The sequence below is a fragment of the Nicotiana sylvestris genome, chromosome 1 (assembly GCF_000393655.2).
Source record: "Nicotiana sylvestris chromosome 1, ASM39365v2, whole genome shotgun sequence".
NCBI classification, from domain to species: Eukaryota; Viridiplantae; Streptophyta; class Magnoliopsida; order Solanales; family Solanaceae; genus Nicotiana; species Nicotiana sylvestris.
Genome location: NC_091057.1, coordinates 105,166,550 through 105,238,638, shown reverse-complemented (window position 1 = coordinate 105,238,638; position 72,089 = coordinate 105,166,550). Strand labels below are relative to the sequence as shown.

Genomic DNA, 72,089 nt, shown 5'->3' with positions numbered 1-72,089 from the left:
CGAGTACACGCCTCAAATCGACATGGGAGCCCATGAATTAGGTAGGGATTGCAAGGGATTAGGGTGGAATTGGGCGGCGGCGGCTAGGGTTTATGTGAGGCTGCAGAGAGAATTGAGAGGAGAGGGATTCAAATGCGGCAGATGGTGAGAAATGAATTAGGTTAAGGGGTCATTTGGGTTTAATTATGGAAGGGTGAATGGTGGCCGTTGATCTGAATGATCAATGACCTAGATTAAAAGGGTAGGTGGGAAATCCGGGTTTAGGTAGGGTTAAAATTGGGCTAGGATCGGGTTTAATTCGGAATTGGGCTGGGGAATTGGGGTTCAATTTAGGCCAAAATTTGAATACAAATGGGCTGTTATTTAAATAGCCAATTTTCCTCTTTTTTTTTAAAAAATTATAAAAAGAGTAAATGATTTCTAAAAACTAAATTAAAAGGGCTAACATGATTTATAACACATAATTAACAATTTAAAAATACAAGCGTCAATTTTATGAATATAAGACACAATTAAACGTTAAAATGGCTAATATTGTAATTATGTGCAATTTAGCCTTAAAAATACTAAATAAAATTGTAAAAATACGTAAAAATTATTTTAGCCATATTTTGGCATAAATATAAAAATAAAATAGATGAATTATCAAAATAATAATTTTGAAAACAATTATTGGAGATTTTATGGATGAAAAAGGAAAATAAATCAATTTAAAAACCTTAAAAATTATGGAAAAAATAATAAAATACTTTGACATGCTTATGTATGCCTTTATATGCTATTTTGAAGTTATTTTGCATATTGAAAATATATAGGGAAAAATTGGGTATCAACAAGTTGCTTTATCATTTACTATTCTTACTATTTCACCTCGAGACTATCCCGAGTCGAGGTCAAGACCTGACTAGCATACTAGTTTGATTTATTTTATTCTCTAATCTATTTATTTATTTTCTTGCTTATCAATTGGTATTGGACGAAATCACATATCTTTAAAACCACAATATAAGTTTATTTGTTATCCGAATTTGAGGATAAACAGTGAGACTACAATATCTATTGAAGCAAAATGCCAATCTTTCTCATCAGATGGAGCAGTTATTTGAAATCTATATCGATGATTAAGAGTGAGATTTAATTTTAGTATAACCCAATCGTAATAACTATTTTAATTAAGAGGTCCCGTAATTAAACCTACCAACAAACAAGAAAATGGAAATGGCCAAAATGCTACGCCCTTAAGGGGTCGTTTGGTTGGAATACGGCTTATGCCGATATAAGTTATATTGAGATAAGTTATGCTGGAATTAGTTATGCTGAGATTATTGTTTATTCACTGTTTGATATGTTGTATTAAGAATGACAATTGCATAATTTCTAAGAAGAAGGTATAAGTTATACCGTTGCTAATTACCCCACCTTCTATAAGGTATAAGTTATTCCGGTGTTAAAATTAACACCGAAATAACTTATACCTGATTTGCTAACCAAACAGAGTATTAAGGTGATATTAAATTTTTATACCACCCTTATTCCTTCTTATACCTCATACCAAACGACCCCTAAATGGGTGTTTGTTCCCCTTCATTTCTACTCTAACACTCTTATTTCTAGTAGACATGTACTTAAACTAGTAGGATCCAACTCCCTTCCATTTCTCAGTCTCTACATTTCTCCAAGTTCCTACTTAGATTTGAAACACTTGTCATGGTTAAAAATTAATAGATGAGATTTAATAAATAAACTAAAACTCTAGCCATAGTTAAAGTATTTATTTCCTTCTATAATCATTCCCAAATAATATCTTTACAATTCCATAATTATAACTACACATTATCTAACATTCCTTCTCTATTTCTTGTAGTGGTTTTCTTTTCATGAGTTAATTATTGTTCACTTCTACAAAATCTTCTTACATTCTCATTAAAAAAAAATATTAGAAGTAAATTCCAACATTTGACAATAAAAATTAAAGAATGGTACAAATCTATTTTGAGGAAAATACAAAATAACAGAGAAATGGCAACTCAAGTTGAGCATCAAAATGGATTTGTACCATTCTTTAATTTTTATTGTCAAATATTGGAATTTACTTCTAATATTTTTTTATTTTTTAATGAGAATACAAGAAGTTTTTTTTTATAAGTGAAAAGAAAAATTAACTCGTGGAAAAATAATTACTAAAAAAAAGAGAGAAGGAATGTTAGATAATCTTAGATACCACCGCACAACAACTTAAATAAAGCAATATGTTATAGTTTATAAAGTAACATCTCAAAAAGCAAAGAATAAGAGGAGTAATAAGCTAAAATGGAGAGAAAAGAGTAGTAGAATTATAGCAAGTTCACCGTTTAAAGAGACCAAAGATATTATTTGGAAATGAATAAAGAAGGAGGTAAATACTTTAATTATGGTTAAAGCTTTAATTTATTCAATTAAATCTCATTAATTTTTAACCATGACAAATGTCTCAAATCTAAGTAGGAACTTGAAGAAATGTAAAAACTAGGAAATAGGGGAGTAGGATCCAAACTAGTATGCATCATATTTTATAATTACCACCTACTGAAAACAAACCCCATACCTAGTAAAATCCTGTATGCAGCTACAACCTACATTGGCTTCAAACTAAACTTCGGATAAAGTTAAATGAACACGAAACATCAGAAGTAAAAGAATCAATGTACATTATTGGAACTGATCTTCTTGATTCTGGTATACGAATGAACTATTTTACAAATAACACTTTTGAATAAAGCTATATACTAATGGACATGGATGCCTACATTTTTTTCTTTTTGGTAAAAATGGACATGTATACATGAAAACATTGTTTAGCGAAAACAAAAGAAGAAGAGAAGTTCCTCTTTGAAGCTGCAGCTACCTTGAGTTTTTTGAGTTCCCAAGATTAACCATGTTTTCCTCCAGCATTGACCATGAATCCTTGCATTTGGATTCAAAATTTGGTAAATTCCCATTGCCAGTGTTGCTAGGAGCCCAAAAGCCATGAAAACCAAGTGGGAAATTCAAGTGTCTTGGGACTTCAAGTCTTGCAACCACTTCATTCTTCTCTCCAATTCTTTGTGCATCCAAAATTACAAGATAGCACCTTTGTGTTGACACTGCATACTGCAAATTTCCACATAAGAATACTATAGTAAGTATATATGCTGAAGTTTGTTATAAAAATTTATGTTTAACTTTTGTACAATTCTTTTACACTACTAGGTCATTACGTACGCGTAGCCTTTCATAAACTATGGGATTAATGTATTTGAAAAAACAAGGTAAGTTACATGTTACAATAGATTAAGTGGGTGTTTGGACATAAGAATTGTGAAATTTCGAAAAAAGTGTTTTTTTTTTCAAGTTGAAAATGGTATTTGGAAACTAGAGTTGTGTTTAGACATGAATACAATTTGGAACTGTTTTTGAAATTGTGTGAGTGCTTTGACAAATAGTTTTTTCGAGTTTTTCAAATTTCGAAAAATTCAGCTCCAATTGAAAGATTGAAATTTTGATGGCCAAATGCTGATTCTTTTATAGAAAAAAAGAATTTTTTTTCTGGCGAAACGGGCCCTAAAATATTGTGACCGTGTAAATAACAAAGTTAAATGCAAAAATAAATAACGATGAATGAATTGCTTACTTCAACGACAAGAAGGTATCCATCATCTTCTGTAGTTCCCCTTGGGATAAAAACAGGCTCGCCAATGAATCTCCTTCTACCAGCTGACCACTTACGAACTGATTTATCAGCAGTGTTTAGTTTCACAACTGTGTCAAAGGGAAAATGTGGCAGTGCTTGGCGAGAACCGGAAGAAGTTGCTGCATAAACATATTCATTTTTCTTGCCAGAATAATCTGGATTCATGGCAGGGAAATCTGCAGCTTTATCCCACTGAGGGTTTAGGTCATTTACTGAACTTTTCATGCAATTCCCATTTGTATCCAAGCTTATGGATACCTGCAATAGCATAATTATTATTTCAAGAAAATCTCAGAAATACTTTATATATCTTTTGGCTGTGATAGTACTGCCACAAAGATGATATAATTTTGGTTATCCGAGTTGATAGCCCCAACCATTTTTTAGGTTCAATTGGACCCATTTAATTAAATTCGAATATGTACATACATAAAAAAATAAAACTAAATCCTAAGTGCTCACATAAAAATTTAATATAGCCTAACTTTTTATACACAAACAAATTAAGTTAAATGTGATGCATATATTGACATACACACTTAGACAGTTAGACCAGAGAAGAATAAGATTTAACTTGATAGTATAAATAATTCTTACACTATTATGTGTAATTTTATTTTAGTAGGTTGACAACCTTATCACATTACTAATTTCATTTATGATAAGTAGTTACTTTTTCGTATATAAAAAATTAACTCTAAAATATCCCTAAACAGTTGCAGGAGAAAGAAAAAGACCTGAACTAAGTGCGGCAATAGCTTTTCTTCTCCTCCTTCTACATTCATCATTGAAGGATCAAGTTTGCCACTTTGCCAATCGTAGCCTGGAAACACATGGAGCAAAAACAAAATTTCCATTTATAATATTTAATTGGAAAATAGCAGAAATTCTAAGGGCATCAATTGGAGGAGCTAGTGTTACTACTAGTATTTACCAAACATTTTCTGGAAATTGAACCATTGATAAGAGCAACCAGAAGCCTGAATTTGTATATCCACATTTCCATTCTCATCTTTCTCTTCAAAGGCATTTCCAACATGTAACACCCACATTTGTCTAGGAACTTCTATGGGTTTTCTCCACTCTCTTTGTGCAATATTATTTCTTTGCTTATGATCATCAGGAAATCTAGGCAGCAAATAAATTGGAGATGTTGCTTTGCTTGGATTTACTGATAGTGCAGATATCATTGGCGACAATCCACATACTGCTGTCATTGACCCTGCACTTCCAAATTTATTGCTATTAGACATAATCGTTTTTAGTTCTTAAGTGAATTCATCTTTATCTAGTGTGTGTGTTATATGTATATTATTTTAATATACTAGTTTTAGGGTACGCGCTTTGCGCGTGTACCCTGTATTAATGAGTATTTAATTTTTAAAAATTAAATAAATATTATTAAACGTATGTGAGTTATAAACTAAAAATTAAAAAAAACCATGAGTTCTTTAACAGTTTGTTTGGATGGTTGTTACGTATCGTTTCATAATGTATCGTAACGTATTGTATTGTAATGTACTGTATCGTTTAGTGAATACAATGTTTCGATAGATTGTGTCATTTTGTCATCGTTTTATGGTATCGCACATCAGTAATATGATGAATAAACTTGCAATATTATAAAGAAAAATTATGGTACGGTATATAGAAAGGTAGGGTAAGTGATAAAATAAAATTATTTAATAATAATGAAGGATGAGATTAAGAGAAAAAGACAAGGAAACGACGCAACCACACCAAATCGGTGGCTACATAAAGTGGCATATTTCATCGTTACGTAACGATAGATTTAACGATACGATACAATAAAATTTAAATAACAATTAAAACAAACATTGTAGTTAAAGTAACAATACGATGCGATACAATAGGTAACAACCATCCAAACAAGCTGTAAAATAATGGATGATAATCCCATATGGTTAATTCGGTAAGAGAACTATTGTTTGTTGGAATAAATGCAAGATTTAGTTATTTGTTTCAACATTAGAGGAAGTAGTTTACTTTTACTGATTCAAATCGTTAATATTAGGTCATCCAATATTTAAATGTTATTCTGACGGTCAAATTCTTTCTTTCTCTTTTATATTGTCAAATATTTTTTTGTTACTTGTTGAAATTATCGAGTGTAGTATTTAAATATTATACGAAAAAAATGATTGATGGATAAAAAATAATGTTTGAATAGAAAAGTAGTTCAAATATTATATGAAAATATATTATAGTTCATATATATATAATTCAGAGGTAATACGAAAGGAATTACACTAGTGTTATATTGTTCAAATATAAGAAAATGATTTGTATAAAATAATTAAAATCTTAATTTGATTTTAGATTCCTAGATATTGATACTTTTTCCATAGGTCAAATAATTTTATTTCACAAAATATCTTATTTTAACTATATTAAATATTCGTCCAATTAACAGTAAAAAGTTGCAGAACTCTAATAAAAATCAACTTGGAAAAATAACTTCTTTATTAGAGGAATAGATGCTATTCTAGACAAACTGTATTCTTTCGATTTTACCATTATGGATTTGTATATGAATCGAATTTAGTCCATCGCTAGATAATTTACATAAATTCGAAGTGGATATAATTTTAGTTGAAGTTAAAGTTTATTATAAGCCAATGTCTAAATATTGTAGTATATAATTTATATATAAGGTAAATTTTAATTGATTGTAAAGTTTTAAATATAGGATCGTTTACTCAATTCAGATAAGGAAAGTTATATCAGTTCAAATAAGAAAATATCTAATAATCAACATTTTAGTAGATTTAAATCCTAAATATTAGAAAAATAATTTGAATTACGATTTTGTTCAATGTGAACTCTATTTTAAAAGGATAAAAAAGGCGAACGACATTTCGCTAAAGGTTTTCGTACTTTTAATATAGTATAGATAGATAGATATGGATATAGATGTATATAATATATATTTTATCGGTTGTTATTTTTGGAAGCGACTATGCAGTTTTTGCTTTAAGAAGTTACCTAAATCAAAGCTTCATTCCTTTTTTTACTTCTAAATCTGAGATAATAATAATTTAAAGTTCTCTGGTAAATTCTGAAGGTTAAGTAATTACCAGGAATATCAAGCTTGATGCGATTTCCAAACAATATGTAATGAGTATCTGTAGAAGCCCAATCATGTATCATTAAGTGATCTGGTATGTCGAATTCTTGGCTTTGCAGCAGCTGGAAGTTGGAATCGAATTCTAGAGAATAAAACAAATTAAACCAAAAGTATATATTAGAGACAAAAACGAAGAACAAAATTAAACCAAAGAAATTAACATGATTTGGATTTATTTACTTTTATATTAGCTTTGTCGTTCTCTTGTTATCGTAGCATTGCATGTGATGTTGATACAAACAAACATCAACATATGAAGTTGGATCATTGGAAACATAAAAATTATACTTTGTTTATCCTTAGCTCTGTCTTTTCTCCTCCTTGTTTTAGATGAAAGGCATCCATTTAGTACTGTACCAATTAAGGCTCTACGAATATCCTCTTTGTCTATCTATACTATATTAAAAGTAGGAACCCTTTAATTGAAAAGTTAAATTACCTTAATAACCTTCTAAAACCTAAATACCCTATTTAAATATATATACAAAGAATAAAAAGATCCCAACACTTAGCAACAGTCCCAAATGAAAAGACGCAACAAATAACGAAACGATAGCAGCTTCTTATTTTGCAGAATGCATCTCTGCTTGGAAGCATTAATTGAAACTCTTGGACAGGCAGTGAAGAAAATAAGTGTTAATTAGCATTCCACATCAATTATGATCCAACGGTTTGTTGAATAAAAAGTAAACGGTCAAACACCTTGAAGAAAAGGTTGGTTCCTCTTGAATTCGTCTTTCAATTTTCATGTTTGTGTCTAACTTAAGTCCCACACAATTTTTGATAACCAACTCAACCTGCACATTTTTTGCACTTCCAATATATTCTTCATGCTTCAATTAAGAACATTTAATAATAGTCAATTAAAGCATATACTTTGATCCTGAATACATATAACAACATCTAGAGGAAAATTTAAACCATAAGGAAGAAATCAGAGAACAATGTTCGGCTAATAGGTTCGCATTCTGCAGTTTAAATTGTGATCTCTTGACTACCATCCGTTCCACTGGTTAGTGACTAATGTAGGGAAAAAACTTTTTATTTTGCTATTATACTGTAAGGAAAAAAAATCATGTAACCGAACAAGCTCATGCCAATACTTTCTCTCAACTTAATGAAGTACCACTGATCCTCCCTTCTACTATGGCTTTTATATTGTGATACAAACGAAAGGTGTGGGAATATTGAGCAGATTTGCAAAAGCAATGGCAGTTTTGCACTTGGCATTACATGAAGAAAACAGACACACCAACCATACTTCGAAATTGGAATTAGTGGTCCACTTGGAATTTATGTTCTTCTCTCATATAGTTTATCTAGGACTTTTTGCAGATTTTTAGAAATAATGTCAAGTGAGCAACAAGTCTTGTGCAAATAAAGATGGAACCATTTGGTCAGGTAGATATAAAACTTTTTTTGCAGCAACCTATGTAATATATTTTGGCATCAAATAGTCTCCCATAAAGATGTCAACTTCAGGGTGATGATTGAAGAAGAAAGTGATAAAATCGAGTTCTACTTTCTTTACTTTACTTATTAGTTATTTATTGATGCTTTGTGATTTTTGAGATCTTATTTCTACAAATGTTAGAATAGACATTACCTACGAAAATGAAACTTGAAATATTTTAGCTTATGATCAAAAGTTAATTCTTGACGTAGTGTCTAATATTATTTTGAAGAATTAGAAATGAATGCAAGGTTAATTGTTCTGCAACTTGATGGCACTAAAGTTTTCTCATTCAAAGTAGATATGCAGTGTTACATGTTTTAGGAAACAAATATGATTTTATCTAAAGAAGACAACTTCACAGCCATGAATGAAAAAGAGAAATGGCAACAAAGCTGACCAATATGGAGAATTTTTCTATATCTCAAGAGATTGGGAAGACTAGATAAATAGCTTTAACAAATTGCTTTTAAAAAAATCAATGTTTCCATTCAGTTGGCAAGCATTTTGGTAATGAGATACAATTCCGTGAGAAGATTTGTGGAAAAGGAAAAGGATAAAATCTCTGTTAAGTATCTTCGGAATAGTTAATACATAAGATATAGTTAGAGCGGCTCTTCCATAAAGCAAGTAAAGCAACCACTTTAGGTCCCATATTCGTGGGGGGCCCATCTTTTTTTTATACCTACCAGATTATGTATAAGTTTAAAAAAGAGTTTTGTAAAATGAAAAAGTTTGATTTCTTTCTTTAACAAATACAAAGAAGAAGGATTTGCAACTGCTATGATTTCTACCAAGGAAATTGCACTTGAAATAAATATCGAACCTGAATTAAGTAAGAAACGTGTGATATATTAGAAGTAACAATTTGATGCGAATATTGCTAATGAAATCTCAAAATCTTTTGAAGAGTCCTTTAGAGTTGATTACTTTTATACATAATAGACAAGGCTATTTTTTCACTTCAAAATAGATTTTGAACAATGCGAAGAATATGAAAATATTTTTGGTTTTCTATTTGGCAGTAAAATCTAAGATCAATAGATATTGAAAATTTGAAAAAATATTGCCTTAATCTTGAATGTTCCTTAAAGCATAATAATAAATTAGATATTGATGGTTTAGATTTATTTTATGAATTAAAAGTATTAAGAAAAATAGTACAATTACAAGATAACAGTTTAATTGATACACTTAATCAAATAAAACGATTTCATTTTTTTTTTTCAAATGCCTAAATTGCTTATAGAATAATGTTCATAACTTATGTTACCGTTGCTTCAGCGGAAAGAAGTTTTTAAAATTAAAATTGATAAAATCTTACCTATGAATAACAATGTTACAAGAAAGGTTAAATGGATTAGCTATATTGTCAATTGAGAAATACTTATTAGGAGTTATTGATTATAAGAAATTATTAATAATTTTATATCTAAGAAAAGCTAAAAAAATAGACTTCAAATAAATAATAAAAAAAATTAAAAAATTAAGGCCCTTCATAAAGTTTGGCTTTAGGCCATAAAATTTGCCGGGCCGCCCCTGATAGCCACACAAGTGATATGTGTCAACCATGCCCAGGTGAAGTTTCAATATGATTCTTCAATCAATGTGTATCTTTGTTTATTCAATTGACGATTATGTTACATACTTGAATCTCTTGTATTCCATTAGTTCTTAGGTTTATTTAAGCTACCGCCGAAATAACATGTCATTATATTCATATAGCATGTAAGATAGTTTCTACGCTAATTTTTACGTAAACATGAGTCTTTGTTCAAGGTCTTAACATTTTGGATAAAGTCTATGTTAATTATTATCCAATTTTCTAAAAGCCGGTTTCATATTTTTTCTATAACTCTACCGGTCCATGTACCATTCAATGGTTTCTTCCAATATTTTGATAAGTTAACTATTTTCTGTGTATGTGACGCTGTTTAGTATGTCGGATTTATTAGATATTGGTTCTTGACTCATTTTTTCACATAATAAGAATAACTGTGAAGTGTCCAATCTTTGTTAATTTGTTGTATGTTTTGTAAGGCGAATCTTTTTCTATGAAATTGTTTTTGAGAAATATTGACAATATTAAAAAGTATGTAATAGATACTTGATATACACGTGCAACGATATATATATATATATATATATAGCAATTTATTTTAAAGGTAATAAAAAACAATTTACCTACATGTCTAGATATCTGTTTCTCTTTTCCCCCCAACATTTTCCTGCTGTTTTACAGTGGAAGTTACCATGGAAACGGTGGCGGAGCCACATATACCAAAGGGTGCCAACCGACACCCCTTCGCTGGCAAATTATATTCTATAATTCGATAATTTTTTAAAAATCTATATATATATATATATAGACTATATAATGACACCCTTAATTTTTTGGTAAGATTTTTTTAATATTTTGACTTCTCTTAATGAGAATTCTGGCTCCGTGAAAATCTAAACTTTATTGAAACAAGCACCAATAATTAGTGCAATGGATATATACTTGTTTCTTATAAACATTGTTTCTTTAATTCTTTCCCATTTAAAGACTTGTTTACTTTCTAAAACCAAAAAAATAAACGAAAAATCAATTCAAATTCATAACCAACTTAACTCACCGTAAAATGTAAAATTACTCCGAGGGAGTAACATATCCTCTGCGTTGCATGACATGATCAATAGTCTGTTTCTACGAGTATCAATCTTGTAATGGGACAACAATCTCTTTGGAGACATCTTAAATACCCCTGAAAATACCCACCAAAAACATTTATCACGATACTCACCTTATATATTTAAAAATAAAAATAAAAATAAAAAGGACTCTGCAACAATGAGCAAGTCAGGTAACTCAGTATAAGAAGTTAAATTACTGTAATAGCATATACGTTATAAGAAAAAAATGTGTTGTAGTATATAGTAGTACATACCATATAATACGGGCTTCAAGATTTGAGCAGCAACATCCAAAAAATCACCATTAAATTTTTGTTCTTGTGCTAATGATTTGCAGTTGTTGATGAGCTCAAATTTCCCAACAGTTTTCAAAGTGTTAGAATCAATTTCATAAGGATCACCACCTTCCCACAAGCAAAACAATCTACCACCCCATTGTAACACACTAGTATTAGCCACATTCTTCATTACCTTAGTGTTACCAACCATCTTCCCACCTTTCAGGACCGAGAACGGGCCCCGGTGAGTGAACCGCCACTTCCCGGTCACTGGGTCCCGCTCCTCGGCCTGAGCCTCCGTCTCAATGTACCTAGCCATAAACTTAACCTGACCTGAACCACTATCAATTTCAAATGTCCTTAGATAACCATGGCCATCTAAAGGGTGCACCGTGGACCCATGATCATCGGCGAAAAGGCCCGGTCCGGTGAGATAATACTTCCCCGAGGGAAAATCGGTTGGTATGGCGCCCTCCACGACACGAAGGGTGATGGGTTCAGTGGCTTCTGAACGTTGGGACACAAAAAGGAATTGATAATCCCAAAAGGCAGTAATTGTATCATCAATTTCAGGTACTGGTGTATAAACTTCATGAGTTGGTGATGTTGTTATTGTTATGGCTCGTGGTACGTGGCTTGGCAATGTTATGTGGCTCGCCGTGGAAGGCAACTTTGCTGGTGGCAGAAGTTTTGGAGGAATAATATTATGGCAAGCTTTGGCCTGCATTTTGGCTAGTTTTATTTTCAAGAGAGCTGACAGTGATACAAATTAACAAGCCATCGAACTATACCTATATATAATAGTATGTACTTAAGTTTACATCACCCTCAACCCCACTCCCCCTTCCCTCCCTTGTGTTGGATGGAATCAGAAATTTCATTAACTGAGGATTCGAAATATGAAGTCGAAAACATACAAAAGAGTCAAGGTAATTCAATAATATCTATTGTTTATATATGAAAAAACTTATAAAAGGGATACAGATGAACCCTTGCACGCAGTGGCGCAATTAGAATTTTTACCAAGGTCGGGTGTCAAAATATAAAAATATTAGATACACCAAAAAGTTAAGGAGATTCAACATATAATAATATACGTAAAACAAAAATATAGTGTAGTTTTTCGATAAAGGAGTGTCGAGCACCCCTTGATTGCACCCCATAGCTCCGTTCCTGAGCGGATCCAATTATGGTTCAAGAATTCAACGAAATTCAATGTTTTAAAGACGAACTATATATATTTGAGCATTATATATAGCTTCTTCTTTTTTTTTCTAAAAGAAAATATAACATATATTAATTAGTAGGAAAAAAATATATAAATAGAGTTAGATGTATATTTTAAAACTTAATCTTGTAAGTTGAAACTTAGCATAGTTAAATTTTGGATTCGTGAGTGTTCACATCACCGTCCCAAGGGAATTAAAAAGAAAAAGTAGTCATTTGGAGTGGGTGGTGGGGGAGGAAACAGTCAAAAGCTTTCTTTTCATTTGGCTTCTATTTAATTTTCTTGGCAATGACGAGTTGTCCTATGCTTTGGTAAGATCGTATGGAATTGTAAAATGTCTTGGTGGGACTATGTCACCACATTCAGATTTTGTATGTTACTTATAATATTCAGACAATTAAGGTGGTGGGCCTTTTATGCCTCTACCTTTTTCTTAATTGGAAGACAAACTCCTATTTACTTATAGTATGAGCTGAGTGCAGAAATGTATGTATATATTGTTTGTTTGTTGTTTGCTACCTTTCTTCAAATTTCAAGGAATATGCTGTCTTAGTTAAAATAGAACACTTCTTCGAATTCCAAAGAGAGCTACATAAATTTCTCCATCTTTTAGCTTCTCTATCTTATAATGCTTCTTTTAACTATCCAAAATTTTATAGTACAAAGATAATCGATAACATAAACACACAAAAAGATTTTATATATAAAGTTCGAAATATGACCAGGTGCACGATTATAATTGGTATCTCTATGGCACATAGATTATATATAAATGTGTGTGGAAATTAAATAGATTTTTAGTGGTAGAAGAATCAAGTGTCTCAGAAATTAGCATAATGTTGTATATGTGTCATGATAGATTATATTGAGTAATGATGAATCACTATTATATTTTGTTGTCGTACAAAATCAAAGTTTTGCATGAAAATGATTATAATGATGAATATATCACTTCCACTTTTTCTTTCTTTCTTTGCCAATTGGTATATACCACATTCAACCCAAGTTGGCCAGAAAACAAAAATTTATATATCAAACCTTATGCAAGTGTAATCATCACTTTGCAGAATATACTTAATTCCAACGGCCAGTTAATTATATTTACAAGTACCCTTAGTAGTAATAATAGTAACATTAGTGCACCATACACATAAGCAAAAGGACAATTGATCCATGATTATATTTCACACTACTTAGTATTAATACTATATTATGCATAAATATTGATACCAATATGAGATGTCGTGGTTGATTCCATCAGCATAATGACAAAAGAGGGTCCACATTGTTTGTTTCATGGCCGTCTAATGAGGAATCTTTGTGATTTCATGCATTCATCAACATCCACCATTTCTATAATATAATGTTTTTGAACTACTCCTAAAAATATATTATACATAGGAGCTTTCCAATTTGGGGTTTGTATTGACCAGGGTCCAATCAATGTTATGTTCCAATAGTGTGGATCTTGGGTTGGTGGGTAAGACCACTTTTTATTAAGGCTTTCAAGAATCAAGGGCAACCATATTGGAGACGAAGGGCACAATAATATCATTTGCTGTGCGCAAAGTACAACAACAACAACAACAACCCAGTATAATCCCACTTAGTAGGGTCTGGGGAGGGTAGTGTGTACGCAGACCTTACCCCTACCCTAGGGTAGAGAGACTGTTTTCAAATAGACCCCCGACATTCTTCCCTCCAAGAACTTCACACCTTGCTCTTGTGCGCAAAGTAGTAATTTAATTTACCACCCTTGCTTCTTTAAATCATACAATTTTGGTGCCATAACATAAGGAGAAAACGATTTCACTAATGACCGCATACGCACTTTTCTTTTAGAAAAGCAAAAAAAGATATATAGGTTTTGTCCATGAAAAGACCATTCTTTCTAGCATGGTCTATGAGAATCAGACTGGATTCGTGAAAGATAGGCTCATTACTGAAAATTTTCTTCTAGCACAGGAGATTGGTCATTGTATCCAGGAAGGTAAGGAGGGTGGCAACGTAGTCATGAAACTGGACATATTCCAAGCCTGTGACAAAATATCCTGGACCTTCTTTACTCCTGTTCTCAGGAAGCTTGGCTTCAACGAATATTTTATTGAGCTTTATCCATAGGCTAATATCAAATAATTGGTATTCCATTATTGTGAATGGAAAAAGGCATGGGTTTCTCAGATCTTCTAGAGGTTTTAAGCAAGGCGACCCCCTTTCCCCTATTCTTTTCATTATTGTAGTCGGGGCTCTTTCTAAGTCTCTAATATAACTTCAAATGTTTCAACATGAGTGCAAATGGTCCACAAATCAATCACCTATGTTATGTTGATGACCTGGTCTTATTTTTCTCCATTAAAAGGTAGTCTATTAAACTCAAGAAGAAGATTGTGAGCTATCAACAAGCTTCTGGGCAGGAAGTGAACAAGGATAAAAGTTGCTTCATCACACATCATGATATCGATTCAAGGATTAATAGAAGAATTAAGAAGTGGACATGCTACAATTATGCTAGCTTTCCTTTCGCCTAACTGGGTTGTAATATCTACACATGCAGGGAGAGGATTAATCTTTTGACTGATCTGGCTACTAAAGTGGTTTCTAAAGCAGCTGCTTGATGGTAGGCTAGAAACTCGTATTTTAGCCATAAGATTGCACTCTAATTACTTCATTTTACGTGTGTCTGAGCTTAAACGATATTGTTTTACGTGTGTTTGAGCTTAAATGATATTGTTTTACACTTATTATGTATTTTATGCCTTGTAGGAAATGATTTCAAGCTATTAAAGTAATTTGGAGCTAAATCGAATAATTGGAGCTTTAAAGTCTGAGTAGAAGCCTAAGCAATTAAGCCGACATCATGTTCGGGGGTCGAGGACCAAGTCCGAATGTCAAAAAATGATGAAATGAATTTACTCTGTAAAACTTCCACAGCCACGCCGCATTTGGCGTCGCGAGGCGCGACGCGACAGTGCAAAATATGGCTAGAACGTAGTTTGCAAAATGTTCTGGAATTCTTCGCAAAAGTGCTGCGTGCGCGAAGCGGGGTGCGATGCGGTAGTACAAAATTGTTAAGTGTTTTCCTATTTCGGCTAAAAAGGGTAGTTTCATCTGGATTTGTTTTGAGGACGGCTTAAATACACCAAAAATACCATTTTACAACATCTTTTGACCTAGAGAAGATTGGAGAGCCACCCAAGGAAGAAGACATAAGAATTCATCGAGATTTCAACCGACAATCTGTGCAATACGAGAGTTTGTATCAAATCACAAGAATTGGTGTTCTCTTTGTTCTTAAACTTATTTGAGATATCTTACTCCATTATTATAGATTAATTTTTATTTGGGTGTTGATAGATATGGTATTTCAATAACTTGATTAGGGATACAATTCTTGATAATTGCTAGAATTAATTGATGGAGCTTTGATGTATATTGTAAAGTTATTTAGTGTTTTGCTTAATCGAAAGAGGAGTTTGATACTAAATTTTTTTACATCTTATGCTCTAGTTTAATTTCGTGATTCAAATAGGTAATTGAAGGATCCTCTTGAATTGTTAATCGAACTAGAAAATAGGAAATATTCGTGAGAAGTTACCCTTTAGATCATAAACATCATTTTATTGTTGCAATAGTTTACCATGCTTCAATTGGATTAATTACTGAAATTAATATTTAATCGGAAGAGGAATATTAGCTTCAAGTATAATCAGTTATCGTGTACATATCTAGTTAATTGACCTTATTTCCCTCATCGATATTTTTTCGTGCTCAATTGCGGTCTTTTGTGAGCAATTGTTATTTGCTTAAATAGTAATAATAGTCATCAAATCAATTGTTAATTTTCTTGGATAGTAATCGACTGGAGATGATTCGAACACTATTTAATTCCAATCCCTGTGGAGACGATAATAAATCTATACTATCTTTGACTAGCGAGCATTCATTTTGTGTTATGTTTTGCATTCGTCAAAATTTGGCGTTGTTGCTGGGAATTGGCAATCAATAGTGTTTTAAATAGTTTTTAGTACTAATTCGGGGGCTAATTTTTGCTTTAGTGTATTCACGTTTTCTTACTTGTGTGCAGGATACATGTTTGATTTCTCTTGTGTATGACTCGATCCTCTTCAAGGCAAGTGATACCCTACGAACCAGAGTTGGAGAAACACCTGCGACAACTGAGAAAAGAAAGAGAATTAACAGAAAAATTCTTAAGTCAAACTTCAACTCAAGATACCATGGCAAATGAAGAGAATGAAAGAGTAGGTTTAGCTGCAAGAGAGGCAGTACAACAAGAAGTTGCATGGAGAATTGTTGATGAGACAGTCGAACATAATAGGGGTCAAAGATTTAATCTAAACCGACCTTTGGTTGAAGACCAATTCGATAATGCAACACCTCGGCCTGGAAGATCATTGGGTGATTATGCTAGGCCAGTCTACAATCAAGGACTGTCAAGTGTCAGACCTCTATCCATAGCAGCAAACAACTTCGAATTGAAGCAAGTCTTGCTTCAAACTATCCAAAACAACTGCATTTTCCGAGGGAATGTGAACGAAAATCCTAATACTCACCTGATGGACATTGAAGAAATCATGAACACCTTCCAATACAATGGAGTATCAAAGGATTCAACATACTTAAGGGCATTCCCCTTTTCATTGAAATACAATGCGAAGCACTAGCTTTGTAGCTTACCCACATGTTCGATCAGGACATGGGAAGATATGACCATAAAATTTCTTGACAAGTACTTCTCAGTTGCAAAAACAGAGAATTTTCTAAGGGAAATCCACAATTTCTGCCAAAAGAAGACAGAAACAGTTTTTAAAGCTTGGGAAAGATTCAAGGAGATAGTCAGAAAGTGTGAGCACAATGGAATTGATTTGTGGATACAACTCTAGGATTTTTGGGACGGACTAACACCATCCTCACAACGAACTCTGAATATTGCATGTGGAGGTCCAATAATGAAGAAAACTCTAGAGGAGGTTATCTTAATCCTTGATGAATTATCTGAGGATGCTAATCAATGGCCGGCTGAGAATAATGATAGAAGAAAATCAGTTGGGGTTCACCAGGTGGACACTAACACATCCATGCAAGCCCAGCTAGACACCATGGACAAGGAGATAAGAAAGTTGATATTAGCCAAGATACAGAGTTAGCCGCAAGCAGCATGTGACTTTTGTGGAATGGGACACCCTACACATGAGTGTCAAGTATCTGTTGAGGAAGTCAACGCTGTGGGAAACTTTAATAGAGAAAACTACCAAGACAGGAACAACTATAATGCCATGGGTCAAAGGCACCCAGGTTTTTCGTGGAGTTCACCTAGTGGAAGTTTGAACTCATAGCAGCAAAATAATCCTAGACCCCAGGGTCAAGGAACACCAGGTTTTCATAACGAGAAGAGGTAGCAATATCAGCCACAACAACCAAATCAATCTAGTATGGAAGATCTCATGTAGGCATTTATCAACAAAATAGATGAAAAATTCGAGACTCAGGGCATGACTATCCGGAATCTAGAAAGACAAATGGGACAAATTGCAAATTTATTATTTGAGAGGGTTCTTGGGACTCTTCCCCCAGACACCGAAAAGAACTCAAAGGAAACAATCAAAGTTGTATCTCTCAGAAGTGGAAAAATATTAATTGACCTAGTGGTGAAAGCTAGACCAGAGGTGGTGAGCAAGTAGACTAAGACACCTGCAGAGAAAGAGAGTGAAGAGTAGAAAGGCTAGAATAGTGGGGCACAAAAGGAGATTTAAGAGAGTAGACATATGCCAGCTCTACCATTCCATCAAAAAATGAAGCGGGAGAAACTTGACAAATATTTTGGGTGATTCTTGGAGATGCTCAAGCAACTCTATGTGAACATCCCCTTCATATATGCACTCACTCAGATCCCTGCTTATGCAAAATTCTTGAAGGAAATTCTGTCTAGTAAGAGAAAATTAGAGGAGGCAATAGTGGTCAAGATGAATGCCCACTGCACCGCCATATTGTAAAATAAAATTCCCCAAAAAGTATGGAGACCCAGTAAGCACCGTACCATGCTCATTGGAAAATGAGAGATTCGACAAGGCCTGTGACTCTGGTGCGTCTACAAATTTAATGTCTCTGTCTCTATTCAGGAAGTTGGAAAGTGAGCTTGGAGTGATCAAGTCAATACTAGTGTCCCTACAATTGGCTAGCCAGACCACCATTTTGCTTGAGAAGATCATTGAAAATATTCTAGTACGGGTGGACAAGTTTGTATTCCCCGTAAACTTTATTGTAGTGGATATGGAAGTGAATAAGGAGGTGCCTCTAATTCTACGGAGGCCATTTTTATGTACCGGCCGAGCTATCCTTGATATCTATGAGGGGAAGCTTATGCTCAGAGTGGGAAATAAAAAAGTGGTATTCCCCATGAAGAGGATGATAAACTACCCCAGTGATGAGGTGTCTGCCTACTCGTGCTTTAAGCTAGACGTTGTTGGTGAATTAGTTGAAAAATACAAGTTTGACAAGCTTATGCGGGATACACTAGAGAGGTGTATTACTCAGTCTAGCACAGTGGAGGCTGAAGATCCTGACTTAAAGAAAGTGGTTGAAGCTCTTGAAACTGAGAATCAAGTGGTTGATGAGGAGGAACTTAAAAAGAAGGCTTCTAAGCCTAATGTGGAATTGAAAGTCCTCCCCACTCACTTGAAATATAATTTTCTTGAAACTAACAATTTTCCAGTGATTGTTTTTGTTACACAGGAGCAAAAGCTGGTGGAGCTGCTGAAAAAGCACAAGAAGGCCATTGGCTGGAGTATAGATGATATTCGAGGAATCAGTCCAGCCATTTGCGTGCACAAAATTCTGTTGGAAGAAAATAGCAAGCCAGTATTGTAGCCCCAAGACAAATTGAACAAAAATTTGGAGGAGGTAGTGTACAAGGAGATCATCAAATTACTAGATACAGCAGTGATTTTTCCCATCTCTAATAGCCAATGGGTTAGTCAAGTGCAAGTGGTACCTTAGAAGGGGGCATGACAGTGGTGAAGTACGAATACAATGAATTAATCCCCACAAGAACAGTCATTGAGTGGAGAATGTGCATTGATTATCGAAGGCTAAATAATGCAACCAGGAAAGACCACTTCCCACTCCCTTTTATTGATCAAATGCTTGAAAAAGTGGCTGGACGTGGATGCTACTGCTTCTTGGATGGGTACTTAGGCTACAATCAAATATCCATTGCCCCAGAAGATGTTGAGAAGACCATATTCACTTACCCGTTAGGTATTTTTACTTACAGGAGGATACCGTTTGGGTTGTGTAATGCACTTGCTGTCTATATTATCTGATTTAAATGAGAAGTATCTAGAAGTGTTCATGGATGATTTCACCCTCTTTGCTGATGACTTTGATGATTGCTTGAAGAATTTAGAGCTCGTGCATGAACATTGTGAAACCACTCACTTGGTTCTTAACTAGGAGAAGTGCCACTTCATGGTGAAAGAGGGAATTGTCTTGGGCTACAAAATGACTGCACATGGAATTGAAGTTGATAGAGATAAGGTCGATGTAATTGCTAGGCTAAGTTTCTTAGGACATGTTGGGTTCTATAGAAGTTTCATTAAAAACTTTTCCAACATTACCAAACCGTTGACTACATTTATAGAGAAAGATGTCAAGTTTGTTTTTTCAATGTGGAGTGCTTAAGAGCATTCGAATTGATGAAGGAAAAGCTTGTGAGTGCTCCTATTATGGTGACGCCTGATTGGAGGCAGCTACTTAAGATAATGTGTGACACTAGTGATGTAGCTGTGGAAGCAGTTCTGGGGCAACGAAAAGATAAGATGTTTAGACCCATCTACTATGCAAGCAGGACGTTGAATGAGGCTCAAGTCAACTATGCCACTACCAAGAAAGAGTTTTTTACTGTGGTCTTTTCTTTTAACAAGTTTAGATCATACATGGTGGGGAGTAAAGTTATTGTACATACTGATCACTCAGCCTTGAAATACTTGTTAAATAAGAAGGAGTCCAAGCCGCGTCTGATGCGGTGGGTGTTGCTGCTCCAAGAGTTTGACCTGTAAATCAAAGATAGGATGGGCATAGAAAATCAAGTTGTAGATCATTTATCTTGAGTTTAATGGCCTCTAGTTAAAACAGTTGATGTAGAAGAAGAGTTCCCTATGAGCAGATTTTCTCCATTGCTGCAGTCTCCGAAAGGCAGCCTTGTTATGTTGATGTAGCCAGCTTTTTGTCTAGTGGATGTTTTCCTCGTGACCTCTCTCGTGATCAAAGAAAGAAGCTACAAAGTGAGGTAACAAATTATTTTTGGAATGACCCTTTCTTGTTTAAGCTTTGTGCAGATGGTGTGAATCGAAGGTGTGTTCCTGATAGAGAAATGGCAAGCATTCTTTCTCATTGCCATGATGGAGCAGCTGGAGAGAACTATGTGGGAAATCATACAGCAGCAAATGTCATGGAAATCAGTTTCTATTGTCCTACTTTGTACAAAGACGCACATGCGTATATAGCTACATGTGAAAAGTGTCAAAGGGCAGGTAACATTAGCAAGAGGGATGAGATGCCACTAAACTCCATTCTGGTATGTAAAATTTTTGACGTTTGGGGCATTGACTTTATGGGTCTGTTCCCATCGTCCCATTTTTATGAATATATCCTAGTAGCCATTGACTACATCTCTAAATGGGTTAAAGCAATCCCTACTAGGACCAATGATGCTAGGGTGGTATCTGAGTTCTTACGGAAGAACATGTTTACCCGCTTCAGGACACCTCGAGTGATTATCAATGACAATGGGTCGCATTTGTGAACAAAGTTTGCTGCATTATTGTCTAAGTATGGGATCACACACATAAAAAGAACCTCATACCATGCCCAAACTAGCGGGAAAGTTGAAGTGGCTAACCGTGAACTTAAACAAATTCTTGAAAAGATGGTTAGTGCTTTTCGTAAGGATTGGTCTGCAAGGTTGGATGAAGCTCTATGGGTGTATAGAACTGCGTTCAAAACAACCATAGGGAATTCACCATTCAAACTAGTGTATGGAAAATCATGTCACCTACATGTTGAGATAGAACATAAAGCTTATTAGGCAATTAAGATGCTTAATCTTGATCTTAGTCTTGCAGGTGAACATAGGTTGCCACAACTGAACGAATTGGAGGAGTTTCGACTGGACGCGTATGAAAATATACGGATTGTAAAGGAAAAAACAAAAAAATAGCATGACATCTGATAAAGCCAAAAGAGTTTCATGAAAGGTACAAAGTCTTACTATACAATAGTAGACTTAAGTTGTTCCCGGAAAATTCAAATCAAGATGGACAGGTCCATATGCGGTGAAACACGTCTCACCATATGGCGCCATTGAAATGCAGGATGAAGAAGGGAACAAAAACTTTAAGGTGAATGGATAGAGGTTGAAACCGTACCTTGTTTGAGGATTTGACAAGAAATCCTCTAGCATCATGATAAAATGAGCCTAAGTGATGGAGTCAAGCTGACGACTATAACTCAAAACTACTTCTATCCCTTTTCTTACTTTTGTAGAATAATTAGATAATTGTAGTTTAGGATTATTAAAGATCAGGAATTTGGGTACTAGTTTAGGCAGGTATAAGCAATATTTAAACATAAAATAAGTACATAATAGAGTCAGGATGTAACCTGTGGCCTAAAACGCAAAATTCCCTAGAACTCTAAGAAAATTAGCCTAGAGCGCCGCATGGGGCGATACACCAGGCCATAATGTTTGCCTAGCATGAATTGCGTAACGGTTTGGAAATCTTCACTACCATGCTGCATGGAGCGCCGCACCCAGCAACGCGACCAAAATGTTTGGCTGCTTATGTTTTCTACACTTAAGTCACCTATTTTTCCCTTCCCCTTTTTCCCATATCTCTCATACTCTATTATTTCAATTCTCTCTCTCACACTCCAAATAACTCTCCTTTCCTCCATTTTCCTTCCTCAAATCCTCCATCTTTCCATCTCCCTCTCATTTACATCACTCATCAAGGTAAGTTTTCTTTTCTCATCTCTTCTCTTTTAGTAGTAAGCTAAGTTACTTTAGTTCATATCTCTAACCCTAGGTAGTTTTTCAATTTCTTTTGGTCGAAATTCTTGTATAAACTTATGGGGTTTTCATTGTTCTTATGATTAGGGGTGATTTTTGCGTGTTTTGATGGTGCTTAAACTATTTTATATGGAGTTTGGTGGGATGGCCAATATGGCCGAAAATTGGTAGAGTTTTTGGTAGTGTTGTTATATTGTTACACTTTGGTGTTGTTGTGATTATTGTAGGGTGATTGATTAGTATGTTTGAGGAGTAATCTTTCAATAGTTGGAGTTGAAATTGTGAGGTACATTTTATGCCTACCATGTATTTGATTAAATGCCTCAATGACATAGAAGGTGGCATTGTAGTTTAATTGGGGGATAATTGTGAGGAAATAATGTGATGCTTGATAATAAGAGTAGGGTGGGAGGTCATGCTTGTATGTTGTAAATCTTTAATATGTTAGACCTTAGTGCTAATCAATTGACCACCCTAGGCTAATTTGAGGCTACGTGCTAATTGAGATGTCTGATTCAGGCCATGTGTGTATTTTGTGTAGTGATGCATTAAAACTTTTGAATTTCGTAGCAGCAAATTAGTATAACTTCTTATTTTCTTTTCTTAAGTTACTAGTTTAGCTTCTTGATTTTGGATTTTGTATTTTGTGTTAGCATAGTCCGTGATAATGTTGTCTCACTATCATGTTAGTGGTTGGTGGGGTTATTGAATACGTGTGGAGCGTGCTTTCAATGGGGTAGTCTAAGTCCCCGATATATATTGTACTTGTGAACATGCCAATAACATAAGTGTGGGGTGGTTACCCTGTTTGGTCTTGTTTTTACTTTACATATTTTGGCTAATGTTGTTTGTCTTGTGTAGGTACAATGTCTCGACGTCCTAGCAAATGTTCTAACACAGGTTCCTCAAAAGCAACCTCTAGTAGCCATCGAGGAGGTAGGCGTGGACCTCACCCCAACCCAGTGAGGAGGAATAAGAGCGCACTGACCCAGATACGTATGTAGTACCAGACTGTAAGTATGGCATTCGAATTGTGCTAGCTCATGCTAGGATGTAGTTCCGGACCTTTGTTCTGGCAGTAAGTCCCAACCCGGAAGTTAGTATTGATGATAGTAAGCTCATCAGGAAGTACTCGAAAATTTACAACAACATTAGATACTTGAGCTTTGAAACCTTGTTCCGTCCCACTGAATCGGTGAATGTGAACATGGTTAAGGAATTTTATGCTAACTGGCAACCTGAGGCCAGTTTAGATGCAGTGTATGAAGTCCAAGTACGAGGCAAGATGATTCCATTTTCTTCCCGGGTAATAAACCAAATCATGGGGTCCACAGAGCGTTCACATAAGTTGTTCCTAAGCATGCTGCGTCGGCCCCCCTATCGTGATATTAAATGCTAGCTGTGTGGCGCGGGGTCTCTTGCCACCTGAACGCGAGAAGCAAATCAGTTCCACAAAGACATGAAGAAGTGTCATTTCTAGCATCCTGCCAGAGTCATTCTACGGTTGATAAATGCAAAGATCATGCCTACTCAGAACGACGCTGATGTCTCTCGGGTGAAGGTGTGTCTCATTTATGCTATCTTGACTCAGATGAAGTTTGATCTGGGTAATATTATGCTTGAGCTCATGTGACAAGTAAGGATTTTAACCTATTATTTACTCTCTTTTACTTGTGTTTTGAGCCAAAAATGCGTGAAGGTATTCCTGAAAACTAATGTAATATGCTTGCTTGCAGGAATTGTTCAAAATGACCAAAAGGAGTCATAATCAACTCATAAAAGAGTCAAAACTTGAACAAAAACCAAGACCGGGCCAAGAGATCAGAAACGCGGACAACACAAATATTGTGCGGCCGCAAAAGCCACAACGCGGTCATGATCAGAAATACGCGGTCCACGAAAGGGAGATTTAGAGAGTTATATTTTTAGGCTAAATGACAAGCGCAATCCGCGTCGTCGCTGCAGAAGTCCATTACGCAGTCACGATTGAAATTATGCGGTCTGTGAAACTCAGCTTAACCCAGATCTAGATTTGTAGAACGCGGACCGCGATCAAAATTACGCTGTCGCGCTTAGAATTACGTGACCACACAACCTCCGTAGGGGTATTTTTGTCCAAAAATTTCAGCTTAGTATAAATAGATCTTTTTGACATTTTTAGGTTATGTTATGTATTATCTAAGCACGTGAGATGGCTGTACATTCCATTTTGGGCAATTTTGTACTAGAATTATCTTTCAACATTAGATTTTCATCTTTTAATCTAGTATTATGAATTTTATCTTCTTTTCATCTTTGATTTCTGTTATTTCCATGAGTAGCTAGACCCATAGCTAGGGTTGTCACCCAACCCTAGTGTGGGTATTTAATGGGTATTGAATTCTAGGGCTTGAATGTGTATGAGTTAGTGATATTTAGCCTAGTTCTTGCTAGAACTATAGAATTAGTGGTTGCAAACACTAATTCATACCTTTATGACTTAATCTTTACTTGAGAAAGAGGGACTAAGTCTAGGAAAACTAGGCTAACAAGGAATTGGGGTGAACTCAAGAAATTGATAGCCCCAATTAAAGGGTTAAACTTAGAGATAGTAATACTCGACTTGAGCTAATATCACTTGAATTGCATGAATACCCATTTGGATTTGAGAAAGCCAAATTGGGCAAAATTACTCAAGCTACCGAGAGGTATAGAGTGAGTACCCGGTTGTGATAGCTATATTACGATCCCAACTAATCATGAGCTTGCCCTAGATTTTACTATCCGTTAGATATCCACCTAGGTAGAAGTCACGACCCGAGTACCTTTAAACACTTGAAAAGCATCAACAAAAATATTGTCCTTAGTTTCAATCATTGCATACAATAGAGTAAAGTTAGAAGTAGAAATCAAACCCAAAACTTGTGAAAGTGTAATTAGACTCAAAGCCCACATCTAGCTTAGATATAAACCTAATTCCAATTATTAACTCCATGTGGATTCGATCCTGACCTAGTTGGGTTAAAACTGCATCGACCACCCTCTCTACTCAGTAGTAGTGTAAGCTTGGACCCGATGAATTTTTGGCGTCGTTACCGGGGAGTTAGATGGTTTTAGCTATATATCTGAGTATTAGTGTGCTTTGTTTTTCTTTCCTTACATTTTTCTAATTTTGTGTGTGAATTGCTTTTAGGTACCAAATGGCTCTTAACAACGAAGCCATCAGAAATTTGCCATTGGGGGAGGAGGTAGATGATGATCACGTGGATGAGATTCAACCCAAATCTCAAGTACAAAGGAGAGGCCGACCGCCTAATAACAACAACCTAAACCCTCCCGCACCTCCTCCAAGGGCATCACACTGGGTGTTGCCCAACGAAGGTTATGCAAGTGCAATAGTCCTGCCCCGGATTAGGGCGGGCAACTTTCAAATAACCAATGTCATGCTTACACTATTGGAACAGAGGGGTTTCTTTACCGGAGCACCACACCAAAATGACTACAAGCATCTCAAAGGTTTTGTTGACACGTGCTAGGGGAGCAAGCAAACTAACATCTCCGAGGATGCATTTAGGTTAAGGCTTTTCCCATTTTCTCTAAGGGGGAAGGCTTTGGATTGGCTAGAAAGGTTACCCAACCATTCCATCACCACTTGGGATGAGTTGGCCGAGAAGTTCATCGCAAACTTCTTTTCCCCGGGACATATGTCAATGCTAAGGCCACAAGGAGCTACATGACCACGACCAAGCTATAGGTGAGTTGACAACTACCATGAACCAATTGGCCAAGGCTCAGTTGAAACAAGTTCAAGGGCCAAAAAGAGTGAATGCCATGGAAGGAGTGAATATGATGATTAACAAGAGAAGGCAACGAGGTCAACAAGTTCAACACAATCTGGATCAATTTGAGCAAAGTGGTAGTGGGTACAATCAAGATGATTCATATGATGATCAAAGTGAAGAGGTTCAATATGTCAACAATTATCAAGGTCATCGGGGCAATACTCTGAATCAACAAAAGTGGAGATCACAGGGAAACCAAGGAAATTGGGGCAATCAAGGTCAACAAGGAAATTGGAATAGCGGAAACAACAACAACCAAGGTAATTGAGGGAACACAAACAATCAAAATTGGGGTAATCAAGGAAATAAAGGCAATTTGGGTGGCAACAATAATAGTAATTAGGGAGGCAATAACAATAAAGGGGGTTGGAACAACAATAATCAAGGGAATCAGGGGTCGGGCTTTCAAAGACCCCCGATGTATGAACAATCGAACAACCCACCTCCATATCCATAACAAGGTCCTAGTTCTTCCAACAATGAGATGGGATGGATTGAAACCATGTTCGAGTAAATGATGAAGAAAAATGCCAATTTCGATGCCCAATTAGCCTCCTACAAAACTTCTATCTGCAACTTGGAAGTCCAACTTGGCCAAATTTTGCAAGCTTTGAATACTCACCCTAAGGGGGAACTACCAGGTGATATGATAGTAAACCCAAAGGGTGGGAACAATACGGGCCATGCTATGGCGGTGACTACAAGAAGTGGTAGAGATAGAGTTGCTAGTACCTCTAATCCAAGAAAGATTGTGAGTGATGATGTGTTGGTGAAAGATGATGATAAGCAAAGCACTGATGTGAAAGTAAATGATGAGAATGTGAATGATGAAGTGAGGATAGACATTGGTGACAATGTGGAGGAGACACAAAATGATGTGCACTTGTCTAGGGAACATGTGATAGGCATACCGAAAATGGTAGTGCCCAAAGCGAACGCTCCTTTGCCAAGCCTCCTCCGCCATATCCTCAAAGGCTCGCAAAGCAAAACAATGAGAAACAATTCAAGAAATTCATTGATATGATGAAAAGTTTGTCCATAAATATGCCTTTGGTTGACACTCTAGAGTAAATGCTAAGATATGACAAGTTCATGAAGGACTTGGTAACAAAGAAAAGATCAATGAACTGTGAAACGATCAAAATGACACATCAAGTGAGTGCCATTGTGCACTTCATGGCTCCAAAGTTAGAAGACCCCGGTGCCTTTACAATCCCATGCACTATTGGTAGTGCTGATTTTGCCAAGGCTTTGTGTGACTTGGGTGCGAGCATTAACTTGATGCCCTATTCTGTGTTCAAGACATTGGGGATTGGGCAACCAAGACCCACATCCATGAGGTTACAATTCGCGTATAGGACAATGAAGCATCCATTGGGGATAATTGATGATGTGCTAGTTCGGGTCGACAAGTTCATACTTCCCACAGATTTTGTGATACTTGACTGTGAGGTTGACTACGATGTGCCAATAATATTGGGGAGACCGTTCTTGGCTATAGGGAATGCCTTAGTTGATGTGGAAGCAGGGGAGCTCACCTTCTAGGTGGGCGATGAAAAAGTTGTGTTTCATGTTTGCAAGTCAATGAGACATCCTAATAGCAATGAAGTATGTTCGTTTATGGATCTTGTGACCAAAGTGATTGTTGATGACACAAGTGTTGTGATTAATGTGGAAGACCCATTAGAAGCTTTGTTATTGAATCATGATGTGGATGAGAAGGAAGACTTGGTGGAATATGTTAATGCTTTGCAAGGAATGGGTTTATATACATATGAGTCCCGAAAACTTTCCTTGGACTTTGAGAACCGGAAGACTCCACCAACAAAGCCCTCAATGGAGGAGCTTCCCACATTGGAGTTAAAGCCCTTGCCTTCACATCTCAGGAATGATTTCTTAGGCCCTTGTTCCACTTTACCTGTTATTCTTTCCTCATGCTTAACTAACGTGTAGGTAAATTCCACCCTTGCGGTACTCCAAAGGAGGAAGAAGTCAATAGGTTGGACATTGGTGGACATTTAGGATATAAGCCCCGCCTTTTGCATGCGCAAAATCATATTAGAGGAGGATGCCAAACCCTTTGTGGAACATCAAAGAAGGTTGAATGAGCCCATGTAAGAGGTAGTCAAGAAAGAGATCATCAAGTGGTTGGATGCTGGGGTTGTCTACCCCATTTCTATAGTTCATCGACTTCACTGGTACAATGTGTCCCAAAGAAGGGGGCATGACTATGATTACAATGACGACAATGAGTTGATACCCACAAGTACTGTCACCGGTCGGAGAGTATGCATGGATTATAGGAAGCTCAACAAAGTGACTCGAAAAGACCATTTTTTGCTTCCATTCCTTGATCAGATGTTGGATAGGTTAGCCGGACGTGCTTATTATTGCTTCTTAGATAGGTATTTCGGATACTATCAGATTCTTATTGCACCTGAAGATGAAGAAAGACCACCTTCACTTGTCCGTATGGCACATTTGCATTCTCAAGGATGCCTTTTGGTTTATGTAACGCACCGGCTAATTTTCAGCGGTGTATGATGACAATATTCACAGATATGGTAAAGTTACTCGAGGTTTTCATGGATGATTTCTCTGTTGTGGGGGATTCTTTTAAAGAGTGTTTGGATAATCTTGATAAGGTATTGTCATATTGTGAAGTGACAAACTTGGTGCTTAATTGGGATAAGTGTCACTTTATGGTCAAGGAGGGCATTGTCCTCGGCCACAAGATCTCCAAGAATGGTATTGAAGTGGATAAAGCGAAAATTGAAGTGATATCAAAACTCCCTTCTCCTACTTCCATCAAAGGAGTGAGGAGCTTTCTAGGTCATGCAGGGTTTTATCGTCGGTTCATCAAGGATTTCTCAAAGGTGGTGAACCCCTTGTGCAAGTTCTTGGAGAAAGATGCTAAATTTGTGTTTAATGATAATTGTATGAAGGCATTTGAGCTACTAAAGTATAAGTTGACTACCACTCCCATCATTACCGCACCAAATTGGAGCTTACCATTTGAGCTCATGTGTGATGCCAGTCACGTGGCGGTAGGAGCGGTATTGGGTTAAAGAATCAACAAGATATTCCATTCGGTATACTATGCTAGTAATACCATGAACGAAGCCCAAGTCAACTATACGGTGACCGAGAAAGAACTCTTAGCCATTGTCTTTGCTATGGAAAAGTTTCGCCTGTACCTCATGGGTACCAAAGTGATTGTTCACACTGATCACGCAACGCTTCGTTATTTGATGAGTAAAAAGGACTCAAAGGCTAGATTGATGTGGTGGGTACTTCTTCTACAAGAATTTGATCTTGAAATCATAGACCGAAATGGGAGTGAGAATCAAGTGGTAGACCATTTGTCCCGTTTGGAAGAGAAGGGGAGGCCACATGATGGCCTTGAGATCAATGATTCGTTTTCGAATGAACAACTCCTTTCCATATCATTGACCGGTATGCCTTGGTTTGCTGATGTGGCTAACTATCTTGTGAGCGGAATTGTCCCGAATGAGTTCTCTTCAAACCAAAGGAAGAAGTTCAAACGGTAAAGCTTGGATGATTATTGGGACGAGCCTTATCTTTTCAAAATTTGCACTGATGGTGTTATCTGGGGATGTGTTCCAGAAGAAGAGCAATTGGGTATTCTTGAAGCTTGCCATTCTTCGCCCTATGGTGGTCACCATGGTGGGGCAAGAACTGCTACAAAGGTCCTAAGCTGTGGATTCTATTGGCCTACCTTGTACAAATACGCTATCGAGCTTGTTAAGCGGTGTGATGATTGCTAAAGGGCCGGTGGGATTTCCAAGAAGAATGATATGCCTCTCACTAACATTTTTGATGTATGGGGCATCGACTTTATGGGTCCATTTATGAGTTCGTGTGGGAACACCTATATTCTTGTTATTGTGGATTACGTTTCCAAATGGGTTGAAGCGGTGACTTTGCCCAACAATAAAGCATGGAGTGTGGTGGCTTTCTTAAAGAAAAACATATTCACAAGGTTCGGCACCCCAAGGGACATCATTAGTGATGTGGGTTCTCATTTTTGCAACAAAGCTTGTGATACTTTACTCTCCAAATATGGTGTCACTCACAATGTGTAAGCCCCCTATCACCCCAGGCAAGTGGACAGGTTGAAGTCTCCAACAGGGAGATCAAGAGTATTCTATCCAAGAGTGTCAATACAAACCAGACTGATTGATCAAGGAAATTTGACTATGCTTTATGGGCCTATAGAACAACTTACAAAATTCTAATTGATATGTCTCCGTATCGGTTGGTGTTTGGAAGATCATGTCACATCCTGGTGGAATTAGAGCACAAGGCCATGTGGGCGTTGAAGAAATTAAACCGTGAGTGGGATGTAGCTGCCAATCTTCAGGTGGAGCAATTGAATGAACTTGATGAGTTTCGGTTCCATGCTTACTCCAGTTCGTCCTTGTATAAGGACAAGATGAAGTACCTACATGATAAGTGTATCTGGAACAAAGAATTCAAAGAAGGTGACCTTGTTATCTTATTCAACTCTCGGTTACGGATGTTTCTGGGAAAGTAAAAGTGGAGCGGTCCCTTTGAAGTGATGCATGTGACTTTTTTTGGTGCTCTAGATTTGAAAAACAAGAATGGTGAGATCTTTAGGGTCAATGGGAACCGGGTGAAGCACTACCTTGGTATGGTTGATGATGGCCACATTGTGGCATTGATCCATTTCAATTGAATGATGGTAACATGCGCCGTGCCGCGGCGTTAAATCAAGCGCTTCTTGGGAGGCAACCCATATGCTTTTCTTTCTTTTGATTTCCTTCTTATATTAAGCATTATTTTGGACTAACTAGTTGTGAAGTGTGTGTAGGAATTGGTTGTGCAGTGCAGCAAATTGACAAGGAAAAATTTGTCTAAGTGGTGAAATATCGCGGACTACGCTCAAAATTATGTGGACCGCACAAGTACTTCGCGGCCGCACAAATTTGTGCACGGTCGCGCAGATGGATGATTGAAATTTCCAACTCTCTAAAGTTGGCCTGTAAAAAGTCCTTAAGAGTTCGCAACCGCAATCAAATTTCCACGGACCGCACAAATTGCGCAGTCGTGGCCATTTTTATGCGGATCGCGCCCAGGAGTCTTATGGTGAGCTACAAAAGGGTAAAGAGTGCGGACCGCTACACAATTTTGCGGCCGCACTCAGGTAAGTCGGTGGGGTCACTGGTTCAGAGTATAAATATACCTTTTTGGAACTATTCACACTTTACAAACCCTGACTTCTCACACATACCTAAAGCACTGTGCGCCCGTTCTTGCTTTCAATCTCATCCAATTTTCATCAGGTGTTCATTTCCTACTACTTTTCACAACTGTTATGTTCACGTCAATGATTTAATTTCATTCTTTCTCTTTTCTTTTCTCTTTGTTTTAAATTTTCCTTTTTAGTTAGGGTTATATTCATGCCTTAATGTCAAAATGATGCTTAAATCTTGCTTAGAAACATATGGGTAGTGTTAAAATGCATAATGGGGACTGGGGTTAGTAACTTTGCATGCTTAATTACCATATATTTTGTAAGATTAGTGAAAACCCTAGTAAGCAATGTTCATCAGTGCCGAACTAATTTGAATTTCGCTGCCGCGCACATTTTTGTGCGGTCCGCGATAGGGTATGCAGCCGTGTACAAAATTGTGCGGTCCGCGATAACCTAGTTCCAAAGTATTGGCATTTGCTTAGATTTTGTGGTCGCGGTCACTTTTGTGCGGTCCGCGATTGATCTTTCGCGGCCACACTTAATTTTATGTGGACCGTGCATTTGAACTTCAAAAAATCAGTCAGTTGTTTTCGCGGCCGCACCCAAAATTGTGTGGTGCGTGATGGGTCTTTCGCGGCCATACTTATTTTTGTGCGGTCCGCGATTGATCAACTTCAGAGAACCATTAGTCTGAGCCTGGTCTCTTTGCGGTTGCATTCACTTTTATGCGGACCACGATGGTCAGTTCGCGGCCGCACTCACTTTTGTGTGGTTCGCGCTGCCCTGTTTTGAGAAGCATTGTCTTTCATTTCATCTATAATGCTTTAACACATGTTGAACCCCAATTCTATCCTACTTTCACTACTTATGTGTTGTAGACAATGGTGCATTCCCGAGGCCGAGGTGATACTTCCAAAGGGAGGGTAGAACCGTCCCGAGGTTGGGCTCAAGGCAAACCAACATACCTCTGTCAGTTCAAAAGGTAATCAGCAAGAAAACAATTGCCAATAGAGCCCTGGACACTTCTAAGACTAGTGAGTATGTCCCATTCGGGGAGGCTTCTAAAGGAAACTTCGGGCAAGCACAACCGGAAGTCCAGTCCCAACAAATCCAGGGGAGATTGCATTTGGTTGATGAGTCCTCCTCTTTTGAGGGTTCATCTGGGGGTTCGGAAGAGGGTAGTAAAGATTCTGAACCCTCTTCCGCACATTCTCCCTTAGTTCCAATCAATTCAGATGACGATGATGAAGTCCCGGATGACAGGAAAGTGGGTGATACAATTGAGGGAGACCTGACTCGATTAAGGAACCTAGAGGTGTGGGCTGATAGGTTTTTCAGCGAGAAAGCTTATGCAAAATTTTGGGAATGGTAGACCCAAAGGTCGCTCACGCTTGAGCAACAATTCATAACCAAAGACCTGAGCCAGCACAATCCAAATATTCTAAAGAAATCCTTGGGGAGAAAAGGATGGAAATGGTTCTTCGGTCGTCTGCATAATGCCAATGAATACCTTGTAAAGTAGTTTTATACCAATGTTGCCCACATAAAAAAGGGTACAAAGGTGACGAAGGTTCGGAACTTGAAAATCCGGTTTGATGGCCAAACACTAAACAAATATGTAGGGTTGAGGAGGTTAAGGCGGTGTAATACCTAGAGAAGCTAGCCTTGGGTGAGGCAGTTCGCCCATGGCTAGCTGAGTTACTTGATATTCCTGGGTCGATACGTATGGCTCACAATAGGAGTGACAATCGTCAGAAACACCCTTAACTTTGAAGCAAAAGGGTGTCAAAGATCTTATCCCTACCCCAACTTCTGGACTGAGTATTTTAAAAATCAAGGGATGGAGCCGAGATTTTGATGTGGAGGTGAAAGCTAAAAAGCGTTTCTCATGGTATCACCTCTAGGGAGCGGACAACCCTAAATTCAAGGGTAAAGCCACTACCTCCACTGGCTAGTCTGAAGAGCCAGGGGTAGTGGCCACTGGATCAGTTGTCGAGCCCTCTACAACAACCGATACTTCTACCGGAGCAGCAGTCATGCCTCCTCCATCTTCAGTGTCACTGTCAGTTCCTTCATCTTTTACCTACCCTCAGACTGTACTGAGAGTTTCCCAGACAATGTCCAGTCTCAACAACTAGATGCATGTAGTTACCACAAAGATGTCTGCCATATCCAGTGCAGTGGTAGCACAATCTTCAGTCCTAGCAGAGCTTCAAGTACCTCCATTAGTGGAGGACTCATTGAAGAAGATTCTGGACGACCAGAAGAAGACCAACGAGACTCTTGATGCACATGGGAATGTAATCAAGGATTTGGGGAAGCAAGTGAAAAAGTTGAAAAAGACTCAAAAGGAGTCGGTCGGGAAGTTGGCTAAGGAGGTTAAGAAGATTGCACATGCGGAAGACTTGCCAATGGAAAGATTGCACATGCAGGAGACTTGCCAATGGACCTTCTCGTGGAGGAGATAGTCTTAGCAGCACATACAGCAGAGCGTGAGGAACCAGAGGCAGCAGTCGGCCAGTCTGAGGAGCCAGCTGCAACATCACACACTACTGAGGAGTTGATTCAGATGCTTAGCAACCTCGTAGTCCCCTAGTCAGAGGATGAGGAGGTACAGTTAGAGGATGCTGAGGACTCGATGCAGACAAAGACCATATAGGGAGTTTTCTTTACTCTCTACCCATTTTTCCCTATTCTTATTTGTTATTAGCATTGAGGACAATGCTATCTTTCATTTGGGTGGTGATCCATTTTAATTTATGACATTTGGTATGTAAATTACACAATTTTTCTTTATCTTTATTTATCTTTATTTCACTTTTGGTATGTATATATTCGTTATTTTCACTTTTGGTATGTATATATTTTTATCATTTGATGTATATATTCATTTTCATTTATGTATATATTCGCTTTACCTCAGGTTTGTATATATTCAGTTTAATTTCCGTAGTTTACTTCGTAACTTCTTTCGTTATTTTCCCTTATTAGAATAGCTTCTTATGTCCTTTGGTAGCTTCTTTTTAAGTTTTTAGCTTCTTTTTTATGTTTTATGTGAACAATAATAGTTTTCTTAATGTCATGGTTCTTTCCAAAGGTGGATGTTGTGTGAACCGGGTGGTTCTTCCCAACGATGGATGGTGTGACAACCTTTTTAAGGGATTGAGTCCATTTTATTTTTGTTTTGGTGTAAATAGTAGTAATGAATAAAAGTGTCTCAAGTAAGCTTCACTTGGTACTAACACATTTACCTTCGACCTTATGGTTAGAAACAAGTTGATTGGCAAAGAATAGTTCTAGTTGTGGCCTTTAGACTCTTGTGTTGACTAAAACAATCATTGAGTGGTTTATTTGAGCCATTTGTGATGTTCAATCTTAGCTAGGGTTGTTGTAAGCCCTCGACTCTATCTATTTAACAATCCAGCATCTTGAGAGGTGAGGTATTGAATTGCAAGTCCATGTTTCTTGCCAATAAGTCTAGAACTTGCCCTGAATGTTTGTCTAGGCGAACTTATAAGTGCAGCTCGACTTGAGAAATGATTGAAGGCTCTCCTTGATCCAATTTGAAACTTGAAAGCTTCCGTATCCTACCAATATGATATCCCTAGTCAACCCCTTTGAGCCGAAGCCCTTTTTCTTTCAATAACCACGTTACAAGCCTTTATCCATTCTATAATGACCCTCTCTTGGCATAAACAATTGGCAAAAGCATAATTTTGGGGGCGAGATGAGGAATGTGAAAGTGATAAAAGGTACAAGAACAAAAGGAAATGAATAAAAGGGAAGGAAAAGAAAAGAAAGAAAGGGCAAAAAGAAATATGTCAAAAAGAAAGTGAAAATTGAAGGGATTCAAAGAAAGCAATGATGAAAGGCATGGAATGATTAGAAAAGGAGAAAAATGATTGTTATGAGCAAGAAAGAGTGACAATGTGTCTCTCTAGTTCCTCTAATAAAGAATAAAATGACTCAAAGAGTCAAGAAAGTATGAGCCGAAATGAGAAAATGAAGTGCTTACGGAAAGAGGAAACCATTATATGCCGATAAGTCCTATCTTGATCCAAAAGCCTTCATTACATTCTCACAAAAGCCCTATATGATCTCGAGTTGAGTGAGCTTATATTAGTGGTGATTTACATAAGGGGAAAGCTTATGGTACTTAGAGCTGGACTTGTGTCAGTCTTTTGAGAGAGATGATCGTACTTTTTCACAATCCTTGTTTTTGAGTGTTACAATTCTAAAGTGAGAGTTGCTTATGGAGAGTAGAGTAGAAGGAGTTTGGATTCCATAATGACTTACGTAGTAGAGCGAGCTTCTTTGATGAATTAAGTCAACTCTTGATGCTCTAGTGTCGCATTAGAACTATGGTACTCAAAAGCTCAAAACATTGTGTTGTTGATAATTTATTTGTGTTGAGGGTAATTCTTAGTCCCATTTGATGCATGATTGATTCACTTTGGGCCTGCTGAAATATCCTTTTGTTTTAGTGGAGGTGAGAATTACCTTATTTTCTTGAGGACAAGCAAAAGCTTAAATTTGGGAGAGTTGATAAGTAGGGATTTTAACCTATTATTTGTTCTCTGTTACTTATGTTTTGAGCCAAAAATGCGTGAAGGTATTTCTAGAAACTAATGTAATATGCTTGCTTGCAGGAATTGTTCAAAATAAGCAAAAGGAGTCATAATCAACTCGTAAAAGAGTCAAAACTTGAAAAGAAACCAATACTAGGCCAAGAGATCTGAAATGTGGATCGCACAAATATTGTGCGGCAAAGCCACAATGCGGCCGTGATCAGAAATACGTGGTCCACGAAAGGGAGATTCAGAGAGTTGTATATTCAGGCTAAATGACAAGTGCAGTCTGCGTCAAAATTACGTTGCCGCAGAAGTCTATTATGCAGTCGCGGTTGAAATTATGCGGTCTGCGAAACTCAGCTCAACCTAGATCCATATTTGAAAAACGTGAACCGTGGTCAGAATTATTCGGCCGCAAAAGCAAGAATGCAGCTGCGCTCAGAATTATGCGGCCGCACAACCTCCGCAGGGGTATTTTTGTCCGAAAATTTTAGCTTAGTATAAATAGAACTTTTTGACATTTTTAGGTTATGTTATGTCTTATCTGAGCACATGAGATGGTTGTACATTCCATTTTGGGCAATTTTGTACTAGAATTATCTTTCAACATTAGATTTTCATCTTTTAATCTGGTATTATGTATTTTATCTTCTTTTCATTTTTGATTTTTGTTATTTCCATGAGTAGCTAGACCCATAACTAGGATTGTGACCCAACCCTAGTGTGGGTATTTAATGGGTATTGAATTCTAAGGCTTGAATGTGTATGGGTTAGTGATATTTAGCATAGTTCTTGCTAGAACTATAAAATTAGTTGTTGCAAACACTAATTCATGCCTTTACTTAATCTCTACTTGAGAAAGAGGGACTAAGTCTAGGAAAACTAGGCTAACAAGGAATTAGGGTGAACTCAAGAAATTGATAGCCCCAATTAAAGGGTTAAACCTAGAGATAGTAATACCCGACTTGAGCTAAAATCACTTGAATTGCATGAATACCCATTTGGACTTGAGAAAGCCAAATTGGGTAAAATCACTCAAACTACCAAGAGGTATAGAGTGAGTACCCGGGTGTGATAGTTGTATTACGATCCCAACTAATCACGAGTTTGCCCTAGATTTTACTATCCGTTAGATATCCACCTAGGTAGAAGTCACGACCCTAGTCCCTTTAAACACTTGAAAAATATCAACAAAATATTGTACTTAGTTTCAATTATTACATACAATAGAGTAAAGTTAGAAGTAGAAATCAAACCCAAAACTTGTGGAAGTGTAATTAGACTCAAAGCCCTCATCTAGCTTAGATATAAACCTAATTCCAATTATTAACTCCCTGTGGATTCGATCCCGACCTAGTTAGGTTAAAACTGCATCGACCACCCTCTCTACTCAATAGTAGTGTAGGCTTGAACTTGATTAACATGTCTCGAGTGCAACCACTTGGGGATCGCCACTTGTATTGCCCGAGTATGATCATGCGGCTTCTACAGACACACCATGTGGAGGAGGTGTCGCGCCCCCTTTTTTCTTTTCTCCCCTTTTTACGGGGAAAAAAAGGTCCGAGTTTCGATATTTATGGGGGGTAATAACTCGTTTCGACATTTATGGGGGGTAATAACTCATTTCCTTTTAGGAATTGGGTATTTTGAAGAGTCGCCACCTAACGGATTATGGTGCGTTAGGGCACCTAGAGCGATTAACTCTTGGATTGGTTCGCGTTACCGGAGATTTCGGGTAATAGCTCGAAATAACCTTGAGGGGAAGGTGTTAGGCACCCCTCTTGGTCCACAACTGTGGGTCCCGGCCGAATTTATATTTATGAATTAGTCCTTTAATAGATAAGTAGTTGAAATAAATAAATAAAGCATGGTGGCCATTGTATGACTCAAATAATAAGACACAGAATTTGAACAAGTTGTGTGCATAAAAAAAGTAAAGTTTTTAAGCAAAGGGGATTTGGGAAAGAGGGGTCCTAGGTTGGTTAGCCTACAGGATCACCCCACGCAATGCCCGGTAAACACTCCTCAATGAGGGACTACACGCGACATTAGCACGTAGTCATCATATCATGTTCTACCCAAGTCCCTCCCCTTGGTCATAGACTAAAGTGTTCTAATAACCTTGACAATGTCCTATGCGTGCACTACCCATCCCTTCCTTGTGGTCCTGGAGGTATTTTAGGACCTCTAAATCTGGGCAGTTTTAGACAACCCCTAAGGTGTTTTAAAAGGAGAAAATTCTTGGTGATAGGCAAGAACAATTAGGACGGCATATAAAACAAGTTAGAGGCTCACAGTTACCTCCTCAAACATACCACTTGAATGCACGTCTTCAAACAATATTCAAAGAGAACAAATCCTAGAACATGATATCTAAGTGAGCAGGGGTTATAAAGTACTGAATTAGGCCAATATGTGAAGGATCATATTTAACTTGTCTACTGATTAAAATTGTTGAATCTGAACAACTTTAAGTAGCAGAAATGCAATTTCAGAGTTGCAGGATTTAAAAATGCCCTATAGGCTTGCTTAACGCAGAACAGTGATGTCCTAAGAGCATGATAACTACGTCTGATGTAGTAAAACAGTGAGCAGTTTTAAACGGGCATTTGAGGTCCCACAGGCATGCTTTCTAGCATTGGTGAATGAAGACAGTGTTTAATAGATCGATTAAAGAAGTGGACAATTGATTAAGACAATTTCAAATGAAATAGCACGAATTAGACTAAATTGATTTTAATTCTATAGGCAGAATTTCTGATTTTTATTCCCTATAAGCATGATATCTAGCTGCTGTTAGAAACTTATAGGCATGATATCTAATGAAAACAAATGTAAATACTCGTTGTAACAGAAACTGAACTTGATCACATTCTATAGGCATGGTGTCTACTTATGAAGTTGATTTTTAAACCTATGGACATGTTTCTATTGTTGGAACCACTTAAACCATATAGGCATGATTTCTAGCATGGTAAGGCAAACATAACAAGTATAAAATCATATAGGTATGGTTTCGACCCATATTACCCCACAGATATGTAACAACCCACCCCTTTTCACTAATTACCCCAATATTCGTTTACAAATAATTATTACAAATCAGATGAATCAATTACACAAATAGATAAAAGAAAAAGAAGAAGTTACACTATAGGGAGCCAGAAGCAAGCCCAAGTGATTTCCCAAACCTCCAATAGCCTCAAATGCCAAATTCCATAAACAATATCATTGTCTAGGTGCCTCAGAGTTCTCTAAGGATCTCAAGGATCCCGGGAAATGCTCATACCTAGACTTTATAACCAGAACTGAGTAAGTGTAGTGTGGAAGAGCCAGATCCAGTGCATCAAAGTTCAGAGGGATCTCATAGGGATCTCTAGGAAGTCACACACTGGAGGGGCAGAACTTAAGGACCTAGGAATAGAGTGGGGTGCTTAACATAGTTTTGAAAAGGTTTTGACAAGAATAACAATACTGGATTGATTCAATAAGTAAAGAACTTTTCTGAAAATAAGGACTGATCAGTAGTAAAACTGTTTGAAAACAATGTAAACATTTTTAAAGGAAATCAACAAGCAAACAGGCTGTCTACAGGGCAAACAGGTCCAACATCTCTTAACAATAGAATTCACACATGGGTAGTGGGAATTGGGGACATACAGAACACATCAATGTCATAGTGAAGCACATAACAACAGGAACACATAAGCTTTTCTAAAGTTTTATAGGATTAAGAAATTAATCATACAACTGGAAGTAGAGACATAGAGAATGAATCACAAAACAATCATGTGGAAACATATTACACTTGGACAAATTAAACATAGAAACAGGGTTACCTAGATATATTAGGCAACTTAGCAAAATAGATTAAACCAAAACCTAAGTAAACAGATTGATCAAAACATGTTGACATACATAGGACAACTCAGGTTGAGGCATGCTAGATAAAGCAATAGGCAGATCCTTAAACATACTAATCACAAGTTAAACGGGGCAGAATTCATACATGCTAGTGATTGAGCAGTGTAGTATAGGCATGCTAGGAGAAACAATGATTTAGACATGTTAGTTACACATTGAACAGCCAAATAGTAAGTAGGAATAAGACTAGAAATCAATGAACTAAAGCAATAACAGAACACATAGGGTTTTGGACTTGAAATTGAATTAGGACATACCAGCTAAGGAGAGCAAACACAGAGTATAGAGCAGGTATAGTGCAATAACTAGCCTTGGCTTACAGCCGGCTAGTTCAGTAAAAGTAGCAAGTTAACAAGAAAGAGCAGAGAGCTTTTAAGTGTAAGAGAGAGTTATTGAACTAATGTTCATGTCTGGAGGTGAGAATAGAAGAGAATATATATAGTAGTTGAGAGCATAGTAAAATAAGGTAAAGGAAATAAGTCTTCAACAATTAAGGAAGCCACAGAATCAGTCAGGCACAAAATCAGCAAGTCTTCCCTTAATTAAGGGGTAATTAACTATCGGTAAAGAGCATGACATATTTAACGAAAGAAAATCATGTAAGACTTAGGTACAGAGTAGACGATTAGGGGTAAATACACAAGGGTTCAATTAAGGAAATAGTTAGTGAAGAATCAGTAAATAACACGATTAATCAAATAAGGTCAGAAAACTAAATAAGGTTGCAAAATATGGAAATAATCGAGAATCAGCGTATAGGTATTACCATAGCAAATCAGTGAATCAAGGACTCGAAATAACACTGATTTGAGGAAAATAACATAGGTTTCCATGAATAAGCAAATAAGCCAAGTTTAAACAGAAAGAATTGAAGGTTTAAAGGAATGTTTTCAAATCAAACCAAGAAACAGGTAATTTTAGAATCAGTCAAAGAGAAAGTCATGAGTTAGTGTTTAGCATATAAATAAAGTAAGACATGGATAGTCAAGAGTCGACATACAACTCTAGCAAGCATGAAAGTTAAATAATACTGATTCAATGAAAAAGAGGCAAGTCTTGAACAGTCAAGATGGACACAAGCATATAGAATCAGTGTAAATTTAGGCTAAGAAACTCAGTAGAAACATATCAAGGCAAGATATTTACGAGAAATCATAGAAACTCAAAAACGAGAACCGGCCAGTCATGCTGATACATAGAACTAAACAAAGAACCCCTAAAAAATTAAGGCTTTCAATAGAGATGAGTTAAAGATGTAGTAAACTCATAGAATCAATCAATATATGCAAGAAATGGAAGTTTAAACACAAAGAATCAGTTAAACAATGTTTTAAAAAGAAGTTCTGAAAACCCTAGTTTTAGAAGAAGACGAAAAACACTTGAAATCACATGATTCTTGTAAAGAACCTCGAGGATAGTGTAAAATATTCAAGAAACAAACTCAAATTATCCTATATCTGTACAGATCTCTGAGGTATAGAAAAGAAATTAGGGTTTCGAAAGAACCCATATAGAGATGAAGAAACTTGTCCCAAAATCCAAGGATTGTAGCAAATATAGAAGAATTTTACTTGAAATCACACTGGAATAGCCAAGAACAGGCAGGAGATGAACCCTAGATGCAAGCCAGCATGGCCTTGGTCCCTTGAAGACCTTAGAGAAGGCAAGCATGGCACGAGAGAAGCATGGCAAGAGACGATGAGAGGTCACCGAAGATGGCCGGAGATTGGGAGGTCAGCGGTTGAAGATTAGGGTTAGGTTGAGAGTGTTTTGAGGGAAGAGAGGATTTTAGGGCGGTGGAGGTGGAGAAATGGTTAGGGTTGGGGGTCGTTTGGAATAAAAAAAGGAAGAACAAATTTGGGCCGTTGATCTAATGGATTTTGGGTTGGGTAGGTGTAGTTAGGGCCTGGGTCGAGTAAGTTAATCTGAAATTGGGTTGGGGTATTGGGTTGAATTGAGGCTAAAATTGAAATACAAAACACATACCCGGATCAGCCTGGTTCTTCCCATGCCCCCCGGCCGGGGCCTGCTCCCCATCCCCACCATTCTCTTGTCGTACAAGAAGAGATCTCGCAGGATGCAATTTTTTCTGCTGTAGAGACTTAAGAGAAAAAACAATGGGAAGACCTTATTTCGTCCAAGGAGTGGCGGTTAACAGATCGCCATTTCACCCTCTGCGAGACAAAGATCTCTAACATCGTAGAAAAAGTTACTTCCTTATATAAGGGGGGGACACCTTACGTTCTTGAACCGATAACCATCTTTCGGCTAACCTAGCCTCCTCCTAAACCCAGTGATCATTTTTATGTATATAAATGTAATTATACAGTAATAGGGCTAGTATTGCAATTATATACAAATTGGCTTTAAAAATATAAATGCAATTATGAAAATACACAAAAAATATTTAAGCACTATTTTGGCATAAATATAGGATTTAAATGGTTAAATTTCCACAACAACTAATTTGAGGGATAATTATTGGAAATTTTATAAGTAAAAGGGGAAGAAATAAATCAATTTAAAGCCTTTAAAAATATAGAAAATTAATAAAAACTGTGTGCATGCTTATATATGCATATATGTGCTATTTTGAAGGTATATATGTATATAAAAATATATATATGGAAATATTGGGTATCAACAGGAGGAGTTCCATTATGATAGGCTGATTCAGGTGATGCGGCCTCTTAGGCCTTTTGATGTCATATCTATGACGGACCTAACCACTGTTGTTGTTCCTATAGACTAGAGATTTGTTAGTGTGGAGGTGACATTGCAGATGCTATTTGCAGATATGCGCCTTCCCGCTGCTCGGGATGAGATTGACATGGCAAAACTGTAGGAGAACTACCCCATCTTCGCTGTCACTCAGCAGTGGTTGGGTTTGGCTGATGGAGTAGAGATGCCACCGGATGAGGATTCCAACTCTATTCCCTCTAACGATGAAGAGTACATGTGCACCTTTGAGGGTGTTGATGACAAGTAGGCCACGTGCCTCAGGGAGTTACCTTTTCACTTTTTGTTTTACTATTTTTCATTGAGGACAATGAAATTTCTTAGGTGTGGGGTGAGGTGCTCCTATGTAGTTGTATTTGTACTTGTTTTTATTCGCCAGTTGGTGTTGTTTTGATTTGCTTCTATTTGTTTCTTGCTTTATTAGATAATATAGTTATTGTTTAGTTTCGACTTTTCCCGATAATGGATTTCGTCGACTAGTTTCTTGAGGGAATGATAGTCTATATTGAATTTTTTTAATCTATTTGAGGTAGTGTAATAATTCCACAATGGTTCTTTGCGCCATGGTTCTTTTTCAGGGGTTTTGTTTGAACAGGTGTAGTGAGTTTTTTTGTTATTAGGAATAATAAAGTATTGTATTGTGTATTAAATGAAGATGATTTTTCTTGATGTTGTTGTGCCTTGAGAGTGAGTACCTTAGTTGTGATGCTAAGGCTCAGTTCTTGACTCATGAAGAAGTACCTTAACTTGTTTGATTGTGACTCTGTTTAACTGCTTTGGCTAGAGAGTCGGAATAGGTTTGGTCCTAAGTGAATTATGTGCCAATGTGTGTGTGGGGTTGTGTGACATTCTGTGCATACCGATTGATGTCTTGAACTTGCCCCGTGTATTTGCAAAGCGAAATAGTAGTCTTATTCAGTCTAGAAAGTGATATAGGCATTTCTTTATTGAGCCGGATAATGCTTTTACCTACCAAATTAATGGGTATCTTAGTTAGCCCAGTTGAGCCAGTAATCATACTTCTTTCGCAACCACATTACAAGCCTTGCCCTTTTGGATTGACTATCTATTTGAACCTTTTACCTCTCTTGAGCACTTAATTTTGTTATGAGCTTGTAAAAGCTAAGTGAGGTATGGTCGGGTTTGTGATTGGAGCCATAGAAAAGGTAGAAAGGTGCAATGTTTGAAAATATTGAGAAACACTTGTAAGGAATTGAAAGAAAAATAGTTATGTATGTATTAGAAGATAATAAAATGGATTCCTTGCTAGTGGTAGTTTAATTCTCATCTTGTTTATGTTTAAGAAAATTGGGAGCTTGATGTTGTTATTATAAAGGTTGGAGTTTGATTCAACATAAATATGAGTTTAAATTCTGAAATTGTTGTATTAAAGTGCTAAGGAGGTATCACTATTTCATATATATATATATATATATATATATATATATATATATATATATATATATATATATCCTACCTGTCCCGCAGCCTGCATTACAACCAAAATAAAGTCCTACGTGATCGTTGACTAAATAAGCTCAATTAGTAGAGTATTACATTACGAGCAAGCTTATGGTACATTCTCTGTGGCACATGAATTTTATTTCTAAGAGAGTTAATTCTTTCTATCATGAGTTCTTATTTATTCTTGAATTTTATTGTTTGTGTGAGGGCACATAATTTATGAAGGTAAGGTAAAGTCTTTGACCTCTGAGTTAGAGTAAGTGAGCAGGTTGTGAAAATTGCATGGTGTTTGTGAGTTGAGTTTTGAGGCAAGGATGTCATAATGTGGTGCTTAGTCTATTTTAAATATTCTTGGCATGATGTGTTAGGGAAGTTGTTTGATAAGAAGATCGTCTCTATGTAAAGTGCAGTTTGATTGCTCGATGACGTGCAATGGTTTAAGTATGGGGTGTTGATGGTAGGCTAGAAACCTGTGTTTTAGCCATAATGTTGCACTCTAATGACTGCATTTTACATGTGTATGAGCTTAAACGATAGCGATTTACACTTATTATGTGTTTTATGTCTTGTAGGAAAGATTTCAAGCTATTAAGGTAATTTGGAGCTAAATCGAACAAGTTGGAGCTTTGAAGTTTGAGTAGAAGCCCAAACAATTAAGTCGGGATTACGTTCAGGGGTTGAGGACCAAGTCAAGATGTCAAAAAATGATGAAATGAATTTACTCTGTAAAAATTGCACAGCTACGCCGCATAGGGCACGACGCAGCGCGACAATGCAAAATATGGCTAGAATGTATTTTGCAAAGTGTTCTGGAATTCTTCAAAAGCGTGCCGCATAACGCGGCGCAATATTACAAAATTGTTAGAGTGTTTTCCTATTTAGGCTAAAAAGGGTAGTTTCGTCCAGATTTATTTTGGGGATGGCTTAAATACACCAAAAACACCATTTTACAGTATTTTTTGACCTAGAGAAGATTGGAGAGCCACCCAAGGGAGAAGACTTAAGAATTGTCACAACCCAAAATCCACAGATCGTGATGGCACCTAACCCGACCCGTTAGGTCAGCCAATTAACAATTAACACATTTTTAATAAAATAAATTTGATCAACAATTGATATATCTGGATTCCAAAAAAATCACAAGGATTGGTAGCACAAGACATGAGCAATAAGACTAGATTATTGTAAAAAAAAGATACAAAATAAATTCAACTTCTGTTGGAATGTACTTAAACAGAATTCAACTGTAGAACTACCCAGGGACAAGTGGTATCCACATCCAGAAGGCATGAACATCTTCAGGGTGAGCTCCCGACATCACCCGCAACTCCGCTCCAAATTCTGCATGCAAGGTGAAAAGGTTTAGTATGAGTACAATTGACCCCGTGTACTCAGTAAGTATCTTTACTAACCTCGGTGAAGTAGTGACGAGGCTTTTTAGTTAAAAGATACTCACTAATATAACCCGTACAGAATACTAGAAATAGAACAATACTAGAACATAACAGAATATCGTACAAGGAAACAATTATGCGAACTAGTAACTGATTTCTAGAAGTACCATGATTAATATTCCTCAATATCACGACCAATATTTTCCTTGGAGCGATAACTAGCAAATCACAGTAATAATCCATAACTTTCATAGCGTGAGAAATATACTCAAGACATCAAATCTAATGACACGACAACACCCTTCGTGCATTTATATCGTCCTCACCAAATATACGTGTAACGGTACCAACCAGGTGAAAGAAATGTCGATAACAATAATGACAAGGTAGGAAACATAGGAATGATGACATCAATTAGGAAAGAAGAATATAATTTCACCTAACTAGTATGGTAGAATGCATAGATGTAGATATAACAAATAAGAGGGGAACACATGATCTTTATAAGCTAAAGTAGAGGCATGAATGACTAACATGGTAGAAAGCTTATACTAAAATGCAACAAAATAGATACGACATGGCTATAGATATAACAACAGGAAAGAGGCATGGTATTTGCAAGTTAAACAAGTGGAAGGCATGGGCAACACAACAACAATTGAGATAGAAAACAAAGACAGAACAACAATGGTAAGTCACATAGGAAACATAGGTGCGACAATACCAGCTCAAGGTAAAGGCATGAACGTATACACAAAGAAAAGATATCACAACATAATGCATGTCCCTCGTCCTCGCCTGCATGGAAACACCCTTCGTGCCATGAACTCGTGATAATATAAAAGCATGATAATATAAATGAAATAGTACAGCATCACCCTTCGTGCTTTTACTCTCATCCTCACATGATAATGTAAATGATATCAGGATAATATAAATGAAATGTCACAGCATCACCCTTCGTATTTTTACTCTCAAATGAATGGAACGGCATCACCCTTCGTATTTTTACTCTCAGATAAAATGACACGGCATCATCCTTCGTGCTTTTTTACTTTCATTCACATGATAAAAAATATGAAATGATATGGCATCACCCTTCGTGCTTTACACTCTCCCTCACATGATAATATAAAAGCAATGACACGACATCACCCTTCGTGCTTTACACTCTTCCTCATCAAGCATATGTATATCAATGACAAGCAAGGTAGGAAGCATAAATAACATCAAGTAGAGTGGTTATACGAATATTCCAAATGAACCCCAATCACAACTTCCAAGCCAACAATAGATCAATAAACCCTCAAGACCTTTATTGCCAAGTATTTCAAAAAATCTCAAGAATAATCTACAACTCGAGTATAGAACCTAATATCTCAAGAATAACGGTCGTAGCAATGTATTAGTGACAAAGCATGATGAAGACCGAATTAGACACATCAGTGTTTCTCAAAATTCCGTCAAATTTTAACCAAGTTATAATAAATTAAATCTATATTTCTAACATTTAATTCCGTATTCTTAATAATATATAAGTCAAGTAAGATATGAAGCAAGAAGATCTACAAGGCACAATTAATCGTATAATTTACCCCGAGCATGATTAATCATGGCACGTGAATATGCACTCGTAACCTCATATAAGAATCACCCCTGCATGTAGCAAACAATGGCAATTAGTAGGAATGTTTTTCAACAAAGTTAGGCAACACACTTACCTCAAACAAGCCAAATTGATACCAAACAAGCCAAACAATGCTCAAAAAATGCCATCCCGCGCGTACCGACTTCCGAATGGCTCGAAACCCAAACCATATGGTAAAAAGTGCCTCCAAAAACTGCCCAAATCCGAGTTCTTCAACTCAAAATATGACCAAATGAACAAACCTTCAATATTAATGTTTGCCCAGTTGTTCTGTCTCGTTTCGTGTGCCTAACGATCCCGAAACTCGTTTTTAATGCTCTAATGGATTCCTTGTGAAACTTTAGTCAAGTTAGAATTTCGAATCACTCCATTTGATCTTATAATAAAGAGGATGTGTTTGTTTCAATATTTAGAGATAGTGCAAAATTTTAAATACGAAGTCAGTGGCAATTTCGTAATTAATTTGAAAAATCTAGCAACTCAATTCTTAGTAAAATGACCATAAACTCATCATACAATGTCCAAATTCATTGATTCTTTTTTCTATGGCTGCATAATTACGATATGGATCTAATGCTTTAATCAAAACAGAAATCGAAGCTCATTTGTTTAATATGGTACCATTTATACTTGAATAAACGACGTCGAAAGATAAAAAACGAGTGCAACACAACTCAAACTTATCCGAAACTCACCAAGCCCTCGAGACCCCGTCCAAACACACAAACAAGTCCCATAACAGAAGACGGACCTACTCGAGGCCTCAAATCACGCATAACAACATCGAAACGCACCTCAAATCAAGCTTAATGAACTTTCGAACTTTCGACTTCCAAACACTCGCACCGAAACATATCAAATCAACTCGGAATGAACTCAAATTTTGCACACAAGTCCTAATACATCATGAGGAGATACCCGTACCCTCAAACTACCGAGCAAAGTAAAAATGCTCCAAACGACAGGTCGAATTGTTACAAGAATCCATTAAGATTTCAATCTGCAATCGGTGCAATACAAAAGTTTGTATCAAATTATTATAATTAATATTTTCTTTGTTACTAAACTTATTTGAGATATCTTACTCCATTTCTATGAAGTAATTTTTATTTGGGTGTTGATAAATATGGTGTTTCAATAACTTGATTAGGGATTCAATTCTTGATAATTGCTAGAATTAATTGATGGAGCTTTGATATGTATTGTGGAGTTATTTAGTATTTTACTTAATCGATATAGGAGTTTGATATTGAATTTATTCACATCTTATGCTCTAGTTTAATTTCTTGATTAAAATAGGTAATCAAAAGGAGCCTCTTGAATTGTTAATCGAACTAGAAAATAGGGAATATTCATGAGAAGTTACCCTTTAGATCATAAATATCATTTTATTGTTGCAATAGTTTACCATGCTTCAATTGGATTAATTACCGAAATTAATGTTTAATCGCAAGAGGAATATTAGCTTCAAGTATAATCAGATTATCGTTGAATTCATAAGAATCAACTGTATTATAGAGTAACTCAAGGATTGGATCCCCAGTTAGTTATCGTACACATATCTAGTCAATTACCCTTATTTCCCTCATTGATATTTCTTCGTGCTCAATTGAGGTCTTTTGTGATAAATTATTATTTGCTTAAACTGTAGTAGTTAATCGTAGTTATAGTCATCAAATCAATTATTAATTTTTTTGGATAGTAATTAACTGGAGATTATTCGAACACTATTTAATTCCAATCCCTGTGGAGACGATAATAATCTATACTATCTTTGACTAACGAGCATTCATCTTGTGTTGTGGTGTGCACTCTCCAGTGCTTGGTAAAACAAGATGCTCACTGCTTGGAGCAAAGCTCTTATCATAAAGCACATTCTCCATTCATAGTCTCTTCACCTCTATGCATCCGTGGAAACACCTATGTCTACTTTTATAGATAGAGAAGTACTTCTCTATTTTTTTAGGGCATGAACGAGGGGAAAAATAAATACCATTGGTGCTCTTGGAGAAAAATGTGTTATCCAACATAGGAAGAAGTTCTTGGTTTCAAGAGACTTATCAATATTTGCAACACCTTCACATCCAAGAGATGGTGGAGGCTTAAAACTATAGACAACTTGTGGTCTAAGTCCATCAAAGCCAAATATTGTCTGGGAACCAACATGGTGGCTAAAGCCATTTCTTAAAACAACTCCAATATCCGGAGAAACTTACTCCAAATCATACCTCAGATGGAGCAATACATCAACTGAGAAATAAATGTTGGTAACATATTCCTTTGGTGGGACAATTGTCTTAGTCAAGGCCCCATTGCACATTGCACGGAGGTTACAACTTCCCATAAAACCTAGGGAGTATTATGGTCAAGGATTACATTCTTGACATGCAATTGGATTTTATCAGTTTAAGCTCATTTCTTCCTGATGCAATAGTACAAGATATTGTACATACTAAAATAGGTGTTAATGCAAGGGATGATACTGGCATATGGTCATTGGATAATATTGATAATTTTACATGCTCTTGATTTCGAAAATCTTAAACAAAGAAAAGACAAGGACCCTATGGCTATTCATATTTGAGGTAAAGGTATCCCTTTTAAGATGTCCTTTTTTATGTGGAAACTCTTCAGGAATTTAATGACATTATTCTCACGTTTGGTATTCAAACGACTTCAGTTGTACCTGCTGCAGAAATGCCTATCTTGAGACTATGGACCATGTCTTCACAACTAGCTACATGGTCTATGAGAATCAGACTGGATTCGCGAAAGATAGGCTCATTACTAAAAAAATTCTTCTAGCACAGGAGATTGTTCATTTTATCCAGGAAGGTAAGGAGGGTGGCAATGTAGTCATGAAACTGGACATATTCAAAGCCTGTGATAAAATATCCTGGACCTTCCTTACTCATGTTCTCAGGAAGCTTGGCTTCAACGAATATTTTATTGAGCTTTATCCATAGGCTAATATCAAATAATTGGTATTCCATTATTGTGAATGGAGGAAGGCATGGGTTTCACAGATCTTCTAGAGGTTTTAAACAAGGTGACCCCCTTTCCCCTATTCTTTTCATTATTGCGGTCGGGGCTCTTTCTAAGTCTCTAAATCACTTCTATTCAAGTTATAACTTCAAATGTTTCAACATGAGTGCAAATGGTCCACAAATCAATCACCTATGTTATGTTGATGACCTGGTCTTATTTTTCTCCATTAAAAGGCAGTCTATTAAACTCAAGAAGAAGATTGTGAGCTATCAACAAGCTTCTGGGCAGGAAGTGAACAAGGATAAAAGTTGCTTCATCACACATCATGAAATCGATCCAAGGATTAATAGAAGAATTAAGAAGTGGACATGCTACAATTATGCTAGCTTTCCTTTCACCTAACTGGGTTGTAATATCTACACATGCAGGGAGAGGATTAATCTTTTGACTGATCTAGCTACTAAAGTGGTTTCTAAAGCAGCTGCTTGATGGTAGGATAGAAACTCGTATTTTAGCCATAAGATTGAACTCTAGTTACTTCATTTTACGTGTGTCTGAGCTTAAACGATATTGTTTTATGTTTGTTTGAGCTTAAATGATATTGTTTTACACTTATTATGTATTTTATACCTTGTAGGAAATGATTCCAAGCTATTAAAGTAATTTGGAGCTAAATCGAATAAGTTGGAGCTTTGAAGTCTGAGTAGAAGCCCAAGCAATTAAGTCGACATCATGTTCGGGAGTCGAGGACCAAGTCCGAATGTCAAAAAATGATAAAACGAATTTACTCTGTAAAACTTCCACAACCACGCCGCATTTGGCATCGCGAGGCGCGACGCAACCGTGCAAAATATGGCTAGAACATATTTTGCAAAGTGTTCTGGAATTCTTTGCAAAAGTGTTGCGTGCGCGAAGCGGGGTGCGACGCGGTAGTACAAAATTGTTAAGTGTTTTCCTATTTCGGCTAAAAAGGGTAGTTTCATATGGATTTGTTTTGAGGATGGCTTAAATACACCAAAAATACCATTTTACAACATCTTTTGATCTAGAGAAGATTGGAGAGCCACCCAAGGAAGAAGACATAAGAATTCATCGAGATTTCAACCGACAATCGGTGCAATACGAGAGTTTGTATCAAATCACTAGAATTGGTGTTCTCTTTGTTCTTAAACTTATTTGAGATATCTTACTCCATTATTATATATTAATTTTCATTTGGGTGTTGATAGATATGGTATTTCAATAACTTGATTAGGGATGCAATTCTTGATAAGTGCTAGAATTAATTGATGGAGCTTTGATGTATATTGTGGAGTTATTTAGTGTTTTGCTTAATCGAAAGAGGAGTTTGATATTAAATTTCTTTACATCTTACGCTCTAGTTTAATTTTGTGATTCAAATAGGTAATTGAAGGATCCTCTTGAATTGTTAATCGAACTAGAAAATAGGAAATATTCGTGAGAAGTTACCCTTTAGATCATAAATATCATTTTATAGTTGCAATAGTTTTACCATGCTTCAATTGGATTAATTAATGAAATTAATGTTTAATCGGAAGAGGAATATTAGCTTCAAGTATAATCAGTTATCGTGCACATATCTAGTTAATTGACCTTATTTCCCTCATCGATATTTCTTCGTGCTCAATTGCGGTCTTTTGTGAGCAATTGTTATTTGCTTAAATAGTAGTAATAGTCATCAAATCAATTGTTAATTTTCTTGGATAGTAATCGACTGGAGATGATTCGAACACTATTTAATTACAATCCCTGTGGAGACGATAATAAATCTATACTATCTTTAACTAGCGAGCATTCATTTTGTGTTATATTTTGCATTCGTCAAATTTTGGCGTTGTTGCTGGGAATTGGCAATCAATAGTATTTTAAATAGTTTTTAGTACTAATTCAGGGGCCAATTTTTGCTTTAGTGTATTCACGTTTTCTTACTTGTGTGCAGGATACATGTTTGATTTCTCTTGTGTATGACTCGATCCTCTTCAAGGGAAGTGATACCCTACGAACCAGAGTTGGAGAAACACATGCGACAACTGAGAAAAGAAAGAGAATTAACAGAAAAATTCTTGAGTCAAACTTCGACTCAAGATACCATGGCAAATGAAGAGAATGAAGGAGTAGGTTTAGCTGCAAGAGAGGCAGTACAACAAGAAGCTGCATGGAGAATTGCTGATAAGACAGTCGAACATAATGGGGGTCAAAGATTTAATCTAAACCGACCTTTAGTTGAAGACCAATTCGAGAATGCAACACCTCAGCCTGGAAGATCATTGGGTGATTATGCTAGTCCAGTCTACAATCAAGGACTGTCAAGTGTCAGACATCTACCCATAGCAGCAAACAACTTCGAATTGAAGCAAGTCTTGCTTCAAACTATCCAAAACAACTGCATTTTCCGAGGGAATATGAACGAATATCCTAATACTCACCTGATGGACATTGAAGAAATCATGAACACCTTCCAATACAATGGAGTATCAAAGGATTCAGCATACTTAAGGGCATTCCCCTTTTCATTGAAAGACAATGCGAAGCACTGGCTTTGTAGCTTACCCACATGTTCGATCAGGACATGGGAAGATATGACCATAAAAATTCTTGACAAGTACTTCTCAGTTGCAAAAACAGAGAATTTTCTAAGGGAAATCCACAATTTCTGCTAAAAGGAGACATAAACTCTGACAGCATCCTCACAACGAACTCTGAATATTGCATGTGGAGGTCCAATAATGAAGAAAACTCTAGAGGAGGTTATCTTAATCCTTGATGAATTATCTAAGGATGCTAATCAATGGCCGACTGAGAATAATGATAGAAGAAAATCAGTTGGGGTTCACCAGGTGGACACTAACACATCCATGCAATCCCAGCTAGAAACCATGGCCAAGGAGATAAGAAAGATGATATTAGCCAAGATACAGAGTTAGCCGCAAGCAGCATGTGACTTTTTTGGAATGGGACACCCTACACATGAGTGTCAAGTATTAGTTGAGGAAGTCAGCATTATGGGAAACTTTAATAGAGAAAACTACCAAGGTAGGAACAACTATAATGCCATGGGTCAAAGGCACCCAGGTTTTTCGTGGAGTTCACCTAGTGGAAGTTTGAACTCATAGCAGCAAAATAATCCTAGACCCCAGGGTCAAGGACCACCAGATTTTCATAACGAGAAGAGGCAACAATATCAGCCACAACAATCAAATCAATCTAGTATGGAAGATCTGATGTAGGAATTTATCAACAAAATAGATGAAAAATTCGAGACTCAGGGCATGACTATTCGGAATCTAGAAAGACAAATGGGACAAATTGCAAATTTATTATCTGAGAGGGCTCCAGGGACTCTTCTCCCAGACACCGAAAAGAACCCAAAGGAAACAATCAAAGTTGTATCTCTCAGAAGTGGAAAATATTAATTGACCTAGTGGTGAAAGCTAGACCAGAAGTGGTGAGCAAGCAGACTGAGACACTAGCAGAGAAAGAGAGTGAAGAGTAGAAAGGCTAAAACAGTGGGGCACAAAAGGAGATTGAAGAGAGTAGACATATGCCAGCTCTACCATTCCATCAAAAAATGAAGCGGGAGAAACTTGACAAATGTTTTGGGTGATTCTTGGAGATGCTCAAGCAACTCTATGTGAACATCCCCTTCATATATGCACTCACTCAGATCCCTGCTTATGCAAAATTCTTGAAGGAAGTTCTGTCTAGTAAGAGAAAATTAGAGGAGGCAATATTGGTCAAACTGAATGCCCACTGCACCGCCATATTGCAAAACAAAATTCCCCAAAAGTATGGAGACCTAGGAAGAACCGTACTATGCTCATTGGGAAATGAGAGATTCGACAAGGCCTGTGACTCTGGTGCGTCTACAAATCTAATACTTGTCTCTATTCAGGAAGTTGGAAGGTGAGCTTGGAGTGATCAAGTCAATACCAGTGTTCCTACAATTGGCTGGCCAGACCACCATTTTGCTTGAGAAGATCATTGAAAATATTCTAGTACGGGTGGACAAGTTTGTATTCCCCGTAAACTTTATTGTAGTGGATATGGAGATGAATAAGGAGGTGCCTCTAATTCTACGGAGGCCATTTTTATGTACCGGCCGAGCTATCCTTGATATCTATGAGGGGAAGCTTATGCTCAGAGTGGGAAATAAAAAAGTGGTGTTCCAGATGAAGAGGATGATGAACTACCCCAGTGATGAGGTGTCTTCCTACTCGTGCTTCAAGCTAGACGTTGTTGGTGAATTAGTTGAAAAATGCAAGTTTGACAAGCTTATGCGGGATACACTAGAGAGGTGTATTACTCAGTCTAGCATAGTAGAGGTTGAAGATCCTGACTTAAAGAAAGTGGTTGAAGCTCTTGAAACTGAGAATCAAGTGCTTGATGAGGAGGAACTAAAAAGGAGGCTTCTAAGCCTAATGTGGAATTGAAAGTCCTCCCCACTCACTTGAAATATACTTTTCTTGAAACTAACAATTTTCCAGTGATTGTTTCTGTTACACAGGAGCAAAAGCTGGTGGAGCTGCTGAAAAAGCACAAGAAGACCATTGGCTGGAGTATAGCTGATATTCGAGGAATCAGTCCAGCCATTTGCGTGCACAAAATTCTGTTGGAAGAAAATAGAAAGCCAGTTTTGTAGACCCAAGACAAATTAAACAAAAATTTGGAGGAGGTAGTGTACAAGGAGATCATCAAATTACTAGATGCGGGAGTGATTTTTCTCATCTCTGATAGCCAGTGGATTAGTCCAGTGCAAGTGGTACCATAGAAGGGGGCATGACAGTGGTGAAGTACAAATACAATGAATTAATCCCCACAAGAACAGTCATTAGGTGGAGAATGTGCATTGATTATAGAAGGCTAAATGATGAAACCAGGAAAGACCACTTCCCACTCCCTTTTATTGATCAAATGCTTGAAAAAGTGGCTGGACGTGGATGCTACTGCTTCTTGGATGGGTACTTAGGCTACAATCAAATACCCATTGCCCCATAAGATGTTGAGAAGACCACATTCACTTACCTGTTAGGTATTTTTGCTTATAGAAGGATACCGTTTGGGTTGTGTAATGCACCTGCTGTCTATATTCTCCGATTAAAATAGGAAGTATCTAGAAGTGTTCATGGATGATTTCACCCTCTTTGGTGATGATTTTGAGGATTGCTTGAAGAATTTAGAGCTCGTGCATGAACATTGTGAAACCACTCACTTGGTTCTTAACTAGGAGAAGTGACACTTCATGGTGAAAGAGAGAATTGTCTTGGGCTACAAAATGATTGCACATAGAATTGAAGTTGATAGAGCTAAGGTCGATGTAATTGCTAGGCTGAGTTTCTTAGGACATGTTGGGTTCTATAGGAGTTTCATTAAAAACTTTTCCAGCATTACTAAACCTTTGACTACATTTATAGAGAAAGATGTCAAGTTTGTTTTTTCAATGTGGAGTGCTTAAGAGCATTCGAATTGATGAAGGAAAAGCTTGTGAGTGCTCCTATTATGGTGACGCCTGATTGGAGGCAGCTACTTGAGATAATGTGTGATGCTAGTGATGTAGTTGTGGAAGCAGTTCTGGGGCAACGAAAAGATAAGATGTTTAAACCCATCTACTATGCAATCAGGACATTGAATGAGGTTCAAGTCAACTATGCCACTACCGAGAAAGAGTTTTTTGCTGTGGTCTTTGCTTTTGACAAGTTTAGATCATACCTGTTGGGGAGTAAAATTATTGTACATACTGATCACTCAGACTTGAAATACCTGTTGAATAAGAAGGAGTCCAAGCCGCGTCTGATGCGGTGGGTGTTGCTGCTCTAAGAGTTTGACCTAGAAATCAAAGATAGGAAGGGCACAGAAAATCAAGTTGTAGATCATTTATCTCGACTTGAAAGGCCTCTAGTTAAAACAGTTGATGTAAAAGAAGAGTTCCCTATGAGCAGATTTTCTCCATTGCTGTAGTCTCCGAAAGGCAGCCTTGTTATGTTGATGTAGCCAGCTTTTTGTCTAGTGGATGGTTTCCTCGTGACCTCTCTCGTGATCAAAGAAAGAAGCTCCAAAGTGAGGTAACAAATTATTTTTGGAATGAACCTTTATTGTTTAAGCTTTGTGCAAATGGTGTGAATAGAAGGTCTGTTCCTGATAGAGAAATGGCAAGCATTCTTTCTCGTTGCCATGATGGAGCAGCTGGAGGGCACTATGGGGGAAATCGTACTGCAGCAAATGTCATGGAAATCAGTTTCTATTGTCCTACTTTGTACAAAGATGCCCATGTGTATATAGCTGCATATGACAAGTGTCAAAGGGCAGGTAACATTAGCAAGAGGGATGAGATGCCACTAAACTCTATTCTGGTATGTAAAATTTTTGACGTTTGGGGCATTGACTTTATGGGTTCGTTCCCATCATCCCATTCTTATGAATATATCCTAGTAGCCATTGACTACATCTCTAAATGGGTTAAAGCAATCCTTACTAGGACCAATGATGCTAGGGTGGTGTGCGAGTTCTTACGGAAGAACATCTTTACCCGCTTCGGGACACCTCGAGTGATTATCAGTGACAATGGGTCGCATTTGTGAACAAAGTTTGTTGCATTATTGTCTAAGTATGGGGTCAAACACATAAAAGGAACCTTGTACCATGCCCAAACTAGTGGGCAAGTTGAAGTGGCTAACCGTGAACTTAAACGAATTCTTGAAAAGATGGTTAGTGCTTTTCGTAAGGATTGGTCTGTAAAGTTGGATGAAGCTCTGTGGGTGTACAAAACTGCATTCAAAACAACCACAGGGAATTCACCATTCAAACTAGTTTATGGAAAATCATGTCACCTACATGTTGAGATAGAACATGAAGCTTATTCATCAATTAAGATGCTTAATCTTGATCTTAGTCTTGCAGGTGAACACAGGTTGCCACAACTGAACGAATTTTGAGGAGTTTCGACTGGACGCGTATGAAAATGTATTGATTTTAAAGGAAAAAACAAAAAAATAGCATGACATCTGATAAAGCCAAAAGAGTTTCATGAAGGGGACAAAGTCTTATTATACAATAGTAGACTTAAGTTGTTCTCGGAAAATTCAAATCAAGATGGATAGGTCCATATATGGTGAAACACGTCTCACCATATGGCTCCATTGAAATGTAGGATGAAGAAGGGAACAAAAACTTTAAGGTAAATGGATAGAGGTTGAAACCGTACCTTGTTTGAGGATTCGACAAGAAATCCTCTAGCATCGTGATAAAATGAGCCTAAGTGATGGAGTCAAGATGACGACTGTCGACGCCCCCTTTTCCCTCCTAAAAGAAGGCGAAATTAGGTTTACGACATTATGAGAAAAACAACTCTTATTCCCTTTTGAAGAATCGGGTTATGGAATTTGAAGAGTCGTCACCTAATGATTATAGTGCATTAGGACACTTTAGAGAAAAGAAGAAGATTTTTTTTTTTGGAAGAAAACCAGAGTTCGGGTAAGGGCTTGAGATTATCTCGAGGGGAAGGTGTTAGGCACCCCTCAAGATCTACTAGTGTGGTTCCCGGCCATACTTAGCTATACTTTAAGAAGAGTAGAAGTAACAGACAATGTTTGCACATAAGAAATATAAACAAGTTGACAATTTTGAAAGAAGAAAGACACAAGTGATTTTTTTTTTGGAAAAAAGGAAAGCTTAGTTTGAGGAAAACGTTAATTTAAATGAAGGAAAAGCAAAGAAAAGGGTCCTAGGTTTAACTATAATATGGATCACTTCGGTGCAATACCCAGCAATCATTCTCACACGAGATATTAGTGCACCAGTCATCATCTCCATATTCTACCCTTCCCACCCCGTAGAGGTTATTTTAAGCGTGTGTATTGGTCACGATTGCTTAGTGCGTGCTATTACTCATCCCGTCCTATAGGTCCTAGAGGGTATTTAGGACCACTATTCCTATGAGGTGAGGACTAGGTTGAACCCTTAGGTTTAAAGGTCAAAACACTAGGCGACATGCAAAAACAAATAGGACTTCATGTAAGGAATCATATAAAGGCATGTAAAAGGCTCAAATATCCCTCCACAGATGGACACATGATTAGCACGTCTCAATCACATTTAAGGTCTAAGGAAATGAGAGTTAAAAGCTGGAATGTTCAAAAATATGTTAAGATAAGAGTTGAAGAGTTTAAACAGAATTTGCAAAAGGAGTTGGACGCACACTTTCTGAACTTGAGAAAAGGCAGGAGATACGTAACAATTTAGAAATCGGAGAAAGAATTTTAAACATACTCAAAAATATATGATAGGGCATAGCAGGTATAGTATTCTATTATGAAAATAATTTCGGACAGAAGAGGTAGGAAAACATTTAGCACAGATGTAAAACCATTCAGAAGTGTAAAGCTGAGAGCATATTAGTTTTTGAACTATAGTTTTGGAAAATTACAGAAGACATAGGGTCCTGATGAGTTTTAGGAAAAAACAGTAACACAATTCTGGAAAAGGTAACTAAATAGAAAGTATTTGCACAGATATGATTATTTAGAAAATAGGCCAGGAGTTTAGTAAGAACCAAGCGGATCTTAGAGAAGGGAAACAAATTCGGACAGTCTAAAGATGTTGAATGGTTTAAACATGATAAGACGGTTAATCGATTTTATCCGGCCTAAGGCTTGCCTAGGCGTTGTTTAATCATAAAAGAAAGTGGACGTGCATACTTATTTTCCAGTTTTAAAAAGAAGCCTGTTAACCAAACTTATGTCTGTTAAACAAAATTAGTGAAGTATTCAACAGTTGCAAATACAGCCCTACATACATGATATCTAATGCACACAAAGGTCTTAAAGCATGGTATCTAAATGCAATGGCAGCATTGTTGATTATTAATTGATTGTGGTTATAAAGTAAATAACAAGCTGATAGTAAGAGAGCTTAAAGACAGGACCTCTAGTTGTATGAGATGTATGCCCCTAGAAATGGTTTCTATTGCACAAGTAGGTAAGTAAAATCCTATAGACATGTTCTCTACCCATTACTTAAAGCTAAGCATGCATAATCCCACCCAATTGCACTATAAACCCAATTGTTCATTACAAGTTATTACAGACCAATGTGATTAAGTTACAGTAGTGAAGAGTAAAAATAAGAAGTTAATCTATAGGGATCCTTTAGCCAGGCCCAAATCTCCAATCCTCACAGCCTTTACCAAGGTTTGGGTGCGGCAAAGCTCCCTAAGGGTCCATTGGGACCCTTGGTCAATACCAGGCACCCAAAACAAATTAACAAGACAAGTGCAAGTGTGAAATTACCAACCTTGTGCATCAAAGTTCAATGGGTACTCAAGGTACCCAAAGCAATGTTTACACTAAGGGGGTAGAACCTAAGTTCTAGGAATAGTGAGACTATGATAGAATTTGAAGAAGTTGAGTTGAAAACAATTGAAAGAGGATTCTCATGAAAACAGTTTTGAGAGAAAAGTAATCACTTGAGTTTGAAAACAGTTAATATGGAACCAGTTTTGAAAGCAAAGAGTCTCACATCACTCAGGGAACACCAACAGGGGCAGGGGGAAAGGGAACAAATAACTCACAAGCAAGAACACAGTTACATATACGCAGAACATCAAGAGAAGCACTTCAGAACTTAAACAATCAAGCAGGTTCCACACAAAGGGGTCAGGGGCTTAACAGCATTAGATTGACAAACTCACACATCAAGAAGAGGTTCAGGGTCACTTAATAGCTAAAGGGTCCTGAATAACATGCTAATAATGTTCTGGGGTTAGGGAGGTAAGGAGAAATATGCAGGAAACAAGCACAGGCATGCCAGACTATATTAATCAGCACAGAGGCATGCTAATTGCAGTAAGAACAACAAAACCATAAGTAGAAACATGCAAGAAACAAAAGGAAGTGTAACACAAATAGAAACATATTGCTTTTGGGGCTGTAAATCAAATAGGAGACATACCAGTTGAAGGTAAAGTAATGCAGGGTAGTGGTGAGTTATAATATGCAAGATGGTGAGCAACAGTTTGCAAGGAGTGAGCAACAATATGCAGAAAGTGTGCAGAGAGAGAGCAGCAGTATAGAGAAGCAGCAACAATAGCAAGAGTGAGCAGCAATAGCAGAAGTAAGCAGCAGTAGAACTGAGCAGCAATATAATGGAACAGTGAAATAGTCTAAAACTCAGCCTGAGTTTCAAACTAGTGGAGCAACCAGTGGTCACAAGAGGAGAGAAATTGTGTGAAACAAAGAGAGAGTACTGAATATTTTTGTGTAAGGGAGAGTTCAGAAAATGATTCTGTTCCCCTGTGTGAGAAAGGAATAGTAGTACTTATAGTTTTTTTGAAAACAATAGAGAACAGGGTAGTAAGTGTATAATTATAGAAACAGTACCAAATTGAATCAATCATAGGACTTAATTCAATTAAATCAGGGATTCATGATTCGAATGGGAGTACAAGTTATCAAGTAAGGAAAAGAATCAGTAAGATGACTGATTATACCATAGTAAGAAGTAGTATGCAATAAGTATGCAATAAGGACTAGATACACAATGCTTCAAACAAGGAAAGTATATGTTGAATACTTAAAAAAAGATGTTTAAGTGCACAAATATGGTAAAAATATAAATCAACTCTGAAAATCAGTCAAAGAATCGCGGACAAGACCAAAATTAGAGGGAATAAGTACCAAGTATAGAAGGCAACTCACAAGTAAGGAAACAATTTGAAAAATCAATGTAAGAACCCTTAAGGAAAACACATACAAATCAGGGATTCAAAGAGATGCTCGGAATTAACAGAATATTCAGTAAAGAGAAGCATTTAAACTTATTTAAACACAATAGTCACAAAGCTAAGAACCCTAAGTAAGGAATCATATAAACAGTGGAGAGTCGGAACCCTAGTAAAGATTTAAAGCGTGGAACTTGGACTAACTCGAAAACAAACAAACTCATAACATGGCACAAACATAGGCATATTCACATAATACTCAAAAGAAATAGAAGGCATGGTGATTTTGAAAGGGGGTCGGAAACCCTAGTTTTGAAAAGAGGAACAAGAACGTTTAAAAACTTGAACTAATCGAAGATATCGAGTAATAAGTAGTGTAGAACTCAAAGAATAAACTAGAAATTGTTTAAAAAGACGTAGATTAAGAGATTTAGGCAAAAATTAGGGTTTGCAATAAAATCAGTGAGATGAGGAACCTGGCCGTGAAACTTGTTAACAACGACATTTAAAGCATCATCGGACCAAAACCTACCGGAGAAAGGCCGGAGATAAGCCAAGCGAGGTTCCAGGGACCGCCTTTCATGGTGGATGTCTCTAGGGCTTCAAGGCTCAGAGAGAAGCAACGAGACGAGGTTTCATGGCGGCTAGAGGTCGAGAGGAGTGAGAATGAAGTTGGCCGGAGAGGCGACAAAGTCCATCGGAGAAGAAAGAGAGAACCAGAAGGTTCTAGAGAGAAGGGAGAGCAAACGTCAGCATAGAGAGACCGGTCTTTTTGCAAAATGAGGGTAAAAGGAAGGGGGGTCATTTGATTTATTTTAGGCAAATTAATCTGGGTCGTTGATCTCGTTTGATCAACGGCTCAGATCAAAACAAAGCTGGATCGGGTATCCAAATGGGGTGTGGGTCGGATCTCAATTGAAATTGGGTCGAATTGGGGTGCAATTTGGGCTGTAATTGAAATGCAATTGGGGCTAGGTTTTAAATAGCCACTTTTCCCCTTTCTATTTTATAAAAATAGTAATAACGATTTTAAAAGAAAATTAAAAATACTAGGTAGTCAAATATTATATAAATATTAGTTTAAAAATATTGTAGCAAATTTTATTGTTATAAAATGCTATTAATTACAAAATAGGCTATAATTGTAATTATATGCAATTTAGCTTTAAAAATGCCAAATAAATTGGTAAAAATATGCAAAAATAGCCTTAATTATATTTTGGTGTAAATATGAGAATGAAATAAGTTATTCATCAAAAATGATAATGTTTGAGAATAGTTATTGGATTTTGTGGTATTAAAATAGGCAGTAAATTGGTTTTAAAATCACAAAAAATACCAAAACTCTTGGGTGTGCTTATATATGCACATATATGCTATTTTGAAAATATTTTGGGTATAAAATACATAGGGAAAAATTGGGTATCAACAACGACTATAACTCAGAACTACTTATATCCATATTCTTACTTTTGTAGAATAATTAGATAATTGTAGTTTAGGATTATTAGAGGTTAGTAATTTGGGTACTAGTTTAGGCAGGTAAAAGCAATATTTAAACATAAAATAAGTACATAATAGAATCAGGATGTAACCTGTGGCCTAAAACGCAAAATTCCCTAGAACTCTAAGAAAATTAGCCTAGAGTGTCGCATGGGGCGATGCACCAGGCCATAATGTTTGCCTAGCATGAATTGCATAACAGTTTGGAAATCTTCACTACCACGCTGCATGGAGTGCCGCACCCAGCGATGCGACCAAAATGTTTGGCTACTTATTTTTTCTACACTTAAGTCACCCGCTTATCCCTTCCCCTTTTTCCCATATCTCTCATACTCTATTATTTCAATTCTCTCTCACACACTCCAAATAACTCTCCTTTCCTCCATTTTCCTTCCTCAAATCCTCCATATTTCCATCTCCTTCTCATCTACATCACTCATCAAGGTAAGTTTTCTTTTCTCATCTCTTCTCTTTTAGTAGTAAGCTAAGTTACTTTAGTTCATATCTCTAACCCTAGGTAGTTTTTCAATTTCTTTTGGTCAAAATTCTTGCATAAACTTGTGGGTTTTTCATTGTTCTTATGATTAGGGGTGATTTTTGCGTGTTTTGATGGTGCTTAAACTATTTTGTGATGGATTTTGGTGGGATGGCCAATATGGCCGAAAATTGGTAGAGTTTTTGGTAGTGTTGTTATATTGTTACACTTTGGTATTGTTGTGATTATTGTAGGGTGATTGATTAGTATGTTTGAGGAGTAATCTTTCAATAGTTGGAGTTGAAATTGTGACGTACATTTTATGCCTACCATGTGTTTGATTAAATGCCTCAATGACATAGAAGGTGGCATTGTAGTTTAATTGGGGGATAATTGTGAGGAAATAATGTGATGCTTGATAATAAGAGTAGGGTGGGAGGTCATGCTTGTATGTTGTAAATCTTTAATATGTTAGACCTTAGTGCTAATCAATTGACCACCCTAGGCTAATTTGAGGCTACGTGCTAATTGAGATGTCTGATTCAGGCCATGTGTGTATTTTGTGTAGTGATGCATTAAAACTTCTGAATTTCGTAGTAGCAAATTAGTATAACTTCTTATTTTCTTTTCTTAAGTTACTAGTTTAGCTTCTTGATTTTGGATTTTGGATTTTGTGTTAGCATAGTCCGTGATAATGTTGTCTCACTATCATGTTAGTGGTTGGTGGGGTTATTGAATACGTGTGGCGCGTGCTTTCAATGGGGTAGTCTGAGTCCCCGATATATATTGTACTTGTGAACATGCCAATAACATAAGTGTGGGGTGGTTACCCTGTTTGGTCTTGTTTTTACTTTACGTATTTTGGCTAATGTTGTTCGTCTTGTGCAGGTAAAATGTCTCGACGCCCTAGCAAATGTTCTAACACAGGTTCCTCAAAAGCAACCTCTAGTAGCCATCGAGGAGGTAGGCGTACACCTCGCCCCAACCCAGTGGAGGAGGAATAAGAGAGCATTGACCTAGATACGTATGTAGTACTAGACTGTAAGTATGGCATTCGAATTGTGCCAGCTCATGATAGGATGTAGTTTCGGGCCTTTGTTCTGGCAGTATGTCCCAACCCGGAAGTCAGTATTGATGATAGTAAGCTCGTCAGGAAGTACTCGAAAATTTACAACAACATTAGATACTTGAGCTTTGAAACCTTGTTTCGTCCCGCTGAATCGGTGAATGTGAACATGGTTAAGGAATTTTATGTTAAGTGGCAACCTGAGGCCAGTTTAGATGCAGTGTATGAAGTCCAAGTGCGAGGCAAGATGATTCCATTTTCTTCCCGAGTAATAAACCAAATCATAGGGTCCACAGAGCGTTCACATAAGTTGTTCCTAAGCATGTTGAGTCAGCCCTCCTATCGTGATATTAAATGCTAGCTGTGTGGCGCGGGGTCTCTTGCCACCTGAACGCGAGACGCAAATGAGTTCCACAAAGACATGAAGAAATGCCATTTCCAGCATCCTGCCAGAGTCATTCTACGATTGATAAATGCAAAGATCATGCCTACTCAGAACGACACCTATGTCTCTCGGGTGAAGGTGTGTCTCATTTATGCTATCTTGACTCAGATGAAGTTTGATCTGGGTAAGATTATGCTTGAGCTCATGTGATAAGTAAGGATTTTAACTTATAATTTGCTCTCTTTTACTTATGTTTTGAGCCAAAAATGCGTGAAGGTATTTCCGAAAACTAATGTAATATGCTTTCTTGCAGGAATTGTTCAAAATGACCAAAAGAAATCATAATCAACTCATAAAAGAGTCAAAACTTGAACAAAAACCAAGACCATGCCAAGAGATCAGAAATGCGGACAACACAAATATTGTGCGGCCGCGAAAGCCACAACGCGACCGCGATTAGAAATACGCGATCCACGAAAGGGAGATTTAGAGAGTTATATTTTCAGGCTAAATGATAAGCGCAGTTTGCGTCGTCGCCGCAAAAGTCCATTACGCGGTCACGATTGAAATTATGCGGTCTGTGAAACTCAACTTAACCCAGATCTAGATTTGAAGAACGCGTACCGCGATCAAAATTACGATGTCGCGCTCAGAATTACGCGACCACACAACCTCTGTAGGGGTATTTTTGTCCAAAAACTTCAGCTTAGTATAAATAGATCTTTTTGACATTTTTAGGTTATGTTATGTATTATCTGAGCACGTGAGAAGGTTGTACATTCCATTTTGGGCAATTTTGTACTAGAATTATCTTTCAACATTAGATTTTCATCTTTTAATCTAGTATTATGAATTTTATCTTCTTTTCATCTTTGATTTTTGTTATTTCCATGAATAGCTAGACCCATAGCTAGGGTTGTGACCCAACCCTAGTGTAGGTATTTAATGGGTATTGAATTCTAGGGCTTGAATGTGTATGAATTAGTGATATTTAGCCTAGTTCTTGCTAGAACTATAGAATTAGTGGTTGCAAACACTAATTCATACCTTTATGACTTAGTCTCTACTTGAGAAAGAGGGACTAAGTCTAGGAAAACTAGGCTAACAAGGAATTGGGGTGAACTCAAGAAATTGATAGCCTCAATTAAAGGGTTAAACTTAGAGATAGTAATACCCGACTTGAGCTAATGTCACTTGAATTGCATGAATACCCATTTGGACTTGAAAAAGCCAAATTGGGCAAAATCACTCAAGCTACCGAGAGGTATAGAGTGAGTACCCGGGTGTGATAGCTACATTACGATCCCAACTAATCATGAGCTTGCCCTAGATTTTACTATCCGTTAGATATCCACCTAGGTAGAAGTCACGACCTGAGTACCTTTAAACACTTGAAAAGCATCAACAAAAATATTGTCCTTAGTTTCAATCATTGCATATAATAGAGTAAAGTTAGAAGTAGAAATCAAACCCAAAACTTGTGAAAGTGTAATTAGACTCAAAGCCCACATCTAGCTTAGATATAAACCTAATTCCAATTATTAACTCCCTGTGGATTCGATCCTGACCTAGTTGGGTTAAAACTGCATCGTCCACCCTCTCTACTCAGTAGTATTGTAGGCTTGGACCCGATGAATTTTTGGCGCCGTTACCGGGGAGTTAGACGGTTTTAGCTATATATCTAAGTATTTGTGTGCTTTGTTTTTCTTTCCTTACATTTTTCTAATTTTGTGTGTGAATTGCTTTTAGGTACCAAATGGCTCTTAACAACGAAGCCCTCAGAAATTTGTCATTGGGGGAGGAGGTAGATGATGATCATGTGGATGAGATTCAACCCGAATCTCAAGTACAAAGGAGAGGTCGGCCGCCTAATAACAATAACCCAAACCCTACCCCACCTCCTCTAAGGGCAGCACACTAGGTGTTGCCCAACGAAGGTTATGCAACTGCAATAGTCCTGCCTCGGATTAGGGCGGACAACTTTCAAATAACCAATGTCATGTTTACACTGTTGGAACAGAGGGGTTTCTTCACCGGAGCTCCACACCAAAATTCCTACAAGCATCTCAAAGGTTTTTTTGAAACGTGCTAGGGGAGCAAGCAAACTAACATCTCCGAGGATGCATTAAGGTTAAGGTTTTTCCCATTTTCTCTAAGGGGGAAGGCTTTGGATTGGCTAGAAAGATTACCCAACCATTCCCTCACCACTTGGGATGAGTTGGCCGAGAAGTTCATCGCAAACTTCTTTTCCCCCGGACATATGTCAATGCTAAGATATGAGATCCTTGCTTTTAAACAAGAGCCAAAATAAACCGCTACATGAGATTTGGGAAAGGTATCGAACGATGGTTTAAAGAATGTTCGAATAATGAGATGACTGAAGCCATGATCCAACAAACATTATACCGTACCATCACCACAACAAACCAATGTATGGTTAACCAACTCGCCTGGGGGAACTTTATGAACATGCCATATGCCGAAGCGTGTGAAGTACTTGATGAGATGGCGGATACCTCTTCAGAGTGGCAAAGTAGAGCTAATATGCCACAAGGTGACCCTAATGTTATTCATCTACATAAGGAGCTACATGACCACGACCAACCTATAGGCGAGTTGACAACTACCATAAACCAATTGGCCAAGGCTCAGTTGAAACAAGTTCAAGGGCCAAAAAAAGTGAATGTCATGGAAGGAGTAAATATGATAATTAACAAGAGAAGGCAACGAGGTCAACAAGTTCAACACAATCTGGATCAATTTGAGCAAAGTGGTAGTGGGTACAATCAAGATGATTCATATGATGATCAAAGTGAAGAGGTTCAATATGTCAACAATTATCAAGGTCAACGGGGCAATGCTCTGAATCAACAACAGTGGAGATCACAGGGAAACCAAGGAAATTGGGGCAATCAAGGTCAACAAGAAAATTGGAATAGTGGTAACAACAACCACCAAGGTAATTGATGGAACACCAATAATCAAAATTGGGGTAATCAAGGAAATCAAGGCAATTTGGGTGGCAACAATAATAGTAATTAGGGAGGCAATAACAATAAAGGGGGTTGGAACAACAATAATCAAGGGAATTAGGGGTCGGTATTTCAAAGTCCCCCGATGTATGAACAATCGAACAACCCACCTCCATATCCATAACAAGGTCCTAGTTCTTCCAACAATGAGATGGGACGGATTGAAACCATGTTAGAGTAAATGATGAAGAAAAAAGCCAATTCTGATGCCCAATTAGCCTTCCACAAAACTTCTATCTACAACTTGGAAGTCCAACTTGGCCAAATTTCGCAAGCTTTGAATACTCACCCTATGGGGGCACTACCAGGTGATATGATAGTAAACCCAAAGGGTGGGAACAATACGGGCCATGCTATGGTGGTGACTACAAGAAGTGGTAGAGGTAGAGTTGCTAGTACCTCTAATCCAAGAAAGATTGTGAGTGATGATGTGTTGGTGAAAGATGATGATAAGAAAAGCACTGATGTGAAAGTAAATGATGAGAATATGAATGATGAAGTGAGGATAGACATTGGTGACAACGTGGAGGAGACACAAAATGATGTGAACTCGTCTAGGGAACATGTGATAGGCATACCGAAAATGGTAGTGCCCAAAGCAAAGGCTCCTTTGCCAAGCCTCCTCCTTCATATCCTCAAAGGCTCGCAAAGCAAAACAATGAGAACCAATTCAAGAAATTCATTGATATGATGAAAAGTTTGTCCATAAATGTGCCTTTGGTTGAAGCTCTAGAGTAAATGCCAGGATATGACAAGTTCATGAAGGACTTGGTAACAAAGAAAAGATCAATGAACTGTGAAACGATCAAAATGACACATCAAGTGAGTGTCATTCTGCACTTCATGGCTCAAAGTTAGAAGACCCTGGTGCCTTTACAATCCCATGCACTATTGGTAGTGCCGATTTCACCAAGGCTTTGTGTGACTTGGGGGAGAGCATTAACTTGATGCCCTATTCTGTGTTCAAGACATTGGGGATTGGGCAACCAAGACCCACATCCATGAGGCTACAAATGGCGGATAGGACAATGAAGTGGCCATTGGGGATAATTGATGATGTGCTAGTTCGGGTCGACAAGTTCATACTTCTCGCAGATTTTGTGATACTTGATTGTGAAGTTGATTATGAGGTGCCAATAATATTGGGGAGACCTTTCCTAGCTACAGGGAATGCCTTAGTTGATGTGGAAGCAGGGGATCTCACCTTCCAGGTTGGCAATGAAAAAGTTGTGTTCCATGTTTTCAAGTCAATGAGACATCGTAATAGCAACGAAGTATATTCATTTGTGGATCTTGTGACCAAAGTGATTGTTGATGACACAAGTGCTGTGATTAATATGGAAGACCTATTAGAAGCTTTGTTATTGAATCATGATGTGGATGAGAAGGAAGGCTTGGTGGAATATGTCAATGCTTTGCAAGGAATGGGTTCATATACATATGAGTCCCGAAAACTTTCCTTGGACCTTGAGAACCGGAAGTCTCCACCAACAAAGCCCTCAATAGAGGAGCCTACCACATTGGAGTTGAAGCCCTTGCCTTCATATCTCAGGTATGATTTCTTAGGCCCTTGTTCCACTTTACCTGTTATTCTTTCCTCATTCTTAACTAACGTGTAGGTAAATTCCACCCTTGCGGTACTCCAAAGGAGGAAGAAGTCAATAGGTTGGACATTGGCAGACATTCGGGGTATAAGCCCCGCCTTTTGCATGCGTAAAATCATATTGGAGGAGGATGCCAAACCCTCTGTGGAACATCAAAGAAGGCTGAATGAGGCCATATAAGAGGTAGTCAAGAAAGATATCATCAAGTGGTTGGATGATGGGGTTGTTTACCCCATTTCTATAGTTCGTTGACTTCACTGGTACAATGTGTCCCAAAGAAGGGGGCATGATTGTGATTACAATGACAACAATGAGTTGATACCCACAAGTACTGTCACCGGTCGGAGAGTATGCATGGATTATAGGAAGCTCAAAAAAGTGACTCGAAAAGACCATTTTCTGCTTCCATTCCTTGATCAGATGTTGGATAGGTCAGCCGGATGTGCTTATTATTGTTTCTTAGATGGGTATTCCGGATACTATCAGATTCTTATTGCACCTAAAGACGAAAAAAACCACCTTCACTTGTCCATATGGCACATTTGCATTCTCAAGGATGCCTTTTGGTTTATGTAATGCACCGGCTACTTTTCAGCGGTGTATGATGGCAATATTCATAGATATGGTGGAGTTTCTCGAGGTCTTCATGGATGATTTCTCTGCTGTGGGGGATTCTTTTGAAGAATGTTTGGATAATCTTGATAAGGTATTGTCATGTTGTGAAGAGACAACCTTGGTGCTTAATTGGGAGAAGTATCACTTTATGGTCAAGGAGGGCATTGTCCTCGGCCACAAGATCTCCAAGAATGTTATTGAAGTGGATAAAGCAAAAATTGAAGTGATATCAAAAATCCCTTCTCCTACTTCCGTCAAAGGAGTGAGGAGCTTTCTAGGTCATGCGGGGTTTTACCGTCGGTTCATCAAGGATTTCTCAAAGGTGGTGAACCCCTTGTGCAAGTTCTTGGAGAAAGATGCTAAATTTGTGTTCAATGATAATTGTACGAAGGCATTTGAGCTACTAAAGTATAAGTTGACTAACATTCCCATCGTTATCGCACCAAATTGGAGCTTACCATTTGAGCTCATGTATGATGCCAGTGACGTGGCGATAGGAGCGGTATTGGGTTAAAGAATCAATAAGATATTCCATCCGGTATACTATGCTAGTAATACCATGAACGAAGCCCAAGTCAACTATATGGTGACCAAGAAAGAACTCTTAGCCATTGTCTTTGCTATGGAAAAGTTACGCCCGTACCTCATGGGTACCAAAGTGATTGTTCACACTGATCACGCGACGCTTCATTATTTGATGAGTAAAAAGGACTCAACGGCTAGATTGATGTGGTGGGTACTTCTTCTACAAGAATTTGATATTGAAATCATAGACCGAAAAGGGAGTGAGAATCAAGTGGCGTACCACTTGTCCTGTTTGGAAGAGAAGGGGAGCCACATGATGGCCTTGAGATCAATGATTCTTTTTCGAATGAACAATTCCTTTCCATATCATTGACTGGGATGCCTTGGTTTGCTGATGTGGCTAACTATCTTGTGAGCGGAATTGTCCCGAATGAGTTCTCTTCAAACCAAAGGAAGAAGCTCAAACGGGAAAGCTTGGATTATTATTGGCACGAGCCTTATCTTTTCAAAATTTTCACTGATGGTATTATCTAGAGATGTGTTCCAGAAGAAAAGCAATTGGGTATTCTTGAAGCTTGCCATTCTTCGCCCTATGGTGGTCACCATGGTGGGGTGAGAACTACTACAAAGGTCCTAAGCTGTGGATTCTATTGGCCTACCTTGTACAAATAGTCTATCGAGCTTGTTAAGCGGTGTGATGATTGCTAAAGGACCGGTGGGATTTCCAAGAAGAATGATATGCCTCTCACTAACATTTTTGATGTATGGGGCATCGACTTTATGGGTCCATTTATGAGTTCATGTGGGAACACCTATATTCTTTTTGCTGTGGATTAAGTTTCCAAATGGGTTGAAGCGGTGGTTTTGCCCAACAATGAAGCATGGAGTGTGGTGGCTTTCTTAAAGAAAAACATATTCACAAGGTTTGGCACCCCAAGGGACATCATTAGTGATGTGGGTTCTCATTTTTTCAACAAAGCTTTTGACACTTTACCCTCCAAATATGGTGTCACTCACAATGTGTAAACCCCATGTCACCCCCAGGCAAGTGGACAGGTTGAAGTCTCCAACAGGGAGATCAAGAGTATTCTATCCAAGAGTGTCAATACAAACCAGACTGATTGGTCAAGGAAATTTGACTATGCTTTATGGGCCTATAAAACAACTTACAAGACTCCAATTGATATGTCTCTATATCGGTTGGTGTTTGGAAAAGCATGTCACATCCCGGTAGAATTAGAGCACAAGGCCATGTGGGCGTTGAAGAAATTAAACCTTGAGTGGGATGTAGCTGCCAATCTTCAGGTGGAGCAATTGAATGAACTTGATGAGTTTCAGTTCCATGCTTACTCCAGTTCGTCCTTGTATAAGGACAAGATGAAGTACCTACATGATAAGTGTATCTGGAACAAAGAATTCAAAGAAGGTGAGCTTGTTATCTTATTCAACTCTCGGTTACGGATGTTTCTGGGAAAGTCAAAGTGGAGCGGTCCCTTTGAAGTGATGCATGTGACTTTTTTTGGTGCTCTAGATTTGAAAAACAAGAATGGTGAGATCTTTAGGGTCAATGGGCATCGGGTAAAGCACTACCCTGGTAAGGTTAATGATGGTCACATTGTGGCATTGATCCATTTCAAGTGAATGATGGTAACATGTGTCGTGTCGCGGCGTTAAATCAAGCGCTTCTTTGGAGGCAACCCATATGCTTTTCTTTCTTTTGATTTTTTTCTTATATTAAGCATTATTTTGGACTAACTGGTTGTGAAGTGTGTGTAGGAATTGGTT

General features: G+C 37.4%; 3 protein-coding genes across 3 annotated transcripts; 2 read left to right on the top strand and 1 right to left on the bottom strand.

The window, feature by feature from the left end:
- Positions 1-2,810: 2,810 nt before the first annotated feature.
- On the bottom strand, positions 2,811-11,991 carry LOC104225588 (carotenoid cleavage dioxygenase 7, chloroplastic). Its single transcript, XM_009777427.2, has 7 exons — positions 11,241-11,991; positions 10,929-11,057; positions 6,808-6,939; positions 4,644-4,931; positions 4,447-4,532; positions 3,650-3,967; positions 2,811-3,129 (listed from the first exon to the last, which is right to left on the bottom strand). Exons 1-7 carry the CDS (start codon positions 11,989-11,991, stop codon positions 2,881-2,883), a joined length of 1,953 nt encoding a protein of 650 aa, XP_009775729.1. The 3' UTR covers positions 2,811-2,880.
- Positions 11,992-27,471: 15,480 nt separating this feature from the next.
- LOC104219952 (uncharacterized) lies at positions 27,472-27,945 on the top strand. Its single transcript, XM_009770723.2, has one exon. The coding sequence runs from the start codon at positions 27,472-27,474 to the stop codon at positions 27,943-27,945; it is 474 nt and encodes a 157-aa protein (XP_009769025.2).
- A 25,169-nt stretch (positions 27,946-53,114) lies between these two features.
- Positions 53,115-66,449, top strand: LOC138872710 (uncharacterized). Its single transcript, XM_070151121.1, has 9 exons — positions 53,115-53,307; positions 53,811-53,877; positions 54,281-54,764; positions 54,893-55,023; positions 55,140-55,346; positions 55,800-56,115; positions 56,325-56,735; positions 57,087-57,292; positions 66,278-66,449. Exons 1-9 carry the CDS (start codon positions 53,115-53,117, stop codon positions 66,447-66,449), a joined length of 2,187 nt encoding a protein of 728 aa, XP_070007222.1.
- Positions 66,450-72,089: the final 5,640 nt, after the last annotated feature.

Bases quoted from the DNA above. Each gene is read 5' to 3' on its own strand.
- LOC138872710 (XM_070151121.1), top strand. From the start codon at position 53,115: ATGAAGAAAACTCTAGAGGAGGTTATCTTAATCCTTGATGAATTATCT. The intron at 53,878-54,280 runs GTAGAAAGGCTA...GTCTCTATTCAG, and splicing joins GCAGAGAAAGAGAGTGAAGA to GAAGTTGGAAGGTGAGCTTG. The intron at 56,736-57,086 runs GTATGTAAAATT...ATTCTTGAAAAG, and splicing joins TGCCACTAAACTCTATTCTG to ATGGTTAGTGCTTTTCGTAA.
- LOC104225588 (XM_009777427.2), bottom strand. From the start codon at position 11,991: ATGCAGGCCAAAGCTTGCCATAATATTATTCCTCCAAAACTTCTGCCA. The intron at 6,940-10,928 runs GTGAGTTAAGTT...TTTATTCTCTAG, and splicing joins GAGTAATTTTACATTTTACG to AATTCGATTCCAACTTCCAG. The intron at 4,932-6,807 runs GTAATTACTTAA...TTGGAAGTGCAG, and splicing joins CATCAAGCTTGATATTCCTG to GGTCAATGACAGCAGTATGT.
- LOC104219952 (XM_009770723.2), top strand. From the start codon at position 27,472: ATGCTAAGATATGACAAGTTCATGAAGGACTTGGTAACAAAGAAAAGA.